The sequence below is a fragment of the Strongylocentrotus purpuratus genome, unplaced genomic scaffold, assembly GCF_000002235.5.
Source record: "Strongylocentrotus purpuratus isolate Spur 01 unplaced genomic scaffold, Spur_5.0 spur5_contig_865, whole genome shotgun sequence".
In the NCBI taxonomy this organism is placed as follows: Eukaryota; Metazoa; Echinodermata; class Echinoidea; order Camarodonta; family Strongylocentrotidae; genus Strongylocentrotus; species Strongylocentrotus purpuratus.
Genome location: NW_022145574.1, coordinates 103,639 through 175,727, shown reverse-complemented (window position 1 = coordinate 175,727; position 72,089 = coordinate 103,639). Strand labels below are relative to the sequence as shown.

At 37.1% G+C, this 72,089-nt stretch overlaps 4 protein-coding genes across 5 annotated transcripts in view; 1 reads left to right on the top strand and 3 right to left on the bottom strand.

Moving 5' to 3' along the window:
• The window catches only part of LOC100889672, a 2,448-nt gene extending 1,403 nt beyond the window's left edge, over positions 1-1,045 (top strand). Inside the window, exon 1 of the mRNA XM_003725599.1 lies at positions 1-1,045. This exon is cut by the window's left edge and continues 1,403 nt beyond it. Coding sequence (XP_003725647.1) covers positions 1-1,045 — 1,045 coding nt within the window.
• A 16,985-nt stretch (positions 1,046-18,030) lies between these two features.
• Positions 18,031-30,217, bottom strand: LOC115919397. Its single transcript, XM_030973072.1, has 10 exons — positions 30,185-30,217; positions 28,902-29,307; positions 26,464-26,511; positions 25,790-26,001; positions 24,436-24,525; positions 22,914-23,064; positions 22,166-22,348; positions 20,397-20,693; positions 18,808-19,010; positions 18,031-18,418 (listed from the first exon to the last, which is right to left on the bottom strand). Exons 2-10 carry the CDS (start codon positions 29,272-29,274, stop codon positions 18,266-18,268), a joined length of 1,710 nt encoding a protein of 569 aa, XP_030828932.1. The 5' UTR covers positions 29,275-29,307; positions 30,185-30,217; the 3' UTR covers positions 18,031-18,265.
• An 18,913-nt stretch (positions 30,218-49,130) lies between these two features.
• LOC100888381 lies at positions 49,131-58,012 on the bottom strand. 2 transcript variants are annotated; one of them, XM_030973060.1, is made up of 5 exons: positions 57,947-58,012; positions 56,663-56,845; positions 54,441-54,744; positions 50,109-50,317; positions 49,131-49,754 (listed from the first exon to the last, which is right to left on the bottom strand). In XM_030973060.1, the coding sequence occupies exons 3-5, from the start codon at positions 54,514-54,516 to the stop codon at positions 49,602-49,604; spliced, it is 438 nt and encodes a 145-aa protein (XP_030828920.1). In that variant the 5' UTR covers positions 54,517-54,744; positions 56,663-56,845; positions 57,947-58,012; the 3' UTR covers positions 49,131-49,601. The 2 variants fall into 2 exon arrangements, with proteins under 2 accessions (XP_030828920.1, XP_030828926.1); XM_030973066.1 differs by lacking the exons at positions 56,663-56,845; positions 57,947-58,012 and having other exon boundaries at positions 54,441-54,889.
• Positions 57,936-64,789, bottom strand: LOC594256. Its single transcript, XM_030973566.1, has 5 exons — positions 64,627-64,789; positions 61,269-61,316; positions 60,084-60,295; positions 58,455-58,544; positions 57,936-58,097 (listed from the first exon to the last, which is right to left on the bottom strand). Exons 1-5 carry the CDS (start codon positions 64,787-64,789, stop codon positions 57,936-57,938), a joined length of 675 nt encoding a protein of 224 aa, XP_030829426.1.
• Between the last annotated feature and the right edge of the window lie 7,300 nt (positions 64,790-72,089).

Sequence of the window (72,089 nt, the reverse complement as noted above, 5' to 3'; positions counted from 1 at the left end):
TACCTGTAGTAAACGCCATCCGACCCTCCTTCATGAGTATCGCTCTGACAAAGTTGATGAAGGAACACACACCGAAGGATCCAGTCAAGACATGGTTACATCTAACAAGGTACACACTGGCAATCAGGCCAGTACTTCGATGATCGTACCCGTGTGGGTGTTTTCTGCGCAAGCACCCTCCACAGAGATATTGACTTACGCTCTCCTCGATACGCACAGTGATACCTCATTCATACTCGAAGATGTGGCACGAGCCTTGAGTGTAAGCAGCCAACCAGTTTGTCTTAAACTTTCCACCATGACTTCTTCATCCACAATCGATTCTGATGCAATATCTGGTCTGTCTGTTAGAGGTATGACGCTTCCCACTAAGCTTAAGATAGAGAAGTGTTACACCCGAGACTTCATTCCAGCTGACCGGACACACATTCCAACAAGAAAGACTGCTGAAGGGTGGACTCACCTACAATATGTAGCACCGGAGATACCCGCACTCCAAGGATGTGAGGTCGGAATGCTGATTGGGTACAATTGCTCAAGAGCATTGGTACCTAGGCAAGTTCTCACAGGTACGGATACAGAGCCATATGCTGTCCGGACTGACTTGGGCTGGTCTATCGTGGGTTCCTCAGCATCCAAAACTGTCGGAGACTGGACAAGCCAGTGTCATAGGGTTACCACGAGAGAGATGCAAATGCCCCTTCCCTTCAAGAACCAGCATGAACTGCCCAACAACAGACGGCTTGCATCGATTCGGTTTCAGCATCTCAAGGGAAAGATGGAAACAGACGATCAATACAAGGATCATTATCTGGCATTCATGACAGATATAGTCAATGGTGGCTATGCAGAACGAGCTGAGAATAAAGCACCTCTAGGACCCACTAACTACATTCCTCATCATGGAATATACCATTCAAAGAAGAATGAGCTCAGGATAGTGTTTGATTGTTCTGCCAAGTTTGCTGAAAGGGCCAGCTCTGACCAACAACTTGACTGGGGTCCTGTGCAGATTCAGGAAGCACAAAGTAGCTGTGCTCTGTGAGAAAATGTTCTTCCCGTTCAGAGTCTTATGGTGGGAGGACAACGACATCATAAAGAATGCCTTTGTGGCCTTTACATTAGTAGTTTGTCTTTAATTGATGTTTATTATCGTTGTTAACGATCCATAAGACATTCCATGATGTGTAAAAAAAATCTTGTTGCTCAGACAAACGTGTTTAATAATAAGAGCTTGAAGTTTATGTGTAAAGATATCATTTTATTTGTCAGAACCATATGTAAGTGGAGTACCTATTTTGAAATTACAGATATGTTTATGTTGTTGAAGTAATTTGGTGGGAGTGTAACTGTCGGTTCTCCATACTCTATACGCCTGCATATGTAGCGTTCCATACTCTCATAGCAACCCATTTGAGAAGCACAATTGTACGTCACGATGTAAAACCACGGCAAAGTTAGCCCGTTTTTATCGTAAAGTTAAACTACTTGGTCTGCCCATATTATTTGGTCTGCACAGTGGTAAGCAATTAAACATGTGTTATTTGATTGGATTGTAGTATCAGTGTTTGTGACATAGGTTTCGTCATTTAACTATAAATACCACAGATTATTTGATGATAATGAGAATGTTGCATGCCATTGCCCATGTTATAATATAGCATTATTCGGAACTGTAGAGGGCGAAATACATTCGCACTCACTTTCAATGAATACATAACTCACAAGATAAGATGTTTATATTTAATCTCCAATCTTGTTGCTCAGACAAACGTGTTTAATAATAAGAGCATGAAGTTTAGGTACGTTACTTTATATTGCATTATGGTTGGTTATGATACATGTATTTAGTAGTTTATACTTGACAAGAATGCTAGCTCATAATGATAACAAGATATTTGTTTAGTAAGCACTGTGCTTTCTATAAGATGGGTACCTGCTTGCAATAGTTAATTGCTTGTCATTTATTATTAAGCGTGCGATGTTATTTCCGCACATTTGCATGGTTTGGGCCAGAATACCAAAGTTGAAAGGTTAACATGGCATCAATTGATATACTTTTCTTTGGCTTTGTTTTATAGTTCTTAAGGCAACAACTTACGGCAACATGTAAAGCGACTTCCAAGTTAATCAGCTAAATCGGCGTCATCTATCAAGTTAACGGCTTATTCGATATTCGAGAGTAAGATCGTAAGCCTGTAAACTTTCTTCAAGGGACGATGACAATAAAGGAAGCATGATTAAAGTGCCCGTATACAAGACCTGTATTCATTTATGTGGTGTAAACGTGTCAATTCGAGAGGGGCAGGCACACGTATTAGGAGGTCAGCGTTTTTGTAATGTACATCGCACCTTTACTTATAATTTTCAGGAACACGAGGAAGGTAAGGCAATCACTTTCACTCCAGTAAAAGAGTCCAGTAGCAAATTAAACATATATATATTTTAATCTGTTATACAATATTCCCTTCTTATCTTTAGTGTGGATACGGTTTTATGAATTGAGTCTACAATGAAAAAGTCTGGATACATAATGTGAGAGAACATAGAAAGAGGGAGAGGAAGAGAGAGACGGAAGAGCAAACAGTGACATTATATACCCTAACATTTCGTTTGCATTTAAATGCTGTATATGAAGATGATGGTGAGCAAAATAAATTGAGAGACCTTCGGCTTACGTGAATTCATGTCCACGTGATCATGAGGGGGTTTAACATGTAGGTTAAAACATTAGGTTAACACAATCATGCCAAACCATTGAACGGAACTATATTTCCGTTGAGTGATTCATGCGTTTCCTGCAAAAATTGGAAATATCCGATCGATATTTCGCAATACGCACTGCACCTCCTTTTAAATTGCGTACACGCAAACTGTAAACTGCTATACTACATCGTTTTCCTCTATGGTAGAGAAGTCCTCATCGTTACGGGATAATACAGCAAATTATTCGTAAGTAATATTTTGTGTAATATAATAATAAATACTTCAAATCATCTTAGCATAACATTTGAGGCATAGAACGTTCGGTAGGTAATGTTTGTCTTCTCTGTTGGTTGCATTTCAAAGAAGACACTAATGGGTTTGATAAGGAGCGTTACATCACGAATTTCATGATCAACGTGTATAAGACATGACTTTATTCGCCTGACTCAGTATGAATATATCAGTCATAACGTTCTTACAATTAATAGGAATAGAAGACAAAAAAATGAAGAAAAGAATAGATAAAATGCTTCATATTCTATCTAAGATTCGGTATCTGCTTTCCTTTTATTTTTCCTTACCCATTCGTTTATGTCTGTGTCACTCTTTCTTTCCTGATCCGCTTCTCTATCGTGTCTTCGCTTAACCAATACTGTACTGGGCTATTATGAGTACCTCGTGATTGGGGGGGGGGGGCGGGGGAGGGGGGGCATCTCAGCCCCCCCCCCCCCTCCCCCTATGATCTCGGCCGTCGAAGGTCCGAAAAACACGAAAATGTGCATGTTTGTAGATATTTACGTAAGGAACAAGATGGTATTAGTTTGTTCCTTATATCCACATTTTTGTCGTTATAGCCTAATTAATTATGCAAAATGCTAATGTTATGCATTTTACAGAAAACTCTACATATTTGTCTGTAGACTTCTGAAGAATGTTGAAAATGTATTGAATAAATGTTTCCTTCATCTCAAATTCATGAGGTTACATTATTTATATGTTATTGAAAATGCATAGGTTAATTTGCAATTTTGCATAAATTATGAATACGCATTTATGAATATCAATTATGGAAATATAAAGGGAACTAGAATCCTTACAAAAAAATTCTGACTCCACTTTTTGAATGTTAATTGAAACTCATTGTTCATATGAAACTTCTTTTCTAACACAAAATAGTTATTTTGATGTAATTAATGATAATTTATGAAAATTTGATGCGATTTTCAAATATTTATTTTCCTTTGTATTTTATTGATTTTCATTTCTTATATCTATTGTTTTATTTCTAAAGTATTCTTTTGTTCTGGAATACATCAAGTTACTTTGAGAAACATATACAAGCAATATGTTATTAATTCATATCTCCCAAATACATCTAAACCTGTATTCACATTTCTGCTTGTACATGAATATACAATTATAGCATATTTTTGATGACATGCACATACTAATTGTTATGTAACACCTCATAGGTATATCCGATTTCGACGAAAATGGTATCAAAATGTGCGGAAGACTTGAGGTAAAAAAAGTCATGAAACGACGCAATTTTTGAAAATGTCGAGCGGGGCTCCCAGCCCCCCCCCCCCCCCCCCTCAGTACAGTAAGGGTTAATCTCTAATTTCAATTTTTTTTTTTTTTTTTTTTTTTTAACTATGTAGGTTAATTGCTGCCATTTGCTCCTTATCATGGCGTCCAAGTTCCCGGCAGGGAGAGATGAAAAGGTCAAGCTACGCCCTAGAAAAGGTCATGACATGACATGGTCGTGTGACAAACATGGGGAGCCAATCAAATTTTACTGTAAAGAACCCAAAATCCCCGTTTGTCATCCATGCGCTACAAAAGATCATAAGCCATGTGAGCTAGACGACATCGAGGATGTCATCTTGGAGAGGAGGAGGAAACTGGATGACAGACAGCAAGAGATAGAGGAAATGAAGAAACAATTGAAAGCGCTTGATTCTAAACTAGAGTCCAATGAAACCTCTGCAAGTAACCATTTTCAATCAGTCAACGATGAAATTAAGGTGGCATTCGAAGACAAATTGCAGATTGTGAAAAACAAAGAGAAACGATCGATTCGTTCGATCGACGAGAAGGCGGATAAAGAAATCAAAATAATTAACGAAAAGAGGGAAAGACGAATCAAATCATGTCACGAAGAAGCAGAACAACAACAACTAACCATCAAAGAAAGCCAATCGAAATTAGAATCAGAGACAAAGGCAATCAGCGAGGTGGTTGCTAAAAAGATAAAAGATCTCACAAGTAAGAATCAGCATGCAATCACCATTATGGATAATGTTGACGCCAAAATCAAAAGAATCAAACAAGATGACAAAACATTAGTGAATGAAGCTCCTCAGGTACTTGCATCACTTGATGGCAATTTAAGTTTGATTGTTCATCAAGATGTTAGCGACTGTCTTGCCCGAATACTGCGGGGGGTTCAGAAAGTAGAGTTTGTCGAGGGTGAGGTAGGTGGGGAACAATACGGAAGAATCAATGGCTATATCGGTAAATGGGAGCTTGTCAAGTCAATCCAAGTTCATCCGATTGTTGATTTACCTGAGGTGTGTGGTTTGATCAGTGATGATGAGATATGTGTGTGGGACCAGGGAGGTTTTTTATCTAACATACCCTGGTGGGACTTAGATAATAATGCCACGTATGTTACAAATATCAGCACTGAACAGACAAAGAAAGTCATTGAAGGAGGAAGTAACGTGTATATTACATCATGCGCGTCCATAGACAACAACGTAATAGTATGCGGTAAGGGGAGACGAGACTACACAGGTGACAGCTTGGATGGATGCATCACTCTCTATGACAGACAATGGGAGGTGATTAGAGACATCAGCATACCGAGGAATAACTCTAATCGAGTGTACGTTGATGTTGACAGGGATGGGATGATCCTCGCTGCTCAGAACAATCAGTCTAATATCTACGTCATCAACCCTGCTGATGGTAAGATAGTCAACACTATTACGATGCAGGGCAAGGTGGTGATGGGTATGATACAAGCATTGTCATCAGGTGATATCACTATGCCGACAGTCACGCGTAGTGAATTCACTATCATATCACGATCTGGTGAAGCGAAAGTTGTCTTAAACTCTGATGACTGGTTCCTTCCACGGTGTCACGTTGACAAACTGACAGACACACTCTACATCACATACGTGGATAGAAAGCATAGTACCTTCGCAGTTGATCAGGTGTCATGTGATGGCATCATCCAGGCAAGGAGGATCGTGGAACGCGAGGAAGCAAAACGGAACCTCAACCTTTACACCAACCAAATCCTCGTAACTCCTTCTGGTAACCTTGTAACTTGTGACACTTTTGATATTTGTGTTTCCAAGAAGATATTTATTTTATGAGTCATCTGAAGTAATAGATGTAATTACTCATACTGCAGGATCAATTAGCCTAAACGGAATATATGATTATTCGATTGTTCATTAAACTTAATCGAAGTTAAACCATTTGTATTTTTAACTAAGGAATACATTTTTTTTTACATATGAAAACAAATTTGTTTATGTTGTTTCGAAATCTTGGTGACTTTTAAGAAGTTGTTTACACCATACCCGTAATCAAATTAATGTTTAAATTTCAAACCGTACATGATAATTTTATTTCTTAATATATTAATTGAAATTGGAATCACAGTAATTTATGAACGGGGTAGGTACATTATGTTTGAAGTAAGCCGGGTAAACGTTATCTTATGTTTGTGGATAATCTTTATTTACGATTAATCTTGATTTAATAAATTCTTCTTCTTTTTACTCCAATGTGGACCAATATGCCATGTATAGAATTAAAAAAAATGATTAAGAAATGAATACTCGTTCTAACAGAGAAAGACAAAAATACATTTATCGCTTGTCGTTGGTGCACAATATATTTAGATCGATATGAAGTCTCAATAGGCTTAGCTACTTTCAAACAGTGAGGGAATGTCATATTAACAAATAAAAAATACACTTGACATCAGATGCTGCTTATAAGTATCGGCTAGCATGGTGATAAGAAATGGGTCGCTATAAGATTTGGTGAATTTCATCCATGTAATTAGAGACATCAACATATACCGAGGAATACACGGTGTTCACAGATATTTTAAAAAAGGATTTTGAAGGGGCATATTTTGCTGAAAATCGTTACAGGTTCAAAACGGTTTTAACAATACACTGCCCCCGTGAAAGTGTATTTTAACGGAATCGTCCTATCAATAATGTGAGGACTATTTGTTTGTTTTTTAAAAGTTCTTTATTTCTTCGTTTGGTATGCCATTTAACGTTAACCCTAAAAAGGCCGGGCTATTTGAGGTCTTAGTATGGCCGGGGGGGGGCAGTATGGCCCCCCCCCCCCTAAGATCTCGGCCGCGAAGCGGCCGATCGCCGCGAAAATTTGCACGCATGTCAAGTGAAGTGTATAGAATAATATGATAATTTCAATTTTTTTTTAAATTTTACTCATTTGCATATTTATGGTAATTTATGCAAATAAAGTCATAAAAATCACATTTTTACCCATAAATCATATATTATTCATATTTAAGCATTCTTTTCACTACATATATCCATTAGACCATTCTGAATAATAACACAACAACAAAAATGGGAAGAGCCAGCTTATTCCTTATGTTATCCCTTGTTTTGATAATTTGTTATGTATTTCATTATTTTTTAACTTATGTATTTCATTGTTTTTGTTGTTTTATTTCATTTCTTACTACAATTCAACTATTGTGACTCCTAAAACAACCACCTAAACTTAAACAAGACCCAATAACCCATGTTTGATCTGTTTTTTAATAGGAAAAATGACTTTTCCATATGTTTTGTACACAAATCACGAAAATGAGCGATTTTCGGGCTGACATGCAAAGACAAAAGGTCACGTGACCTTGTAACCGTAGGTCCGATTTTCAAAAAAAATATTTTAATAGTTGCGCAAGACTCGAAAGAAAAAAGTCAGCGAGCGGGGGGGCGCCATCCATTTGCGTTCCCGAGCAATCAGAAAAATCGTGGAGGGGGGGGCCATAATGCCCCCCCGGCCTTTTAGGATTAAAGGTAAAGACCAGTTGTGGTCTTGCGATTGCTTATTGTTAGAGGAAAGGTTGTGAAATCGATCAGAAAATATATATTTATATATGTGTTGTCTCTAAAGGGAATTTAAGAGGAAAACCAAATATTGTGGAAAAGAAATAATTTGCTATTTGCGATTTTTCTTTTTTGAATGTGAAAATATAATCTTGTTCATGTGAATATTTTTCATCTGTAAATGAGTAACTTTAGTTGTAACCTTGTATGTAAATGTAAAAGTTCATTTGCAAATTTATTTAGACCTATGTGAATATTATTTTATTAGTTTGTATACAATGTTATAAATTTTGTACAAATTTCTTTATGAGAGAAATGAATAAAAACCTATGAAAAAAAAAATCTAGCATATAGGTACTATTAGTGTCTACTGCAAGGTTCTGGAATCATCAAAATGATAAGAAATTTGGCCCAGTCTTGGTAAAGTTACAAGCACTGTGCACAGAAAGATGTATATTGGACTACGCGAGTAACGCGACACAAGCGCGATATCTACTCGGTCCGGATAGATATAATGTTTTACCAAATATATAAGTTAGTAGGCGGTTTCTCGGCAAAATTGTATCATCACGTATTAGTCAAAACCTATTCTTTTACATGATTGGTAATAAGCGCTTTCGTTTCATTTTTTGAGAGGGGGCTTTAGTTCAATTATATTTAGCTATGTACATAATTATTTTCAATGCATACATTTTATAATTATGTTGCTTGGTATTTTTTTATGATTGTCAATTACGCACGATCCAACATTACATGTACAATTATATTTTGTAGGATGTAAATCTGTTACATTATTTACAAAGCCTGTAAGTAGAATGTAAAACAAAGAAACATCGGGCTTGTAGATACAGTTTGCGAACTTTGCTAAACATTTTAGCTGACAAAGAGGAAAGTGGTTATAGAAATAGGCTTTTAAGAATATTCCAATATAACGCTTTGTCATTTAAAGCAACTGTTTCATCTTATTCAAATATATTTTCATTTAGTCCCAAATATCACCTATCAAAAGTGCAACGAGTAGTTCCTAAGCGTTGATGAAACACTCCTTACTAAAGGCCCGGCACACAAAGGGGACGCACGGGGGACGCACGGCCAGCGCATCGGAAATTCGCAATTTTGGCCAGTGCTTTGTCGTTCGCTAGGTGTGCGTCATCATTCGTTACTCGTTCGTCGAGCGCGCTGGACCAACGCTGGACCAACGCTATGCATTCGTCGTCATTCCCTGTGTGCTCAAAAGTGTGCGCGGAGCTCGACGCATGAATGTACAATCCAAAAGGACGCCAGACATGCCCGGAGCGCGCTAGACCAACGCCAGACATAGGCGGAGCACGGGCCCTGTATACGCGCAGCGCGCTAGCAACACGCTATGCATTCGGTGTCAGCTCGCTAGCTTCTCCCAAATCCTGACAAAAGTCGTGCTCATGACTTTGTCCGATTTCCAATGCGCCGGTCGTGCGTCCCCTATGTGTGACCAGGCCATAAAAGCCCGGTCATACATAGGGGATGCATGGGGGACGCACGGCCAGCGCATTGGAAATTTGCAATTTGGGCCAGTGCGTTGTCGTTCGCTAGATGTGCGTCATCATTCGTTACTCGTTCGTCCAGCGCGCTGGACCAGCGCTATGCATTCGTTGTCATTCGCTGTGTGCGCCGGGATTTTTGAGCATACTAAAATGTGTGCGCGGAGCTCGACGCATGAATGTACACGCCAAAAGGACGCCAGAAATGCGCGGAGCGCGCTAGACCAACACCAGACATACGCGGAGCACACGCTTTGCATTCGGTTTCAGCTCGTTAGCTTCCTCAAAATCCTGACAAAAGTCGGGCTCACGACTTTTTCAGACTTGTCAATGCGCCGGCCATGCGTCGTCTATGTGTGCCACACCGGGCCATAATGTAAGTCATGTTTATTTTCTTCATTTTCATTCTGGTGTCTATTATTATTGTAATACCAGTGATCTTTGCAAGGAAAAACATTTCTATCTGTGTTTTTTATTTCATCCGCCCAATTAATTAAAACAGATATTTAATAAAGAATACCTAATCAATGTGTGTAATTCTTTAAGTGTTACGTTTATCTTGAACATTCAATGTAAGCTTTGTTTGATTCTATGAGAATTCATTTTCTTTGTTTACCAGAACTCATGCAAGTTCATCTTTAAGCATGTTTTACCCCCTACTCTTGTTATGTAATGCCTTCGGCATGTCAGCAAACCCCCCCCCCCCCCCCACTCAATGTTATTTAGGGTACGCATATGCTCGTTCCCTCTTTTTGAAAGCACCCCCTATCTGAGGACTGCCAATATTTCCAAACCCCCCTTTCGCGGGCATTTCGCGGGCTTTTCCGGCCTTGGAGACCCCCCCCCCCCCTAAATCAGGAAAAATGCTCAATGTACCCCCCTAAATTCGGAATAATTTCTCAGGAGTCCAAAGAGATGAGAGAGAAAAGAAAAAACACCCCCTTTTTAAAGAAATCTCCGGGTGAAAAGTCAAATACACCCTTTTTTTTACAATTATCGGGCCGGACTTTGTCGCACGAAAAGTACCCCTTTACCGGACATTTTGGCAACACGCATGCGGTCATTTCGACCTCTGAGTGGGGGGGGGGGGGGCGGGCAGCAAACTCCTTTGATAGTAACAACACATCTTTCTTAAATGCTGAATACGAAATTGTCTTTATTGCAATCGATCTATACAAGAAAGACAGCATAAAAGGACGAACTGAGGTAAGAACACAGTGCATAGGAAAAGGTCCCGAAAATGGGATTCCCCCTTTCGACCCATGCAACCATGATGTAATCTTCCAAAAATTATCGCCAAGAGATGACGCTGTTCTATGTTGCCGAATAGATGGATGGGTTTACCAATGTATCCGTAGTTACAGTGAGTTGGAGATGGCGCGCTTCACGCTCGAACGGTCGGGCAAAGTAGCTCACTTGCAGACGATCTCCCAATGCTTGTTACGTAATCGCAGGGCTTCGTTTCGGTTTAATTGTAAATTGATAACAACTTTATCCGCCCTTCAAATAGGCAAATATGGGATCTGATATAAGCCCCTTTACCACATAACAGTGGTTATATTTTACTTCTCGACCGTACACAAGTCAAGTACATTCTTACACACCCCTACTCATACCCTATGCAGAGTGGATGGTACATAGGATAAACGACACTTACCCGACATGACCGGGGGAGTCAGAGCTCAGAAGGTACTTACCAAAGGGCAAAGCACCCGTTGTTTCGTTTATGATTTTTTTTTTGTACTCGTTTTTACAGTAAAATTTGGTAACCATTTAAAGGCAGTGTAGTAGCCATTATCAGAATGCCCATATAACGAGTACGTAATGTGATTACCAGCTAGAAATTGGACTAAGACGGAGTCTTGCGATTACGTTTCAAGCATTGGGAGATCGTCTGCTACTTTGCTAGAGAGTGAAGTGCGCCATCTGCAACTATGTATACATTAGTAATCCATTTTGTTTTAGGTAGTAATAAAGACTATAATAATTTGCTTTATAATGCTGTCAAGCACTATTATTGAACCTAATCTTATCGAGATGTTTACAAATAAAAATAATCAGAGTAGATCGGCTTGGTAGGCGATGATACACTGCACGACGGTCCACCAATGAACCCCTTCACAGTTTCTTATTTGACACCTATCGAGAATGTTGTGAGAGCGCGATGTTTTATACGATTTTTTTGGTAAAAGTCCATGTGCTAACACACGGTTAGGCTGCTGGACTCTGACGATAGGAGGCGTTGTCAAATGAGACTAATCGGAGCTATATGTTTTGTCGGAAAGCGTAGCGACGTTAGTCACCTTTTGACATTGAAATTTGATGTACCTCTTGTATATTCACACCGATTCTCTCTTTGGTAGGCTTTAATTAATTTTCTCTTATGAATGTTTAATATTGTCACGCAATTGTAAATCTCAGGTAATTATTATTTGTCATATTTATCTATTTACTTTTGGTCTTTCTAAATTACAATCTACCACATTTATTTCAGCTGATATGGTGATGTGGCTGCACAAGCCACACATTCGGGATTTAAACATTGTTTACATGGACGAAGTGCCAACATTATAAAAACCTTACGGATGTACGGCCTCTATATGACACGTAAAGTGTGACTCAATCAATAATTTAGAGCGCCGAGAGATCTCCGTCGAGTAAAGTCCACTGATCAAGTTCAAATCTTGTATAGGAAAAAGACATGCACAATTTAGCAGTTTGCTATCAGATATCTATGTATTCTTTGTCTGTAAACATCTATGCTTTTAATTGAAAAGTTAACATCATCCTAAGCTGGCCCACGTTTAATTGTAGCATTCTTGTTCAAAACCGGTCCTTCTTGACCAGTCATTGGATTAGGGGGGGGGCACCATTGTTTAGTCTACTACTAGATCAGTGTTTGTCAACTTCCTTTTAGGTTAGTGCACCCTTTTGAAACATAAAAAGCTTGCGTCACCCCCACAACGGAAATTAATATTCTCACTTAAGTCGTCAAAGACCCATCCGTGATCTATTTGGGGTCCTTCAGTGAGTGAAAACTAATGATAGTATATGTTCTTAACGCAGTGTTTCAAAACTAAACTATATGTGTAGTTTGGGGCTTTCAAATACTTAAGGTCTAAGTCTGTTAATAAACAAGCAATAATGCTGATATAGCGTTTTGGTTTGCCTGTAGACAGTGGCGTATCGTAAGCTCAATCATGGGAAGGGGGGAGCAGGAGGGGGAGGCACCAGTCCTTTATATACTGTTTAAGTTTTTTCAATCGTTTTAAATTAACACACTAGGCATACAAGGACGTATCCGGGCACCTCACAGAGGAATATACATGAAAATATATTATATATATCATGGTAACTCGCTGTCAAACAGAAGGATTTTCGGGCATCTCGTTGCCCACATAATGTAAGGAGGTATTCAGGCAATTGGCTGGCTGGCTGAAATAATCCTGTTTTTAAATGTTGCAAAAGAGCGAGGAAGAAAGACTCTTTTTTATTTAAAACAAAAACAAAAATCCATGTTATATTACATACTCTCGATGTTTCTAAGATTTGGTTTTCATGACATTGAGGTAAATACATCAATATTTCTCTCCTGGCACCCCTAGAGATGTATAATTGCGACACCCCAGTTGGAAAAAAACGCTGTACTAGTACTAGATGGCCAAAGATTGAGGGGGCACATTGACCGGGCCGGGAGGGGGTATACTCATTACCCCTTTGGAGCGAAACAAATGGTGCGTTTTAAATTAAAACGGACATAAATACGTGCTTACTCTCCGTAATTATTGTTACTCCTATCTCAATTTCATTGTCTTACACTACGTCAACGACGTAGATCTGACCACCGTAAACAATTAATCACTAATCTGTCAAAACTGTGGGATTACCAGGGAGATGTCAGTTATTACAGCTAACACATACCTGTTATCATAATACTGATAAATACATTTTCAACTAGTTATGTTAGTAGTGATCGGGTAGGCCTCATCGTGCCTTCACTAAACCGTAACACCTACGACATAAAACATGTCCTCATGTAATAAACTGAATTTGACTTCATGTCGACCACATATACTTAATCTGTTATTTGAAACATATCTAGGAGTTTCCATCATATTTCAATAACTATGCTAGGGTCGGATATATATTTAATAGCGCCTCTCCAAGTATAGGGCTCGAAATATTTGTTTACATATTGATTTAGAATATGCCACACGCTGTGAGAAAAATACATAGATTTATTGTTTGTGATTTCAACCTTGAAATTGTTGCTATCAACACAATACCCAACAATATTTTCCCATGCTATATATCTACAGGCAGTGGATTAGCTATACGAAGGTTTATTTTGGGGTGAATAAACCTGTTATAGTGGCTATAAAATCTTGTTATTTTTTTTTTTTACTACATTATATTTATATTCTAATAACAAGGTAAAAAATCAGTATCGATAATTGAGGAAGAAAAGACACAGGGGTGGGTAGGGGTCATCGTCCCCCTCCCGATTGTTTCAGTACCACACAAGTGCACAGTATATAGGAAAAGTTCCCCCTTTTGCTTCAGACAAGTGTCCCTTTATTATAGTGGCCCGTTCCAAATTCGTATAAGTACCCCTGACCCTCTTTGATAAATGTCTCCTTTACCTCTCATAATTACCCCTATTCAAATATTATAGGTGCCCATTTTCCTTAAACGACTACCACTTTCTTATTATTTTGAAGTACCTTTTTCATCTCTGGTGACTGCCTTCACAAATCTTAAATGTGTTGCTTGCTTGCTTCACCCACACGCAAATTAATATTTAGAACATCATATCCAACTGTAAAGTATAATGCTAGAACAGTATCTTGGACAATACACAGAGAAACAACATATTGAAATCGTATATTTTCGCTTTGAGGTTTATCTTTTTAGGTGCCCCTTCTTTTTAGTAAATTCCCTTTTTGTTAAAGCCCCCCCCCCCCCACCTCCATTCAACTATGGAAGATGCTCTGCCGCCCCTGCGTGTTGGAAATACCCGACATTTCCCAATACACACTGCGTTTCTTTTCAATTGCGAACATGCAAACTTTACACTGTAATTCTACCTCGTCGTTCCATATGGTAGAAAAATCCTCATCGCAACGTGATAATACGGCACATTGTTCGTAAGTAATATTTTTTATTTGTAATAAGAACGAATTGTTATAATTTTCAACATAAAATCTTAGACATGGGACATTCTATAAATAATGGTTGTCTCCTCTGTGGGTTGCATTTCAAACAAAACATTCATGGGTTTGATAAGGTCGCGACGTAAATACGAATGTCAATGTCATCATCAAAGTATATAATACATTGTTGGGCATAATGGTGGAATAATTATATTTACCCCAATTTATGGAATGATTTTGACAATGATTTATTCCTAATAGATCTAAATAATAGTATACATTCTCATATGGTATTGAATAATATTTTGCGAGTGTTTGTTTTGCGTGACTGCTGAAGCATGTGTGTGCTACTATGCTACTCAACTAGGGGACCTACGTCCTTACGTCATGACTGATAGTAATGTGTACCGGAGTGTTGGCTCAGTCAGTACAGCGTCCGCCTCACAACCGGGAGGTCGTGGGTTCGAACCCCGGCCGCGTCATACCAAAAGACGTTTAAAGATGGGAGTTGCTGCTACCTTGTTTGGCGTTCAACAATAAGGGATAGAGGAACGTCGATCTGGCGCTGCTCAGTGGCTGCCGGGTTCACAATCAATATTCGGCAAAAAGAATTTCCGTTTCGGTTTAATAAAATTTGGAGTGGACTAAAAGATTATTATTATTATTATTATTATTATGATTATTATTATTATTAATGAGGATTAATGCCTCACAAAAGGGCACTAATATAGCTGATCGACATGGTTTTTTATACAAAGACTTCACAGTAGTTTTTGGCTAAGTTAATTTTCATTAACGTATATTGCAACCCCTCCGCCATTCTTATTACGGTCTTTCCTATAAATACAGTAATCATGTATACCTATTTGCACGTCCTTTATCTCACTGCTTAATCTTGTTTCATTCAATGCAATAAGATCAAATTTAAAATCATTAACCATCAATTGAAGATTGTCAATATTAGATAACAGAGTTCTAATGTTCAATTGAGCTATTCTTATTCCATGCTTCTTTTTTTATTCTCAGACAATTATCTTTAATATTATTATGTAACAATTTGGTTTCTTCCGTCCCCGGACTACATTTACAAGTATCTAAATCAGAGTCATATACATTGCCAATATTAATGTCTATTTCGTTTTTGTCAGCAAAATTGGGTTCACTGGCATCATTCTCGAAGTCAACTCCATCGTCATAGTCCAATTCTATTTCTTCACTGAAGTTTGCCTCGTTGTCATCGAAGCTAGTTTCAAAATTACCATCAAAATCGCTGATATCAACGTCATTAGTGACTTCTTCATTGTTGTCATCATTTTTAGGAGAATGTTTCTTTAGTGCATCATTATCGGCACAGTCTTCCTTGCCTGCTTTTTAGCAGGTATATGTATTCTTTAGACAACAAAGCACTTATTCTCTAAGATCTCAATCAAAGTTTAAACAATACCACTGTAAAACAAAATGCTTCCAGTGCAGCGCCCTTCATTACTTTATCAATCTTCTTAATAAATTGTAATATTATTAGTATTTCACAGTTCAAGGTTGCACTATGTGAATGACTTTTGATAGTTTTTATCTCGATTTTCTGCATTTCTAAATGTTTCTTGCCATCTCCTCCCATCTGTAATACAAGGGACCCCTTAGTCTGCTCTTACCCCCCCCCCCCCAGTTCCCCTTTATACCTTTCTCTGTCTCTGTCTCTGTCTCTGTCTCTGGCTCTCTCTCTCTCTCTCTCACTTTCGCCCTCTTCCCTCTCTCTCTTCCTCTATCTTTCTCCCTCCCCATCTCTCTTTATCCTTTTTTTGTTAACCTAGATCAACCTTTTCTATCGATACTTCCATCTCTTTCCCAATTTATTTTTAATATATCTTTTTCTCTTTCAACCTCTCGCTACTCCTCATCAAATTTCCTTTTATCATAGGCACTTTCTACGTCTCACTATTGTTCTTTCTTTTTCTCTTATATCAGCCTTTTCTAACTATTCATCCAAACTTAGATCTGTCTTTCTCTCTGATTCTTTTTTCATACACGTCCATCCGTCGCTCTCTCTCTCTCTCCTTCAACTCTTTCTACTTCTACTTCACTTCTCCTTCTCTTTCATCCCATGCTTTCTCTCTCTCTCTCTCTCTCTCTTTCTATTTTTATCTTTCACTGTGACTTTTTCTTTTTCTCTTGCCTAACTATTTATCTATATTTCGATCTCATTCTCATTTCATTTTTTTTCTTTAATCACTCCTTTTCTCAACCTCGTTTTACTTTTCTTCTCAATCCCTTTCATCCCAGCCTCTCTCCCTCTTTCTCTCAATCGCTTTCCCTCTCTTTCTCTCTTTCTCTATTTTTCTCCCTCCCCATCTCTATTTCTCTCTCTCTCTCTCTCTCCCTCTCTTCACTAACACATTCTTCTGCTCCATAACAACAATCATAACGCCGTAACAAGAAACTCCATTAAACTCGATTAAGTTCCCGTCACAATATGCATTTATTCTACTTTAACTTTTTTTCCTCTGCAAGCAATAACCATAACCATAGCCGTACACTTATAAGTGTCATGAATCAGATTAATTTTTACCGAAGAAAAAAGTAGACCAATGAAAACATTTTTCAGTGACTTTTACGTCTCTTGTACTAAATACAAATTACACATTGCTTTGGAAATAACTTTACGTAACCTTCATATTCCAATATTCGTGCATAAAAGAGTTGATCTCTGCTGATTGCTCAAAGTAACCAGATTAATTGAAAAATATAAAAAATCTACAGCCCTAACATATTAAAGCTTACCTAGAACCATTATTATTACATAATTTAAATACATTAAACCACACCGTTTCATTAAAAATAAATCATATTGTTACTGTTATTTTCCTTAAAGTTCATTTATCACCGTTTTAAAAATTACTAAGCCGTGAATCCCAGTAAAAACAAATATTTCTTTAAAAACTTAAATTGAAAGCAAAGTTCTGCGAAATGTGAAAAACCTAGACAGTCGTTCTCGTTCTTTATATGCTATTTCCATAGGGGAAATATAAAAGTGTATCGTAGGAAATAATTATGACTAGAAATATTAATTTATTTATTACTATTTGGTAAAATAGGACCTTTTCTACAACCTCTCCTAAAATTGTGTGGCATGTGAATTCGGTATTTCTTCACCAGCCTCCACCCCCACCCCCACCCCCCCCCCCTTGATGACACAGGCCTGTCGATGGTTTGACCCATATCGTACTGAGCTACATTAATTATTTATGTAGCACGAAATAGTTCCATCCCGTATACCATCTGGACAACGTCAAGCGTCAAGCGTCTACATTGTAAACGAAACGTTGTGGAAGTGATTGGAAAAGGTTGATCGTGAAGCACATGAATATTGATGTATACTTTGAGATTGCGGAATCATCAACATGATAATGAATTGGCTTAGTCTTCTTAAAAGTCACCAAAATGTGTATGGGACCACACAAAATGTTTTTGATCCAGAACCTCAGCTGTATTACTTGTCATTATGTTGAAAATGAGGATTTAATTTTGAAGATAGATCTTCTACAGGATACACATATCCTATGACACTCTTTCATAATAGGCTAATAAAGAATTTTAAAAAGTCACAATTTTGCTTTCACGTTTCTCAGAACTCACATTTCCTGATTAACCTACTACCGATCGCACCTTCTTGTCCGGTAAATATCTCTACTATACCAGCTATGGTTTGACCTATGTCACTGTTGGTCCGTTATCCGTTGAAGACGTTAAATCAAAATGTGGTCTAACCTCACTCCGTTTGGTAGTAGCAGAAGTTGAGGTTGACGTTTTTACCGTTAGAGTAAACGCCTTGGTAAGGGTGTACTGAAGACATAGCGTCGTCGTTACTCTTGTCTTCAGTGTCCCAATAAAACCATTCCTTTGATACAGTCATCCCGTCCACCTATATAAGATACACATTGTGTAACGTAAGATGGAAATGAAGACGTAGTTAATATGTAGTAATATTAACAATGATGATACTGATAATAAAAAGGATGTAAGATTTGTTGATGATGATGATGATGATGATGATGATGATAATGATAATAATAATCATAATAATAATCATAATCATCAGAAGAAGGAGAAAAGGAGGAAGAACAACAAGAAGTATTATAATAACAAAATACCAGGCGTTGCAAAGTTATATACATTATATTGCGACGAAAACAGTGTTTTGGTTTGTGATGTTTCTGTTGTTTTTCATTATGGGGGGGGGGGGGGGGCTTCTGTAGCATTTAAAGAGATACATTTTTGTGAGATATTTTTTTGAATATGTTCAATACACACCTTCTGGCAATTCTCGAACTGTGAGAATAGGTAGAAGTTATCATCGGTGGGTAGGAAGATGCCCCGGTCAGTCACACCATCGCTTCGGCAACAGAACTCATATCGGGTGTTAGCATCGAACTGTCCAGACGGCAAGGTCCCACTATTCGAGTTCTTGTTGTCCTTGTCCTCATCGTCCATGTAAATCCAACCTTCGGTGAAGGCTGAGGGAAAACGTGGAGAAAGGTCAGATAAAAGTTCAAGATCAGATAAATATGAAAGATAACTCAAGACAAAAGATTGGATAAAACAAAATATTACATATAGGTGATAGAGTGACTTTCTCGCAGGCCAAGTCCCGTCGTACGAGTTCTAATTTTTGCTCTTGTCCTCGTCGCACCAGTATATGTAATATTCAGTGAAGGCTGAGGAAAAAGGAAGGGAAAGGTGATATAAAGGCGATATGTCGATATATTAAAACAAGGCTAAAAGGCGTACATTCACATAAAGGTAGGTCTAAATGGTCCGATAATGGCGAAAATGAGTTCCAAGCCGGCAAGGTGCCAGCATATTACTTTTGTATCATTGTCTCCATCGTCCCAGTAAATATAACCTGCGAAGGCCAGTGACAAAGGTGGTAAAAAAGTAAAGATGAAAGGTCAGATAAAGCTGAGAGGTCAGAAAAGGTGGAAGATCAGTAAAAGCAAAAGGTCGTTCAAGACGAAAAATGATAGAAAAGCGAAAGGTAAAAAACGATGAAAGCTCAGCCAATTCTTAAGTGTCATTTTCTAGCATGCATGGCCCCACCGTAAGATACTCTTCATTATCCCAGTAAAAATAGCCTTCCGCGAAGTCTGGTTGAAACATTGAGGTCAGATAAAGGTGAAAGGTAGGGAAACGTGTAATGTCAGAGGAAAATCAGCTAGATGATAAATGTAGGAAAGGTCAGTAAAGGTGAAAGGTGAAACAACAACGAAACGTCAGTATTGCCAAAAAGATCGGATAAAGGGGAAAATTCAAAGGCACAAGGTAAAAAGTCAGTCAAAATAATACTAAACTGTCTGTGATATTTATTTTCAAAAAATTGAACTTCAATATGTAACTGATATCTATAAATGTATTTTCTTATCATATTTTGGATGGCCAAGAATATTATTTTGAAATTCTGCATGTAAAAATCAATTCTTGTATACATAATAATGTGAACGATATTATTTAATAAAGGATCCCTGTGGAAGGGGAAAAGAAATGTTTAAAATATAAAATAATGCTAAACGAGTGATGCTTCTGATATAATAAGTTCAGGTCAGCGCTGTATACACCAATCGGATCACGATGATAAAAATTTGATTTATACACGCCAGTAAACACCAAAGTCCATATCGACAAAAACAATGAAATGTGAATTTTAAAGAAGAACCTTTCGGCAAATGCTACATTCTACCAAAATAAACATAATTATAGGTGAGGCCGTGTGCTTGGGTGGACGCGTGTGTGTGATGCTGTAAACGGTCTTGTGCTTCTATCGCAAAATTGAATTAGATGAACATCAAAGTCATATACCGACATCGTAAATTACTTTAAAATTGTACAATATCAACGTGAACTACCTGCAGGGCAACTGTCACCGTACTTGAAGATGCAGTAGCTCCCGGGCTGCCAGGTCCACTTTGATCGCTCATCAACATTCGAGACGGTCTTGATACAGAAGTTCATCTGCATGTTACTGGCATAATGCCCTGACATGTGAATTGGATCGCTCCAGCCGTTGGCACCGTCCTTATCCTCTGTATCTTGGTATCTAGATCCCTCGTTCCAGGTGAACTCCGTGTTGGGACAACCATCGTCGGGTTGGGTTAGTCCGTACATGCCATCGGGCCAGGTCAGTGGAATCATCACGTTCGGGTCTGGAAGAAATGAAGAACCGATCGAATTCTATCAAATTCATTGAAATTGATTTGTAAAGCAAGCTAGAGATGCTTATCATGTTTATACACACAAAGTTTGGCCAAATTGGTTTCAGTTGGACTAAATATAGCGTATATTTCTTTGTTTTGCATGGTCCCAACACTTCCTTCTTGACATAGTCCCATACCCTTTTTTAACCAAGAAGCGTGTGTAATTAAGGAAGCATCTCGTGATCATTTTTCGTCGCAGTCCTACCCGTTTAGCCGTCTGTCTTGATTGAGCCTAACAGGAGTGAGACTCCTGTCAAAACGATCGTCACGTGGGGGCAAACAGAGGGTTTAAGTAGAGGTGTCATGTACGAGTGGTCTAAGCACTTGACTTGCAACTCAAAGGTCGTGGGGTTCGATCCCCGACACGGCACCAATGTTCTTTCCCAATGCATTAATCTACATTTAATTGCAACCCATACCAATTAGGAGAGAAATTGGGACCAGGTCGGATGCTGAAAGCATTTGTGTTAGTATTTGCCCTCACGGTGACCAAAAAGTAGGAATACTCCACAGGGAGTGGATATGGTGCACGTTGTTCGTGAATGAATCCGATGCCCGGGGTTATAATACAATTATGTAAAGCGCTTAGAGACGGCATTTGGTATTAAGCGCTATACAAATCTGGATTATTATTATGTGGCAATAATTGTAATGAAAGCCTTGTAAAGAGCACGTATCGTCCAGCTCTGGCACTCATGTCGCTTGCTTTAAAAACTATTTCTTAATAAATCCGTTGAAATCTCGAAGTTGGACTGTTTGTAATATTTGCAAATATGAAAAACAGTATACAATCAAACCTTAATCTTAGTGGTCACCTATATTGCACCCCTAATGAAGGAAACATGACTGTGTTGAAGAACCTGTCTACAAAGGCCACCCGTTTACAGTGGCCAGTTTTTGTGTTTGCCTTCAGTGGTAGTCAGGTTTGTTGGTAAGATGTACAAAAACATATTTGGCTACTTTCGCGTAAATTTGCTGAAAATTTAGTCATATCGGCAGTTTTAAGAACTGAATAGAAATCTTGAAATATCCCTGCCAGCAGTATTATTATCTCCAGGGAGTGGGGGGGAACTTGTGTCCTTCGGCAAGGTGTTTTATCTGCATTGCTCCTCTCTTTCTAGGTTTTAAATGCCTGTAGGATGCAAACGCCATATAAGTATGAGCATGATTGTAAGCGAACGAGGCGTTATTCGCCATATTGTGCCCAACTCGAACCGGGTTGGCCAATCTCTTCTAATCGATGGCACGTACTAGATGACAACTATAGATAACATATATCGCGCATGACTATAACACTGTCAGCGGTTGGGTCGGTCACGTACATTTGTAACGGTTGGTCTTAAGCGGTTTATTTGAAAGATTATTATTATTACAAATTTCGAGTGCAAAAAATAGAAAAAGAAGAAGGAAACAAAACCTACTCTTGCTGTCCTGAATCTCTTTCCACTCCGCATAGCCCTTCATAGCCGTCAAGACATTCTCTGCAGCCGCCGCCCTATCCCATGATGCCGTGCAGTGCTCAGAATCGATGTAATCCTGCATCCGGGTCCAGTAATCCTCACCAAATATCTCATGCATGTCGACGAGTATCAAGCTGATTGGCTCTGGAAAGATTTGATTGGATAAGAATAGATTATTTCATTTAATTTCATTTAATATGATTAATTTTGTTTGGTTCGATTCGATTAAATTTTGTTTAATTTGAATTGATTTGGTTTGAATGATTTAATTCAGTTTGATTTTATCTGATTTTACTTGAACGACTTTGTTTTAGTTTGTTAAATTAGATTTTATTTTAAAGATTTGTTGGGAATAAATGGATTAGATGATATTTAATATTTGATTTGATGTTCATCTATTCCATTATGAGATATATGATATGTATCATAATCACGGATTGAAATGATGTCCTCATCATATAAATGTTCATATAATAAGAATTATATTGAAACAAAATAATGATGCGTAATGGAAAACGGTAGGCCAACGGTGATGAGGAAATTCAGAAAGTAATAAGGAGGAAGAAATTATTTGTAGGACAGAAGTGAGAGTATCATGAATAGCACATAAATGGCTTGTTAAAAATGATCCTTACAAAATAGACAAAATAACAATGACGTAGGTACATCATTTACATAAAATCAATAAAATCAAGATTCTATTTCTCACCATTGAGGCTAGCGCTTCCAACCCTGTAGGAGGAGTACAGGCTACCGAAACTGGAGCCACTCTGCATGCCGGCATTGAAGGTATCCATATCAACCGAAAGCGAGGAACTGAAGCCCATATATGACCCTCCAGAACTGACACTACCTCCGACCTGTGAACATAAGATATCCATTATCATATTTGTATTACCCTGTTACTATTATCATTGTTATATTATTCTAGATAGACGGCGCTATATAAATGCATATTATCATCATTATATATTATTATTATTCGTATTAACTGTAGAAGTATAAGTAGTGGTAGTAGTAGTATAGTAGTAGCAGCAGCAGTAGTATAACTAGGAACATAATAAAATTGCTTTAACCACTACCTTTATTTTTTTCTAAGTGGAATCCTATCAGCCGGGTGTTTCATCCAACAGTGGAAAATTAAGTTAATAAATAAATAATTATCTCTATAAATATATCTCTATAAAAATAGAATTTCCCGGCGAAATTGGCGAGTTTGTCATTCGAATTCATTTACTTTGCATTTAAGTTAGCGCAGATCGGCATTGCCATGCCAATTATCATTCAATTTTTCCGTTTGAGTACTTAATTTAGGATTTTGGTCGAAGGGTTTCATGGATCTGTCATTTAATTTAGAGACTGCTCAACGAGCATTCAAATTATTCGTCACTTGTCGAGGCGTCATTTTTATCATTTAAATTAACACCTGACATTCGTATTCGAAATATTTTTATTTAAGTTAGGAATGTTAGGGGAAAGAATGAAACACATGTTGACAGTTTTAAAATAATGCAATTAAAATGCATGATTTGCCATTGGGGTCTATTTTGTTATTCCACTTATTCATCATGTTCAAGACAATGCATATGGGTGTAGTCAGACATTAAGTAAACATGGCAATCTACAAACATATTTAGACCATCAAGTCCGTAGATGGAATTATTTTTTTCTTTCTGAACAATCAAACTTAAATGCCGATGAATATCAAATAAATCTGATAAGTATAAGTGTATAAGTGCAAGGAAAGAAATATGATGAAATACACTGTACATGAACAAAACAATCTTGAAAGAATGAGATACAAAATGTGTGTAATAAACTAAAAATGTATATTGACCATTAATTTAAGTGCACAAAGTGCTAATTTGAATGCTACAAATGAATTAGAATGCTAGAAGTACACCCTCGCGATATCAGAAAATCGTGTTGCGCCAAATCGAATGACTAAATAGCGAAAGAAGCACATTGTTCATTAATTTGAATGAAACATACATAGATATTAACGAACACTTCATAGATTTGAAAACTAGAAAAGGAATATAAACCCGAGATATACCTGACAGCAATAAAATCGTCGAATTTGAACGCAAGACAAATTAATTTTAATGAAAAACTTGCGAATTTGGCCGGGAAATTCTATATAAACGTAAATTTAGATGAATAAATGAAAATATATGAATTAATTAATTAATACAAACACTCCTATTTTTTCTCTTGAAATGTAGTCTTACATTTGTTGAAGCATACGAGACGAAGTCCGTCCTGTGCTCCTCATAGTTCGAACCCTCCCTGGTTCCTAGATCCACCTCGGTGACGACATGCTGTCAAAATAAAGAACACTTAAAATTAGTTTCCCTCGAAGTTAGGGTCATTTTTTCAATTCAATTCCATTCAATTCAATATATTTATTGGTCCAATGTCATTCAACATGGATATTTGGTTTGGTCACAGGTAGAGTTAAAGGGAGTCACGCGTCAGTTTCCATGTGCAGAAGGCCATAATTCGCTGACACCAGACTTGGTGGGAAAACAATTAATGGGAATACAAATCTGCACACAGCAAACCCGCTGGCTAGTCAAGAATTACCCCCATTATCTCTCGGAGAGTCTAGCTTCGGATCCCGCTTCGGGTCGGGTTAGAGAAAAGCAAAGCATTACATAAGGTCGAATGGTCATAAAACTCAAGGCTAACCCTGGTGATTGACAACACCTGTTATTGGGTAAACACCCGAACGGTGTTGAATTCCCCATGAGAGCTAACTACTGAGTGTCTTTATAAAGGCTCGGACAAAGTTCACAAAGAACATAAATATGATACGAAACATCATGGATACATTTTCGTGATGACAAAATACTCTATAATAATGATGATGATCTTTAGGCTATGGCTTCTTTAGATTTCCTTAATTACGTAAGTTAACTCTAATGCGTATTTTTTTTTTTTTTAACTATTAGACATTTATGATAAACATTTATACGTCATAAATTCATACATTTAACAAAAGTAGCCACTGCTTACTGAACAATGAACGTCCTATCAGCATTTGTAGTGTCGTCTATTATTGGAGTAAGTTTCCACAATAGGCTACAATTTTTTCCTTATAATATTTTAAAGAAATTTCTGGAATTTGTTTCGATTTCATTGATTACAACTTTTGAAAATTTGTAATTTTCTTCTTTTAATTGCAATATGATCAAACTTCCATTTAACTGTTTCATTTATGTAACTGCCTTCATTGAAACCAACTGTTTAACAGGAGCGAACTTTTCATATGAAAAAAATGAGATATTTAATGGCGTTTAACATTTCAAGTAATATAAGCTTATGTATATTTTTTCAAAACCAAATCTTTGTTCACTGTTTGGTATGCACCCAAATTAGAGATTTTAAAAACAACTTTTATTAAGCTGAAATAATGTAAAAGTGAGCTTTGATAACGTGTAAAAAGGAAAGTTATTTTCATCGTTTAATTGTTCTGCAAATAAAAATAACGCCGAACAGACGTGAAATTTAATTTCGCTTTGTTTTTAAACCAAATAATGAAGAAGAAAAGTGTTTATTTTGAAAACATATGGTGTTCCTTACAGTTCCCCAGGTATCGAGGAAAGTCATGTAGTCATCCTCAGCGTAAGCCGTTGGTAGACTACATGCGGTTGAAACGAATCCATTGTTGAGGGTGTATTTGTCAGGACCTGCAAGCTCCGTCAAGTAACGAGCGTTTCCCATGTTTGATACGGTTTGGTTCGCGTAGTAGATGTAACCCTCGCTGTCCGTTCGCGCTTCAATTTGTTGATAACCTGAGAAAAGTAATAATAATAAAATAATTATGATAATAATGATAATAATAATAAAAAGAAGAAGAAAAAAAAGAATCGTATACAAAAAAAAAATCACAATAGTGAGTATTACGCTAATGTCTGGCGTGCGTGTGTGTGTGTGTGTGCGTGGTTCTTGCTTAAATTTTAAACTGATTTAATTCCCCAAATCGTTTTTAATCGTAATTTATTAATTGTACATGTATTAAGTAAACTGAATTGCATTTTGAGAATTTTTAGTATTGTTTTGATAATGAATCAAATCACATTTAAAAAATACGGGGAAAAGAGTGTGTGTGATTGTCTATATCCCTTTAATAATATATGGCCTACGTATTTACTGATGACTCATATTGTGTGCTGCATATAATACTTTTGCGATTTATTTCTCATAATTGCATTACAATATACGAACATTATCATAATAATTTGTGAATTACTTACGGGAGCTTGCGGCGAATTCAACACTAGCAAACAAGCCGCTATATCCACCTGAAAAGAAATGAAGGATTGTTATAAGCATGTGTTGTTATATGAATGATATAAATACTGGTGTATTAGGTTATTCGTTATTTTTACAAGTATCACTGAATGATTAATTGATCAATATACTTATTGGTTAAAGGTAGGCATACGTTGTCCCATTTGCAGGCCCAACAAATGAAAAGTTTAAATTCCAACGGCATTTGAAAGAAAATACTAATTTCGATCTCCCTCAAAACAAAAGGGCTTGATAATGTCTTTTGTGGAAAATATCCGTTAGTTGTCGAATCGAATTTAGCGAGCGCGCTCGTTTAATTAAATAGGCTGATTTTCAGACCCTTGTACCAAATGGTCGTACGTTTTGTACAGCGCAAAGATCAATCAGTTTGATTTTGGTCATTTCAAGAAGTGGGTTATTAATATAGACAAAAGCTCATGTACCCTTTACAGCTCATGTTATGTATGTTATTACCAAAGAAGTCAGTTAATCACTCAATAGTGTCTGACAGTGAAGTTTAGAAAGTAAACGGGTCTTCTTGCATAATTGGAATACTAGGGAACTGCTCACGTTTAAATTTCACAGATAGGACATATTCATAATTCCTGCAAAGTTCTACAACATTTGGTGTTGGCTGCAAAAGGGATACACTACATCAGTTATCCATTTCTCGAACCATGCGACAGAAATACATTGACGATTAGGATCGAAGGTGAGTAAGACAGTTATATCTTTGACAGAAATGATGAATTTTGTGGTTCGTGCTTCGATCGAACGCGCATGCCTGTTTCTTAATTACACTCTAATTGGTCAAACCTCTGACCTATGACCTATGAAAAAGAGATCAAAATTATAAGACACTTCAAGAGACTATTTGCGAATGGGTATATAAAGGTAATTTGTGTCATTGAATGTAACACAATTATTAAAGATGGGACCTGAATAAGTTGCCTGTTTACCACCTTCTGCGTTTTTATCATTTACAATGAAATACAGTGCTTCTTGATCACCTTTTATAATGTAAAACTGTATAACCAAGGAGTTTTAAAAGTGGAGTGATATCTAGCTCATTCCCTCTGTACCATCTTCGATGATCAGGCATGTAACTGGTAGTGGTAGACAAAAGATTCGTACCTAGCTACAAACTAACGGCCACTTTGAAAGGGGGTTATGCTTTTGTAATGACAATTACTTTTCGCTACCACTCGTCTAATAATACGAGCAGTACATAGTGTTTACCTTTACAGGAGGCAAGTGAAAGGAAATGGAGCAAAATTTCCTGAAATATTAATCAAAATTATTTGACTGGGCATGTGTGGGCACTAATCTGACACGTATTAAACATCATAAATACTTAACTTGAACAAATAAAAAAATATATTTTCGTGAGCCGGAAGTAATCGGAAACGTGTCAAATTGCAGGTTTTAAGATTTTAACATTTTACTGCTTTTAACAAATTAAAACTGCTATTATACAATGTAAACACTTTTCTTGACACAATTGGGCTTTTTATTAATATTTTATTATCTGTTTGATTTTTCTCTCGTTATTTCATATAAAAAGTGAAATATTAACGATATTTCTTTGTGGAAAAACTAACTTCTCGAGCATAGATGTTGGAGGCTTCGAACCTCGGACATGAAAGGTCACAGCACACCTGTATATTGAATTGCGCAACCTTAGAAAACGGCAGCTGCTTGAAATAATTTGTTGCCAGTTAGGACTCCTGCTCTTATCTCTTTGGTATAACCCATTATGCCCATCGAAACGACTGCTGCATAAAAATTATGCAATCATTAATGTATGCAACCGGTACAGTCAATTATGATACACAGGTGGAAATATTCTTTCTTTATATTTATTCTCTTCCGAAATTAATATATACTTTATGATTCATACAGGCATATACATAAGCTTATGCTTGCTTAACCGTTAACGGGATTTAAGTCTTCTTCCTTGTATTGTGTTCTTAAAAATCATTCATGATTTATACAGCACATGATGTGTTTGAATATTCTGAATACATTTTTGTATTATTCCTTAATACTTCTCGGTACTTTACGTAGTTTTTAGATTCTTTCGATTTCGATTAATAAACTTTCTATGCCATCATATTTGTAAACCGCATAGAGACATGACTTTGTTTTATTATGCGCTTCAAAAGCATAATTCACTTTTTGTCATTATCATTATCATTATTATTATGATAATCATTATTATTATCATCACCAAAATTATTTTCATTATCATTATTGTAAGTACTATTATCATCGTTACTATGATAATATCGCTTTCTCTTGTTATATACATTTAATGATTTAAACAATCATGTAAATATGAAGGAAAAAATGAGTAAAATACATAATTGCTAGACTTTAGATTGAAATTGAAATAACTCACCACCAACATCCACCTGAGATGAAAGCTTCTCGGCATAACTGGAAGTACCATGAAAGGTTGTCGCTGAAGATGAGGTATAGGCGGCGTCCCGAAGTACATAGTTAACTTCGTCTGGGATCTGGTACTTTTCATCGTTAGTGATCTTACCCTCGTCGTACGTCATGACGAAGATCGACCGACTAACCAGGAGTCCGGGGTCGACGCCCCCGGTGGCCATGTCGCCCCCCTCAGGGTTCCCCTCGATGATGTTATACCCGATACCCAGGAAAGTGACGCCGCTGGGTATCGGTAGCTGCGCAGAACACCTATGCGCATCCTGAAGAAGTAGAATCACGAGAAGGATGACTGGGGTAGACTTTTTCCCGCCAAACATCTTGGCTCTTCTGCGGAATTTACCTTGAAATAGCTGACATGGGAGAGAAAACGAGAAGTTGACATGGAGCAAGGATTTATGTTTTTCAATCAACAGGAAAGAACGTAAAAAGGGATGAAATCTGAAGTAAAACAACAAACTGACATCGAGCAAATAGTTCGGTTTTTCAATCAGTAGGAAAAAATAAAACTATTATTTTAAAATATAAAATAGAGGAAGACGTTGACATCGATCGACGATTTGTGTTTTGAAATCAATAGGAAAGAATGAAATTATTTGAAATGGGATATAAAACTACAATTTGAAATCGAGAAAGGATTTATGTCTTCTAATCACACTCATTCATAAAGAAAGAGTTTTTTGTTTTTAGGTTCGCAATTGAAAGGAAAATTAGCGATCAGTCCGGCTCAATCGCATCAAGAGTGAAGATATCTAGAGCCTCGGCTTTTTTAAGAGTGGCGATTGGTTCACATCAATTATATAATGAATTAACATCGATGTTAATTACAATTATGTTCATAGAAATAGGCAATTCTAACAGTGGAGTTAACTGGAGACAGATCACTGAAGACAGAATTTACCAATGGGTCTTACGTTGACCGGGGTAATAGTATAGTTGTAAAGCGCTTAGAGACATTTGTATTAAGCGCTATATAAAAATTAAATATTATTATTATTATTTATTGATTTACTAACAGAGATAACGATATTTATACAGATCTAGCATAATCACTAAAAAGGGAAGTCAAGATGACTTGGAGGTATAGGCCTATAAAGTTGCTGAAATCCATAGGCAAATATCTAAATCAAGAGCCAGCTCTCATGAAGCACTGAAGTATAATAACCTGAAATATTACCAAAGCATTGGTGACAAAAAACTGATGAATTATTAAGGTTCTAGCCGACTTACCTCTGAACTTCCTTGCGTCGCAAAGGTGCGCCCAAAGACGATTTATGTGAAGAAACAACCCCTTTTATAGGACTTGGACCGCAAAATTCGTCCGGGCCGTTCAACCCGTTAAGCTCGTCATCTTGATGAACCAATCATGAGCGCCTATGCGTCGACCTTGAGCCCTGAGAAAACTCTGTTACGTAACAATATGCAAACTGTAAATATACCGTTAACACATACATTATTCATACCCTTACTAAGTTTGTACTTTTTTAAGTGTGTGTCAATTGGATTTCTTGATACTGTGGCATATTAACCCATTGTATATGGGAACCGGGTGGTCCCTGTATTAAATCTATGGGAATGAGAGAATTCAGTAGTTAAAGGGTTAAAGCTTACATCTAAAACTATAAACAAAGGCTCTAATCCAACCAGTTCACCTTTCATTCTTGAGTTACGAAAAATAGAAAGAAATGTAATTTACGATGGGTATGAATAATTTACTTGTTAACTATACCTAACGTGTTTACTATGTGTGTCAGCAATAACATATTCTGTTTTATATTTCACAGAGAAAGGAATTAATACAAATGCAATTATAGTGAGCAATGCACTTGCTATAACTGAAAATATTGTAAAGCTGAGACCGAAGTTTTGCTTTTCATCATTTGAAAGTTTGCCCACCATCCATTTAATATGCTCAAGATTTCGCATTCGTTGTGTATAGACTTTTTCGCTCCGGTGTATAATAACCGTTTCATTCAGAGGAGACGCTATGACTCAGTGGTAGAGCAGTGGTCTCGTAACTTGGTGGTCCCGGATTCGGAAGTGCTCTTTGGTGAGGCATTAATAATTCTCTTGGAGAGGACTTTTAGCTGTCGCTCCCTGGTTGCTTTTTTCAAGCATACACATGTTTCTTAGCAGTCATGTAAAATCAAACCATCATCTTAGGTGATCTATATGAAGCGTTTTAGGCTAAAGAAAATGTACATCAGAAAAGAGCTATGGCCTAAAAAATAAATAGCAAAAAAATAGAAAAAAAAATAGGGAAAAAATAAATACAAAAATATATTTTTTTCCTATTTTTCTCGTCCCCAAAAAAGCTATTTAAAAGGCATAGTTTTGGAACAAAAAATAGGAAAAAAATAAAAGCCACAAATAGTTTTGAAATATATTTATTTCCTATTTTTCTCGTCCGTAAAAAAATATATTTCAAATAGCATAGATTTGGAACAAAAAATAAAACATTTTTGTTTTTGTTCCTAATCTATTCTATTTAAAATATGTTTTGGGGGGACAAGAAAAATAGTGAAAAAATATATTTTTTTATTTATTTTTTCCTATTTATTTTTTAATAGGGAGAAGAATGAACAAAGGATAGCAAGAGGAAATTTATATTTAAGAGCTTTTAAAAAAAAAAGTTGCTATCATTTGATTTGATTTGATTTGATGATAAATGATTGCTGTACTGTATTTTTTGGTCAACTCAAGTTCCATTGTGTAGCACATTGTTGTACGATATACATATGTAGGTGTTATGCATGCATGTACAAACAAATCTAATGATCGAATCCCCATCCACATATCATCCCCTATATTCCCTACCCTAGTAAAAAAAAAAAAAATTGGAATATAAATTTTCTGCTGCCAGATGTACAGTACAGATAAATGAAATGCATACAAATTTCGATTTCAGTTTGAAATGTTCGAACACTTTAATATTACGTACAAATATCAAATGCAAAGTACATGTACATCCTTTGGTGAATAGAGCGCCAAACAAACAAGAAGCCTACAAAACTTCTAAATCATACATACCAGTACTAAGATAACTAACAAAACTTTGCAAGCATTTTATTTAGAAAATTTTGGATTCAAAGGTAATACCGGTACATGTATCAGCTAGTAACTATATGCATGAATACCGTAAATATATCTCTGTCTAAATGCTGGCTGGCAAACTGATTGGCATATATTTATATACCAGTCTTTTAAATGATATCATGCAAATGTAGTCCTAATTTGTAGGTCTAAATGTAAGACAAAAACACAAGAAAGGAAAATAAAAGTTTTTTTTCTTCCTTAAATCGTTTGCTAATCACTGGTCAAATTTGCAGATAAATGTGAACCAATATTGGTTCACATGAATACCTCAATATAAGGAATGTGCAACGCTAGCAATCGATTGGCCTGGTTTATACTAATATATTGTAAATCTAATCTGAAAGTAAGAAAGATATTCCCCCCCCCCCCCCCCAAAAAAAAAAAAAAAATAATAATAATAATAATAATAATAATAATAATAATAATAATAATTTATAATATACATATATATTTTTTGCGAATAAAATACTTGTAAAACTGGCAGATATATGTGAACCAATATTGATCAGCTTAAACAAAAACCTAAATAGATGGAAAGTCTTAAAAGCTGGCAGATTTCTTGCATATGTATTAGTTGTGTAAACGAAACTATTATAATGTAAATCTAATCTGAATGTAAGATATTAGAATTTAAAAAAAAAAAATGAATTTTCACATTTGTGGCTAATAAAATACTAGCATATATACAGTATGTGAACCAGTATTGAACAGCTTATACATGACTATAAAGTGTTAAATGATACCAGTAGCAAGGCTAGCTGGCAAGTTTCAATGATAGGTCATAACAGTCTAAACAAAATCTTTAAAAATGTCTATAAATGAAAACATGTGAAGGCAAAGGTATAGTTCACATCTATAACAATGTAAAAAGTGTTAATAGCACTGGCAACTTGGTCTATCTGTGAAGTGTCATAAGGATGTCAAACATGAATAGTCTTCTGATGTCTTTAAAAACTTTAAATGAATACTAAGACAAAGCTTTATTACTGGATACACATCTATAAAGTGTTACATAATACTGGCATCAACTACATAGTACATGTGTACCAGCAAGTGTCAATGAGCTGTAATGGCAAAGAGTGTAGTGAAACAAAGTTATACAAACTATTCATACGCAGATATAGGATATATATATATATTTAATTACGCTGTGAGGTAATTCAATTTGTGTTCGTTGAGATTGCCTTTGTAAAAATTAAGCTGTGTATTAAAGATTTATGTCTCAGATTCATTCCGACCGCGAACACACGTTTGATTGTGGCAGGGCGAGGCAACCTGGAAGTACTTGCTGAATGTTTGTTGGACAGCATTATTGGCATCATTTTGAAATGCTTTCCATTAATTACAGATGAAAAATAAGTTATTAACCATGTATGGGTCTCATACTTTCACCCATGTCTTGCATTTCCTTGATGTGTATTGGACAGTTCAGTCTAACAAATTAAGACTGTATGTACATGTACACTAGAAGACAAGGGTGCCAGTGCCACACAGTCCAAGTTGATGCCTTTCCAGCAGCCGAAGCTAAGATACCCTGAAGAAGAAAAAATAATAAGTAAAAGAAAATAAGCAGGTTGTAGTATTCTATTATGCTTTCAAATCAAAATTAGGAAAATTTAAGAGTTGAACGTGAAATACACTGACTGTACAAATAAAATTCATGTAAGAACTACAATTACTTGCATCCTTCACAAATTCATGACATGATAGATGCCTGACTGACTACTTACATGTATGAATTATGATGATTGAATGATGAGCTATACTTTGCAACTATATGGTCACCGGACCTATCACTACATGCATTGCAATACACCTACATGTGCATGCAGGATCTGCACAGCCAATTGAATGCGGGATTGTGACGGAAAAAAAATCATGACACACATAGACTACAGTGTAGATCTATGTGACATACAAATGTACGGCTTCTAAGAATTAACTTTGCCATTCAATTTCTGTTACAAATATGCAAGAAAATCTTGCACGTATGATTTATTGGCTTATGAAATTTCTACCTGGCTGTAAAAAGTGTAAAGAATTGCAATTCATTCAAAACGAGTGCAGATCCTGTGTCATGTGTTCAATGGAGATGCTATATTGCCACATGCGTTCACATGTCTTACCAACTACCATGCAACCAGCACGCGCATGTGGCGGAATCTAGCCTAGGCCTACACTGCACTACGTTAATTTGCTCAAATATATTTGTGAACGAGTACTAAAAGTTAGACCTATTAATACGCTAATTCCATTCTTTAATTAGATTCATCATGTTTGATTGTTCACTTCCAATGAAAAGCCTTACGTATACGCAGATATATAGGTGACTATAGAAATTATGTAGACATACTGTCATAGATGCAAGTCCAGTACTAGGGAATATAATCTGCGATCTTCATCAACTGTGATTGATGATGGTTTGGATTTTTTCATGAACCAAATAAATTTACAAAATCAAGATTTACTTAAGCAATTTCCTAATTTGTACAGAAAGCAAACTCAATTTCGTATTGAATTGTGTGTAATTTTATTACTCACCTTCTGGACAAAATGAAGATCTTTAAAGTAGCTCCAGCAGCTATAGCAGTAGCAGTCCAGTGCAGTGCAAAGCTAGTTGGTCGTATTTCTCCAACACAAGAGTGCTTGTGTGGGACTGTAATCTTGGTAATAAAATTCGATCCTTTCATTTTGTTCTTTAAATTGTTGCTCTGGAATTACTCTTGAAATTCTCCTTTCCTGGTGTAAATCTACCCATTATTTACCATACTGTGGGTTTTACAGGAGGACAAATCTGGCGAAATGGCAAAGTAATGATTGAAATATGCGCCGTCGAGCTGATCATCACAGAGTCTGAGTGAAGATTTGAATTTGAAAATAAACTACCGGTTGGCCTATTCGCTTTCTACCACTAGATGGCAGCACAAATTTAGTTGTCTTTCATTATGATTTAACATTTGTGAAGAATTAATACACCCTTTCACCTTTGTGTTTATTATGGGGAAAATTGTTACAATTCCATCCAATTGGATAAGTTCTAGTCACTAGAACACTATAGTAGTAAGCTAATTCTTTTGCTAATTACATACTTTTTTACTTGAAATATTCAAAATCGATAGTCATTTAATTTAAAGATAAAATTAAAACATTCTTAATTCTTGATTAAATGTTTACAGGCCTATACGATATATTTATGCTCCCTTAAAATGTTCACAGGCCTACGATATAATTATGCTCCCTTAAAGGGAGAGTTGAGTTCTGAGGAGGGCCAGTAATTTGTCCAAATCATCTTTGAATCTATTTTTTTAATTTTAAAAGACGAAATATCACAATTTGTTTTTGTTACATTATAGTTATATTGTGAAATATGTTTTGAATTGTGCAAATATATATTTATAAAATTTAACTAAGTTTCAACAACCTTAAAAATCAAATATCGGCCTATATTAAAAGCAAAAAGGTGACAAAATCCATTAAGTCTGTGAACATAGTAAACAAAATATAAAACAAAAAATGGTGATAAAAAAATTAAGTCCAGAAACATAGTGAAAAAATAAGAAGAAAATGGCAGAGAAAAATCTAAGTCCAAAATCAGTGAAAAAATAGAAAGAAAATGGCAGAGAAAAATCTAAGTACAAAAACATAGTAAAAAAATAGGAAGAAAATGGCAGAGAAAAATCTAAGTCCAAAAACATAGTAAAAAAATAGGAAGAAAATGCCAGAGAAAAACCTAAGTCTAAAAACATAGTAACAAAATAGGAAGAAAATGGCAGAGAAAAATCTAAGTCCAGAAACATAGTAAAAAAATAGGAAGAAAATGGGTAAGAAGAATCAAAGTCCAGAAACATAGTAAAAAAAATAGGACGAAAATGGCAGAGAAAAATCTAAGTCTAAAAACATAGTAACAAAATAGGAAAAAAATGGCAGAGAAAAATCTAAGTACAAAAACATAGTAAAAAAAATAGGAAGAAAATGGCAGAGAAAAATCTAAGTCCAAAAACATAGATAGGAAGAAAATGGGTAAGAAAAATTTAAGTCCAGAAACATAGTAAAAAAATAGGAAGAAAATGGCAGAGAAAAATCAAAGTCCAAAAACATAGTACAAAAATAGGAAGAAAATGCCAGAGAAAAATCTAAGTACAAAAACATAGTAAAACTAGACTTTAATTCGTCACTTTGACGAATTAGGTGATACGTGCTATTTTGTTATCATGAAAGTGTGCCGATGATGATCTAATGATAATGATCATAAATACGATAAAGATCATGATTAAGAGTGGTATAGCGCCCCCTTCAGGTGTTCGATAGAGATTTGTAGAATCAGGATTTCAGAAAAAGTCGCCTAACACGCTAACTAAGAAAATTCTGACATGTCGCCTTTAATTGAATTTTTCACTAAGATGATGTCATCGAAATGATTTTAATATTGAATTGATATCTTTATTTATACACGGTTAAAAAAGCCCAAACAGTTACAAGACTGATTTCCATTGGGGCCGTGTGAAACAATGTAAATACATCGAATTAACATAAAAATGATAATGGTACATCAAATGACATATTTAAAACAAACAATAAATAATCAAGATAAATATCTAAAAATATAACGATAGAATAGTACTGCCGAAAAAGTATATTTATATGAATAACAATAATCATGAGTGTCCAAACAAGAGTACTGTAAATATACTTCAAATTAAAATAGGTAATACAAATTGTAACTAGTGCATATAAACTGCCAGAAATGATATATTAACGTAAATGATGTACGTCAATATTGTAGATAATTTATTAGCTACACCGAATCAAAATTTGGGAGAACATAGAGTACTCATAAGCTAGATATTGCTCAAAGATCAATGTCATGAAGATTCATGATGTGAACGAAATTCACCTTCCTTAGGCATAACACGCAAATTAAGAAAATTCTGAAATGTGGCCTTTGATTGAACTTTGTACTATGATGACGTCAATGAAATAAAAAGTAGTGTGTATTTATCTTGAAGGCAATTGCCTTAACTACAAGATACCGAAATTTGGAAGAAAATCAGTCAATATTATGAGAAATACACTAAATTTTCCATAAATATAATGACGTCATAATATGCAATTTTTTATTTGGCTTTCAAGCCATTATGATGACGTCAAGATGCATTTATGGCAGTCCTTATTCATCCCGATGTACTTTTTATAGGCATGTTTTTGCCCATATATGCTATGTAATACATGACCTCGCGCGCGCGGATATTTATCTTGGACGGACGCTCATTTCGTTATTTATAGTGATAAAGAGATGAACATGGTATCAATTTGTTCGGAAAAATATGAGGAACATTCTGTCAATAATTATTGCAGAGGAATTATTTTTCGTTCGGCCGTGACGAACGAAAACGCGCAAAAATGCGTGTTTTGCGTGATTTTTTATGAAATGCTTATAATGGCCTAAAACGTATGCAAACAAAATTTGGAATGATTTTGAGCATTTAAAAAAAATTCGCGCGCGTTAACGCGCGCACGTAAGCGTACGCGCATTTTTGCGCGCATTTATTGACCTGAAATTGACCGGACGGATATTGATCTTAATCCTGATAATTATACATGAGAATTGTCTTTCCGTTATGAAGATATGATCATAAGTTGATTTTCACAAAATGGCGCCTAGATGACGTCATGATGACTTTGAGTTTTTGAAAAGTCACGCAGGTCTAAGTTAGACTAAGATCTATCATCAGTAAAAGATTCATGTTAATGGCTTTATTCAGTCTTGAGATATCCTGCGAACAAATTCGAGGAAGAATAATAATAAAAACTAGATTTGTAATACTTGTTTGGAACAAGTATAGGTGGGCTGATCCAACAAAAAATTGAGACAAAATAAAGGGTACATTTGAAATAGCTTTTTGTCTCAGCTACAACATATTCGGAGTTCAGCGTAAATGAAGCTAAAACGACGTAGATATTGCTCGCGAAAGACGGGAATGTAGAATCAAGTTTTGAGAAAAAGTCATGTCCCTTAGAGAATACACGCAAAATGTGACAAAATTAGCTTGCCTCCTTTAATCGCAAAAATACGCCATGATGCCTTTGTCAAAATGAAAAATTGTGACAACTGGATTTGTAGAGAATTGTCTCAGCTAGAACATATCAAAATTTTAAAGAAAATTAATCAATTTTTATAAAGATACAATCAATTTTCCAAAAAAATGCTGACGTCATAATAGGCAAATTGAAATTTTGAGTTCGGAGGCCATTATGATGACGTCATGAGTTAATTGAGGGTCAAATGAGACATGAAATCATATCTCTGATTCATACTCGCTCAAAATATGAAAAAAAAATTGGGGTCACCTTGCATCCTAAAGAGCTATAATGGATTTTGCATAGGCATGTTTTTGCCCTTATATGCTATGTATTACAAGAGCTCGCGCGCATTGAAATTTATGTTAAACGGTCGATTATTCAATTATTTATAGTCATAAAGAGACAAACATGGTATCAATTTGTTTGTAAGAATATGTGGAATATTATGAAAGAAAAAAAATGGCGATTCTATGGTGTCTAATAGTTTTACGCGCGAAAACGCGCGCGCATGCGCGTGTGCGCGATTTTTAAAAAAATGCTTAGAATGGCCTAAAACGTATGCAAAATGATTTTGAGACGATTTTGAGCATTTCAAAATTTTGCGCGCGCGTTATTTGACCTGAAATTGACCGGACGGAAATTGACCCTGATCATGATAAATATGAATCAGAAATACCTTTTGGTTATGAAGATATGATCAGGAGTTGATTTTCGTAAAATTTTACAAAATGGCGCCTAGATGACGTCATCAGTGAAGGTCAATGTTGAAAACGTTATTGTGCTTTGTACATTTGCCTATACATATGTGTGCCAAATTTCAAATTATTTGATTGAGCCATTTCCAAGTTATCTTGCCAACAAAAAAGTGGTTAGAAATAAGAAAAATAAATAATAAATAATAAATAAATAAAGGCAATTCTAACGAAATTATAAGGTGGTCTGTACGTTATACAGCCCACCTGATAAAAAATAATAAAGAAAAATCTTGACTAAATCAAAAGGTGATACGTATATTTCATACGTATCACCTAAAAATAGGAAGAAAATGGCAGAGAAAAATCTAAGTACAAAAACATAGTAAAAAAATAGGAAGAAAATGGCAGAGAAAAATCTAAGTCCAAAAACATAGATAGGAAGAAAATGGGTAAGAAAAATTTAAGTCCAGAAACATAGTAAAAAATAGGAAGAAAATGGCAGAGAAAAATCAAAGTCCAAAAACATAGTACAAAAATAGGAAGAAAATGCCAGAGAAAAATCTAAGTACAAAAACATAGTAAAAAAATAGGAAGAAAATGGCAGAGAAAAATCCAAGTACAAAAACATAGTAAAAAAATAGGAAGAAAATGGGTAAGAAAAATCTAAGTCCAGAAACATAGTAAAAAAATAGGAAGAAAATGGCAGAGAAAAATCATAGTCCAAAAACATAGTGAAAAAATAGGACGAAATCTGGTGACAAAAAATCTAAGTCGAAAAGAATAGGGAAAAAATAGTAAGAAATAGGTAAAAAATAGTTATCAAACCACCAATTCCTAGAAATAGAAAAAAATAGGCTGTCATATGCTATTTTTAATCTATTTTTAATAAAAAAATAGTGTTTAAATAGGGTACATTCACATAAAAATAGGAAATAAATAGTGAAAAATAGGAAAAAAATATATTTTTCCAGAGCCCATTTTGACTAGGGGGGTCTTACTTTTTTTACAGAAATTACTTAGCGACAGGCGAAACGAGCGAGCTAATAATCCTAACCGTTTCATACGTGATGCATTTTGATGTATTCATTTCATTGAGTAATAGCGTTTGTTATTCATGCCAATATTATAATTGGCTTGATATTAGAAATAAATATAAGTGATATGAGGTCCCAGTTGCCCCGGTATTGGTAGTTTTAAGAAACTACGATGGTTTGCAATCCCGCACCCGTATATTATTTTCACTTTTTCACGGCTATTACGTGTATCCTTTGCTGGTACTAACATGACCTGCCATTTTCAGCGACTCTCACGAGTGACACTTTGATAAGCCTTGCTTATTCCCAGCTGGCACTCCATCCTATAATCTTTTTGCTTTAAATATGAAATTGGAGGGGCTTGTCAATTGCAATTAACCTTAAATATTGCATCCAACAGCCCTATATTATTTTCACTTTTTAACGGCCATTACATGTATGTCTTGTTGGTACTAACATGACCTGTCATTTTCAACGACTCTCACGAGTGACACTTTAATAAGCCTTGCCTACTCCCAGCTGCTACTTCGTCAGCAATTGCAATTAACCTTAAATAAAAATCATCGATTATTTTCCAGGCTCTCATCTTAAAACAGCTGGGAATTACATAAAATGTGTGTACTTTAACTATAACAAATAATAATAGGGTATTGTTGCGTAGGGGTCAAAATGAGCTAGCGCTATCTGATTTCATTTTAAAACTTCACTTTATAAATAAGAGGGAGACACAATATCCAAGGACAACAACAAATTACTGTTTTATGCAGGGAAAAAATGGCATCTTGCATTTGGCAAATATCACAAAAAAGCAAATAGTTAAATACAAAACATGGGGAAATATTTTAAACAATTGATTTCAAAATAGAAATAGTGTGTTATATAAATATAAACAACATAATGGAACAATAAGCCTAATTCTTTATTAGCTAGAGGTGCAGAGGATAAGTCTCCTGACTGTGAATCACAGGGTACGGGATTCGAACTCCTGCCACGGTACTGACGTCATGACATTCAGCTAGAATTGCCACACTCCACCCAGCCGAGGTATCAATTTCAGGAGCGCCGAACAGCTCCTAAAACAGGGGTAATATACCAGTGGAGCTCGCCAGGCGTGCCTGTGCGCCAGACATGAGGGCTTTACAATAACCAATTTGTGTTATTATCATTGATATTATAACATACATACTTATTGTTTTTCGGTGTTTCATACAATTCAATATCACATTGTGAGTCAGTGAGTGTATCGCTTACGTTGAAGATAAACAGAACATTACAAAATCGTTATTCGAATTTGACTGAATAGTATCCACACAAAAATAATACATTTTCAAAAACGTTGTTTTGCGTTGTTTCATACACTATGTGGAATATCACATTGTGAGTCATTGAGTGTATCGTTTACGTTGAAGATAAAACTAATTGTATTTGTTACATGTTCACCTTATGTAACAATTTGTATTAGTGGTCGAATGTCTATGTCACCGGACTGTGGATCACGAGGTCCGCGCCTCGACACTAATGTACTTTGGCAAGACATTAATCTACATTTGCCACACTCGACCCAGGTGAGGTAAATGGGTACCTGGTATAGGATTATTCCTTGAAATGCACTGTGTAACGGATAACGGCTGCCGAAGCTAAAGCTAGGGTAATAATTTCTAAAGTTCTTACTTCTTACGCATAGAGACGTTATATATATTATTATGTGATATGCGCTATACAATAACTGATAGATATATATATATATATATATATATATATATATATTGTCATTACCACCGAAAATGGACTACCTTCATCTGAATTCTATCTCCACTATGTGTATCATTCATGTTGTTGATTAACAAATATACAAAACGAAATATCCAAACATTAAATGTGTGTCTTTACAGGTATACTTATTTCAACCAACAAGGAGTTTGCGTTTATCTTCTTTTTATTTCAATTTGCCTTAGACCAAAAATTGATATTAATTGTTATCATTAGTTATCGACAAAATTTGTCCTCTTTAATTTGGCCAACCTCCTAATAAAATTCAACATCTATATCAAACTTAGGGTAATAATGACATTCATTTACCACTCACATTATGTTACTTTTTAAAAGTGAATTTTGTGTCCAAATGTTGCATTATTCCTAATTGTTTTTCTATGCTTATATTTGATTTAGTAAAGTGCTGGTCTTTGTAAACTGATTTTATGGTATTGTGTTAATATATCAGAATGAATTGAAATGAAGTAATAATAATATAAGGGTGTTATAAGATGTTTCATCATATACATATACTTATGAAAATTATTAATCAGATCATGAAGCACTTGACCAGTACGGGTATCACGTGTCACCTATGGTCAATGACGACGATAACCTCCAAAAAGCAGCTGTTGGAAACTATACGAATTCATGAAGTAGTACTTCAATGATAATTAGGCCATGAAAAAGACATAAGGTGGTTTTTACTTTACTTAATGGCTAAGAGGGATGACGTAATGCGATATACAAGAACTGATATATATATATATATATATTGTCATTACTACTGAAAAAAATGGACTACCTTCATCTGATTTCTATCTCTACTATGTGTATCATTCATGTTGTTGATTAACAGATATACAAAACGAAATATCCAAACACTAAATATGTGTTGTTACAGTTATACTTATTTCAACCAACAAGGGGTTTGCGTTTATCTTCTTTTTATTTCAATTTGCCTTTGACCAAAAATTGTTATTAATTGTTATCATTAGTTATCGACAAAATTTGTCCTCTTTAATTTGGCCAACCTCCTAATAAAATTCAACATCTATATCAAGCTTAGGGTAATAATGACATTCATTTACCACTCACATTATGTTACTTTTTAAAAGTGAATTTTGTGTCCAAATGTTGTATTATTCCTAATTGTTTTTCTTTGCTTATATTTAATTTAGTAAAGTGCTGGTCTTTGTAAACTGATTTTATGGTATTGTGTTAATATATCAGAATGGATTGAAATGAAGTAATAATAATATAAGGGTGTTATAAGATGTTTCATCATATACATATACTTATGAAAATTATTAATCAGATCATGAAGCACTTGACCAGTACGGGTATCACGTGTCACCTATGGTCAGTGACGACGATAACCTCCAAAAAGCAGCTGTTGGAAACTATACGAATTCATGAAGTAGTACTTCAATGATAATTAGGCCTTAAAAAGGAACATAAGGTGGTTTGTACTTTACCTAATGGCTCAGAGGGATGACGTAATGGCTTATTGGAAGAGCGGTAGTATTGTAACCTGGATGGATGTTCTGGGTTCGAAACCAAGTCAATGCGCAAATACTTTTGTTTTTAACCTGACTGCTAAGAAAGGCATGTGTATGCTTGAAAGTAAGCACAAAATGGGACCGACGGCCTTGAAGTCCCCTCCGAGGGACTTGGTCATAGCAGTAATAATAGCTCTATCCAGATTGAATTTATTTTTCATTTCTTTTCACATAATATAAACAATGACATACAATAATAAACATAATGATATAATAGAAATTAGCATTGAAATATCTTTGACATTGTATTTTTTTCATGTAATGCAAAATGATTTGGTTACAGGAAATTAAAAAATGAACCTACTTGAAAGCAATGCTTGTTAGGTGTAGGTTCGCACTATAATAATTAAACTTAATACATTTATAATTTAATTTTGAAAAAAATTACGGAATCAAAAAAAGAAACGACAGACAATAATAAATACAAAAAAATTAACGAGACAAAAAAAAAAATCAGAAACAGTAGCAGAATGACAAGATGAGGATGATACATGAAGAAAAAAGAATGAGCGAGTGACAAACAGAAAAAGGGGGAACACAGCAGAAAGAGAAGAAGAAGACAGAGAGAGGGGGGATAGAGGGTGAGAGAGAGAGAGAGAAAGAGAGAGAGTGGGAGACAGAGCGGGAAAGAGAAAGAAATGGTGGCCATAGAGGAATCATTTTTAATTAGTATTATATACATATCATATACGTATACGTATACGTATACGTATCATATACAAGTCACAGTTTTGATGTGAAAAAATGGCCAGTTTGGCAAAATACGGGGAAAAAACCTACTTATCTGTTACGTGTGCTTGGAGATTGTACGGAAATCTTGCAATTGCAGTGCAGTAGCTGTGCAGTCTACGCAGCCTCCGCATGGAAATCGTACTAAGCCCGTGCAACTTCCGTGCAGAGGTTGCGCCAGAAGTCGCGGTGACCGTGCAGCCGCCGTGCCGTTTTTGAACGTTTTTTTTGTTTGCCCCCATGTTCACCAAAATATCGGGCGACTGCTGCACGATCTGCACGAGGTCTCCGCGTGATGCCCGTTCGGGATCGTGCAATGCCACATACGACATGTCTCCGGGGTACGGGCTTACTTTCCCCGAAACAAACCCGTAGAGGCCGCAGAGCCCGTGAATCCGTAAGAATATCTCATGGCCGTCTCCTGCCAGGATACGGGCTCCGTACACTAACCGCAGGCCAAATGTAATCCAGACATTACTTATAAACAAGCATATAAATGCTTTCTTGGTAGTAAGGTAAACAAAAAACAAAACAAAAAGAATCACACCATTAAACCCTTCACCTCTCTCTATTTATACACTGTTGTTCATAATGATGGAATAATTTTTTGTACCCCAATTTATAGGATGATTTTGACAATGATTTATACCTAATAGATCTAGATAATAGTATACATTCTCAGATTTTATTGAATAATAATTTGCGAGTATTTGTTTTGCGTGGCTACTAAAGCATGTGTGTGCTACTATGCTAATCAACTAGGGGACCTACGTCCTTAAGTCATAACTGACAGTAATGAGGATTAATGCCTCACACAAGGGCATTAATATAGCTGATCGACACTGTTTTTATTCTGGGGGCTCGCAGTTACGAGGCCATTGCCTAGCCACTGAATCATGACTGTACACAGCGGTGGTGGCTATGGTACGTCGCTACCCCCACAAATACAAAAAAAAAACAAAGAAAATGCAATAAATTATCAATAATTTTTGCATTTTCACCCGGTCCCCAGTAACAAGTTTCTCTGTAGGGCCCACATAGAGGATTTTTGTTTATCTTAGGGGTCGGGGCAAAATGCAAAATCAAAAAGGGGGGGGGGGTCCCCCAAAACATACACATAACAAAAATTCAAGGGGGGTTTACCCCCCCCCCCCCCCCCCTGCGTACGCGCCTGTTTCAGATGACCTTTTACTTATATATATAAATGATACATTAATTCGATCTGAGATTATGGGGTTACCGTTTTCAAAGGTAATTTTGCAGAAACTCATGTATCAACTTTAGAACGTATGCAGAAACGAGATTGCAAAATCATTTTAGGACGTCAGAATCAAAGTTTTGAAGCAGCTTTGGAAACGTGCGATCTACGTTCATTAGAAGCAAGACTTGAGGAGTTATGCATGGACTTTACCAATGCTCTTGCCAAACACCCACAATAAATTTAAAGAACGTTTACCTCCTAGACAACAAAAGCACTTATTCTCTAAGATCTTGATCAAACAATACCTTTGTAAAACAAAACGCTTCAAGTGCAGCGCCCTTCATTACTTTATAAATCTTCTTAATAAATTGTAATACTATTTTTATTTCACAGTTCAAGATTGCACTATGTGAATGACTTGTGATAGATTTTATCTCGATTTTCTGCATTTCTAAATGCTTCTTGCCATCTCCTCTCATCTGTCATACAAGGGACCCCTTTGTCTGCTCTTTCTCCCCCCCCCCCCCTCCGTTCCCCTTTATATCTTTCTCTGTCTCTCTGTCTCTGTCTCTCTTCCTCTATCTTTCTCCCTCCCTATCTCTATTTCTCCCTTTAAAAAAAAATAGATCAACCTTTTCTATCGATACCTATCTTTCCCAATTTATCTTTAATATTTATTTTTCTCTTTCAACCTCTCTCGCTACTCCTCATCACATTTCCTTTTATCCCAGGCACTTTCTACGTCTCACTATTGCTCTTTCCTTTTCTCTTACATCAGCCTTTTCTAACTATTCATCCAAACTTAAATTTTTGTTTCTCTCTGATTCCTTTTCCATACGCGTCCATCCATCGCTCTCTCTCTCTCTCTCTCTCTCTTTCAACCTCTTTCTACTTCTACTTCTCTTCTCCTTCTCTTTCATCCCATGCTCTCTCTCTCTCTTTATCTTTATCTTTCACTGTGACATTTTCTTTTTCTCCTGCATCAACCTTTCCTAACTATTTATCTATATTTCGATCTTATTCTCATTTCATCTTTTTTCTTCTTTAATCACTCCTTTTCCCAACCTCTCATTACTTGTCTTCTCATTCCCTTTCATCCCAGCCTCTCTCCCTCTTTCTCTGTGTCGCTTTCCCTCTCTCTATCTCTCTCTTTCTCTATTTTTCTCCCTCGCCATCTCTATTTCTCTTTAATTTTTAACCTAGATCAACCTTTTCTATCGATATTTCCATCTCTTTCTCAATTTATTTTTAATATCTCTTTTTCTCTTCCAACCCCTGTCTCTGTCTCTCTCTCCCCCTCTCTTCACTAGCACATTCGTCTGCTCCATAACAACAGTCATAACACTGTAACAAGAAACTCCATTAAACTAAATTAAGTTTCCGTCACAATATGCATTTATTCTACTCTAACTTATTTTCATCTGCAAGAAATAACCATAACCATAGCCGTACACTGCTTAGTGAATCAGATTAATTGTTACCGAAGAAAAGAAGTAGACCAATGAAAACATTTATCAGTGACTTTTCAGTCTCTAATAAATACACTTTGCTTTGGAAATAAGTTAACGTAACCTTCATATTCCAATATTCGTGCATAAAAGAGTTGATCTCTGCTGATTGCTCAAATTAACCTGATTAATTGAAAAATATAAGAAAATCTACAGTCCTAACATATTATAGCCTACCAAGAACCATTATTATTACATAGTTTAAGTACATTAAACCACCCCGTTTCATTAAAAATAAATCATATTTGTACTGTTATTTTCCTTAAAGTTCATTTATCACCGTTTTAAAAATTACTAAACCGCGAATCCCAGTAAAAACAAATATTTCCTTATACTTAAAGTGACAGCAGAGTTCTGCGAAATGTGAAGAATTTAGTCAGCTCGTTCTCATTCTTGATATGCTATTTCCACAGGGTAAATATAAAAGTGTTTCCCCCCCCCCCCCCCACTCCGGGGTCGGAATGACCGCATGCGTGTTACCAAAATGTCCGGTAAAGGGGTACTTTTCACACACACACACACACACACAAAATTGACTTTACACACCGGACTTATGGGGTGTTTTCAAAAGGAGGGAACTCGCATATGCGTACCCTAAATAACACTGAGTGGGGGGGGGGCGGGAGTGTATCGTAGGAAATAATTATGACTAGAAATAGTTCCATTCCGCATACCATTCTGGACAGCGAACTATTTCGGAGCTCTATGAAATTTTAAGATAAAGTTGAATTTCGGTCAAGCGTCTGCATTGTAAAAGAAACGTTGTGGAAGTGATTGAAAAAGGTTGATGGTGTAGCACATGAATATTGATGTATACTTTGAGATTGCGGAATCATGAACATGATAAGAAATAGGCTTAGTCTTCCTAAAAGTCACCAAAATGTTTTTTCATTTTTTCACATTCTTCCTTTCCATTCGTTTCCACCTCTCCGCGATCAGTTATTCTAAACTTCTTCATTTAGCTCAAATATCTCATTTATAGTATTCATTCTTCCTTTTGCTATTGCATCTACCTTTTCTAACTATTCAGCAACACTCCTTCACCAACCTATAACTACTTATTTTCTCCTTCCCCTTCATCTCAATCTCTCTCCCTTTTCTCTCTATCTCTTTTCCTCTCTTTCTCCCCTTCTCTTCCTCTCTCACTATCTCTATTTCTCTTTAGTTAGTCTAGATCCACCTCTTCTATCGATATTTCCACCCCTCATTCTCATTTTATTTTTAATCTCTCTTTCTCTCTTTAAATATCTATCTTTACTTTTCACCTCATTCCCTTTCATACCGGACTCACGCTCTCCATCTCGCTCTCCTCTCTCTCTCTCTCTCTCCCTCCCTCTCCCTCTCCCCCCCCCCCCCCCCCCCCGCTCTCTATGCTCATATTCACTCTCTCTCTCTATCTACATTTCCATTTCTTTTGCATTATTTTTTTTTTTAGATATTGAATACCTCCCTCTCTCTCTCTCTCTCTCTCTCTCTCTCTTTCTTTTAAAATCTCTATATTTCTACTTCTCTTCTCCCTTCATTTTATCTCAGGCACACACACACACACACTCTCTCTCTCTCTCTCTCTCTCTCTCTCTCACTCTCTCTCTCTCTCTCTCTCTTTCTCCATAACTCCCCTCCATCTTTTTCCCCTCACTCTCAATAAACCCCCTCCCTTTCTCATCCCGTTCTCTCTCTCTCTCTCTCTATCTGCATCTATCTTTCCCTCTCTTCACTAACACATTCTTCTGCTATATAACGACAATCATATAACACCGTAACAAGAAACTCAATGAAATCCGATTAAGTTCCCGTCACACTATGCATTTATTCTACTTTTACTTATTTTCCTCTGCAAGAAATACCCATAACCACAGTACTTCACTTCTAAATGTCCTGAAACGGATTAATTTTTAGCGAAGAAAAACAGTAGACCAATGAAAACAATACAGTGACCTTTCAGTCTTCTGTTCTAAATACCCGGGCCACTACACATTGCTTTAGAAATAAGTTTACGTAACATTCATGATCCAATATTCGTGCATAAAAGAGTTGATCTCTGTTGATTGCTCAAATTAAGCCGATTAATGGAACAATAAAAAAAATCTACAGCCCTAACATATAATAGCCTACTTAGAAGTATTATTCTTACATAATTTAAATACATTAAACCACACCGTTTCATTAAAAATAAATCATATTTTTACTGTTATTTTCCTTAAAGTTAATTTTATCACCGTTTTATGAACTACTACACCGTGAGTCCCAGCTCATTCCGACAATCCTTTCTTAAACTTAAAGGGAAAGCAGAGTTCTGCGAAATGTGAAGAATTTAGTCAGCTCGTTCTCATTCTATTTAGGCTATTTCCATAGGGGAAATATAAAAGTGTATCGTAGGAAATATGAGTTGAAATATTTATTTATTTATTATTATTTAGTAAAATAGGACCTCTTCTACAACCTCCCCTAATAATTATGTTGCATGTGAATTCGGTATTTAATTCACCAGCCACCACCCCCACCCCACCCCCCTCCCCCCTTGATGACACAGGCCTGCCGATGGTTTGACCCATGTAGCGTAGGCCTACTGAGCTAGGTTAATCATTAATGTAGCCCGGAATAGTCATCATAATGATAATGAATCAGTTTAGTCTTCCTAAAAGTCACAAAAATGTGTATGGGACCACACAAAATGTGTGTGATCCAGAACCTCAGCTGTATTACTTGTCATTATGTTGAAAATGAGGATGTAAATTTGAAGAGACATCTTCTACAGGATACACTTATTCTATGTCACCCTTTCATAATAGCATAACAAAGAATTTTAAAAAGTCACAATTTTGTTCACGTTTCTCAAAACACAAGCTTCTTGTTTAACCTACGAACGATAGCACCTTCCCGTACGATAAATATATAACTCTACTCTACCAGCTATGGTTTGACCTATGTCACTGTTAGTGGTCGTTATCCATTGAAGACGTTAAATCAAAATATGTGCTAAATAACCTCACTCTTTTTGGTAGTAGCAGAAGTTGAGGTTGACGTTTTTACCGTTAGAGTAAACGCCTTGGTAAGGGTGTACTGAAGACATCCTGTCGCTGTTATTGTGGTCTTCAGTGTCCCAATAAAACCATTCCTTTGATACAGTCATCCCGTTCACCTAAACAAGATACAAATTGTGTAACGTAAGATGGAATGGAGACGTACTTAATATGTAGTAATATTAACAATGATGATACTGGTAATAAAAAGGATATAATATTTGTTGATGATGAAGATGATCATGATAATAATAATGATAATAATAATCATAATCATCATAAGAAGGGGAAAGAACATCAAGAAGTATTGTAATAACGTTGCAAAATTATTTACACTTTACTACGGCGAAAACAGTGTTTTGTTTTGTTATGTGTTTTTTTTAATAATTATCATTAGGGGGGGGGGGCTTTCAGTATGCATTTAAAGAGAAACACTTTTGTGAGATATGTTTTTGAATATGTTCAATACACACCGTCTGGCAATTCTCGAACTGTGAGAAGAGGTAGAAGTTATCATCGGTGGGTAGGAAGATGGCCTGGTCAGTCACACCATCGCTGCGACAGCAGAACATATATTCGGTGTTATCTTTGTAGCCGTAGCTTCCAGACGGCAAGGTCCCGCTTTTCGAGTTCTGGTTGTTGGTATCCTCATCATCCCAGTAAATCCAACCTTCGGTGAAGGCTGAGGAAAAAGATGTTAACAAAAATCAGATAAAGGTTAAAGGTTAAAGGTCAGATCAAGTGCAAATTTCAGCTGAATGTGAAAGGTCAGGAAAGGCGATAGGTCAATTAAATATGAAAGATAACTCAAGAGAACAGATTGGATAAAACAAGAGATTACATATAGGTGATAGGGTGACTTTCTCGCAGGCCAAGTCCCGCCGTACGAGTTCTAATTGTTGCTCTTGTCCTCGTCGCACCAGTATAATACATTCAGTGAAGGTCGAGGAAACAGGAAGGGAAAGGTGATATAAAGGCGAAAGGTCAATATATTAAAACAAAGCTAAAAGGCGTACATTCACATAAAGGTGGGTCTAAATGGTCAGAAAATAGCGAAAATGAGTTCCAAGCCGGCAAGGTGCTAGTCTAGTTTTGGACCCTATATTGATTTTTGTTATTCGCCGACTATAAACGTTAAGCCGAGTGATGGCGCGATCCTTAGTGATTGCGCGATCCCCACTATTAACGTTAAGCCGAGTGATGGCGCGATCCTTAGTGATTGCGCGATCCCCACTATTAACGTTAAAGATAAACTCCAGTACTGGTAAATAAAAAAAAAAAAATTCTCACAGAATCAAACGAAACTTACACTGAATGTTCAAGATTACAAATAAATGACATGTGCCAAACAACTTTGGAAGAAAATGTATACTGGCTGAGTAATGAGCATAGAAAGACAAGGAAATCAAGGTAGTACTAGCCCCGACACCATGTGTGTTGTCCCATATATAGCTTTCTATGTGAGTGTTTGTTACTTTACCAAGACTAGGTCAAATTTATTATGATTTTGATGACTCCAGAACCTTGCAGTGCACACCAATACTTACATGCTACATGATCAACTGTTTCTGATCCTTTCCACACCATTTCTTTCACAATGCAATCGCATTACCAGTACTAAAGTTTAGCTTTAAGCCGAGTGATTGTGGGGATCGTGCAATCACTAAGGATCGCGCCATCACTCGGCTTAACGTTTATAGTCGGCGAATAACAAAAGTCAATATAGAGTCCAGAACTAGACTAGCAAGGTGCCACCATAAGAGCAAGTGTATCCTTGTTTTCATCGTCCTAGTAAATATAACTGCGAAGGCCGGTGACATAGGTGATAAAAAGGTCTGATAAAGATGAAAGGTCAGATAAAGTTAAGAGGTCAGAAAAGGTGGAATATCAGTGTTTTTTTTAAAAGGTCGGTCAAGACAAAAAAAAATGATATAAAAGCGAAAGGTAAAAAACGATGAAAACTCAGCCAATTCTTAAAACAAACGATCAGATGAAGGCGAAATGTTTGATAAATGAAAGCTCAAAGGCAAAAATGTAGAAAGTGGTAAAATGTCGAAGGCAAAAGAGTGATTCTCTAGCAAGCATGGCCCCACCGTAAAAATAGCCTTCCGCGAAGTCTGTTTGAAAAATTGAGGTCAGATAAAAGTGAAAGGTAGGGAAACGTGTAATGTCAGAGGAAAATAAAAGGTCGGATTAAGCTAAGAGGTCGGATTAAGCTAAGAGGTCAGCTAGATGATGGGGAAAGGTCAGGAAAGGTGAAAAGCTCTTGTTGCGGCCCGTGAGCTAGCTCTTTTGGCGCGTCCCGCGGAGCTTTGAAAAATTAAATATAAAAATAGCTTATCAATGAAATGCGGCCCGCATAGCAGTGATGAAATAGGGTAAAACATTTACACACAGCAATCTCTATTTCCATAATTTGTTTTCATCATTCACAACAAATTGACTACTTGGTTGATACAAAACTCCTCAAATTTCCTCTCATTCCATTACATTAACGACATTAACATCACTCGCAGTGTTAATTTCAGTTCGTAATTTCCGCCCGCAGTAACATTTGTAAATATACAAATGTTGTGAATTGAAATGCCATGTTTGAAATGCCATACTTGTCTTGAAACTTACAACCCTTTTCTCCCGCCATTGAATTTTCTCATGAATCCGAATCGTAAACTGGATAGTCCCCTTCCCTTTAAACCGCGTTCAATGATATGTACATTGTACAACTAATAAGATTAGGATATTCTTTCTGCCGTATCCTTGATTTTGTTTGAAATAACAACCAACAAGGCATCGACTTCGAGACCCGCGAAGAAAAGGAAGGTTTCTGATGAAGGCAGAAACATAAAATCAGATTGATCTGTGAAGTATTTCTTCATAGTGTGTAATTCTACTGTATTCATGTTCGTGTGTTCATTGACTGTATTGTAACAAATCAGTGTTTTAGTATTGGACGAAGGTTAAGCATTTTCTGTTGTACGAGCATGCGCTATAGCAATATGGTGCATCGTTGATTTAGCAATTACCAAACTGAAGGAAAATGAGCATAAATGACATATTTTGATCATGTTGGTGCAATTATCATGTTTCTTTTGGATATATTACTTGTATAGTAGTGATCTAATCAGGAATGAGGGGTTATACTGAAGATTATATGTGAAGATTTTATGGGATTAGTAGAAATGTTGTGTTGAAGTGTTGTTTTACTAACGAGGACATAATTGTTCTTTTATACGGTTATGTATTGGGAAATTGTTACGATGGTCAGGGTTGTGCATCTAGGGCTTTCCACTGCACTGTATCCGATACAGGCCAGCCTCACCGAGGCTGGCCTGATAATTGGCCTGATAGTTGGCCTGATAATTGGCCTGATAATTGGCCTGATAGTTGGCCTGATAGTTGGCCTGGCCGTTGGCCTGGCCTAAGCCTCTAAGCTAAGTCTCACATAGTTTGCACTGTACTTGTACTGAGTTTACCCGATTGTTGAATGGATCGCAATAAAGACTTTCAACCTACACATCATGATTGGTTTGATTTCTTGGAGCAGTGAAACCAAGGGACGAGAACCTGTGACAAGTGTTGACAAGGGAAATTGATTGTTCGAAGGATGCTCAATTGATTGATGCTGTGAACGAGACGTTTAGGTGACCGATTGTAGTCGATGGACGAATGATTGTTGAGATACGTGTGAGCAGTTAATAACTCCAGCCATTAAGCTACGGGCATATATTTTGTCCAAACGGACGGAGAGCGCCTGGCCGGATACGGGGCATCCTGACAAATACTCCGTGTCAAGCCAAGGTGGCGAATACGTGTCCGCCACAGTATATTCAACAATGATGTGTAATCGTCCATGACCTAGCATCGTTTTTCCATTCATGAACGAACCTGCATTCAATCAGCAGATGTATGAGATTTATTGTATTATTACCAACGCTCCTTCTCTCCCCTTTCCTTTTCTTCTCTGCAAGTCTCTCTTTTTCATTTTTATTTGTATTGTTGTATCTAAGTTGAGGGTTAAATCAAAATCAAAATCAAATCAAAGTAACCCACTTTGCATTATTTGTCACCAGAGTGTGAATGTAATGGGCATTATGACACGCTGCATCTAGCAAATTATGGAGAGTTACAGGGTGAAGCTAGACTTAACAAGACCTGACAATTAGTGACCGGTCTAACTTGCTAAAACTTGTCCATCAAATCCCCCCCCCCCCTAGAAATCACACAAAAAAGTAAGCCTGATTTTTTTTTTCCACTGATTTTGTTGTTTGCTTGTTTGTTTTTGCAAAATTGCAGGTGTACACGTATTGCATGACTATGTTAGGGGGGAGAACACTACCTTAGGCCCGCTAAGTTATGCCAATCGTTAGCTGTGACCCGTGAGCTTTAAAAGGTTGGCCACCCGTGGGTTATAAGGTAGTGAACAGGACGGATGTCTGATTCCAATTCGCATCGTTAGAGGACGGGAACGGTGTCCTCGTCCACACAAACGAAAAGCCCCTAATATTAAACCGCCTATGACGGATCACGATGATAAAGATTTGATGAATACACGCCAGTAAACACCAAAGTCCACGTGCATTATGCCAGGACAAAAACAATGAAATATGAAATTTAAAGAAGAACCTTTCGCAAATCCTACATCCTACCCAAATATATTATGTGTGAAGCCGTGTGCTTGGGTGGGCGCGTGTGCGTGATGTAAACTTTATTGTGCTTCTATCGCAAAAATGAATTGGATGAACATCAGAGTCATATACCGACATCGTGAATTACTTTTAAATTGAACAATATTAAACGTGAACTACCTGCAGGGCAACTGCCACCGTACTTGTAGATGCAGTAGCCTCCGGGCTGCCATGCAGGTCCACTTCGATTTCTCATTAACGTTCGTGACGGTTTTGATACAAAAGTTCTGCGTCATGCCACTGGAGTCTTGCCCTGTCATGTGAATAGGATCACTCCATGAGTTGGTGCCACCATTATCATCCTCTGTATCCTGGTATGTAGATCCCTCGTTCCAGGTGAACTCCTTGTTGGGACAACCATCGTTGGGTCGGGTAAGTCCGTACATGCCATCGGGCCAGGTCAGGGGAATCGTCACATCCGGGTCTGGAAGAAATCAATGTAGAACCGATCTAATTTTCTCAATTTCATTAAAATAGATATTGAACGAGCCAGAGCTGTTTATCATGGTCATACACACAGAGTTTTGGCCACTTAGTTTCAGTTGGATACGATATGGCGTATATTCCTTTGTTTAATTGCATGGTCCCAACATTTCCTACCTGACGCCTTTTTAGTCCCATGCCATTTGTTTAACCAGGAACTGTGTGCAATTAAGGAAGCATCTTGTGATCATTTTTCGTCGCAGTTCTACCCTTTGAGCCGTCTGTCTTGATTGAGCCTAACTGGAGTGAGACTCCTGTCAGCCGATCGACATGTGGGGGCTAACAGAGGGTTTAAGTAGAGGCAGGCGCGTACGCAGGGGGGGGGGGGGGGTTTGGGGGGGTTAAACCCCCCTTTGGAATTTTTTTGTGTGGCCGACCTAAAAAAGGTGACCTTACCCCCCCCCCCCCCCCCCCCCAACGGAGCAAAATGTCAAATTTCCAAATTTCGAGACCAAAAAAAAAAAAAAAAAGTGTCCTCTTACCCCCCCCCCCCCCCCCCCCCCCCCGCTTATTCAGCGGTCGGCTGAGTCGTTGCGATTTTTTTGGGACCAAAAAAAAAAAAATGTGTCCTCTTACCCCCCCCCCCCCCCCCCCCCCCCCCCCCCCCCCCCCCCCCCCCCCGCTTATTCAGCGGCTGGCTGAGTCGTTGCGAAATTTTCGGACCGATTTATAAATGTTAAAACCCCCCCCCCCCCCCCCTTGAAAAAATCCTGCGTACGCGCCTGAGTAGAGGTGTCGTGTCCGAGTGGTTTAAACACTTGACTTGAAACGCAAAGGTCGTGTGTTCGATCCCCGACACGGCACTCATGTTCTTTGCCAATGCATTAATCTACATTTGCCACCCATACCAATTAGGAGAAAAATGGGGACCAGGTAGGATGGCGAAAACATTTGTGTTAATAATTGCCCTCATGGTGACCAAATAGTAGGAATACTCCACAGGGAGTGGATATGGTGCACATTGTTCGTGAATGAATCCGATGCCCGGGGTTATAATATAATTATATAAAGCGCTTAGAGACAGTATTTCTTATTATTAAAGCGATATACAAATCCAGATTATTATCATCATTCAGTGGCAATAATTGAAATGAAAGCCTTGTAAAGAGCATGTATCATCTAGCTCTGGCACTCATGTCGCTTGCTTTAAAAACTATTTTTTGATAAATCCGTTGAAATCTCGAAGTTAGACTGTTTGTAATATTTGCAAATATGAAAAACAGTCTACAATCAAACCTTAATCTTAGTGGTCACCTATATTGCACCCCTTATGAAGGAAACATGACTGTGTTGAAGAACCTGTCTACAAAGGCCACCCGTTTACAGTGGCCAGTTTTTGTGTTTGCCTTCAGTGGTAGTCAGGTTTGATGGTAAGATGTACAAAAACATATTTGGCTACTTTCGCGTAAATTTGCTGAAAATTTAGTCATATAGGCAGTTTTAAGAATTGAATTGAAATCTTGAAATATCCCTGCCAGCAGTATTATTATCTCCAGGGAGTGGGTGGGGGGGGGGGGGGGGGGGACTTGTGTCCTTCGGCAAGGTGTTTTATCTGCATTGCTCCTCTCTTTCTAGGTTTTAAATGCCTTAAGTATGAGCATGATTGTAAGCGAATGAGGCGTTATTCGGCATATTGTGCCCAACTCAAACCGGGTTGGCCAATCTCTTCGAATTCGATGGCACGTACTAGCTGACAACTACAGATAACATATATCGCGCATGACTATAACGCTGTCAGCGTTTGGGTCGGTCGCGTAAATTTTTAACGGTTGGTCTTAAGCGGTTTATTTGAAAGGTTATTATTATTATTACAAATTTCGAGTGCAAAAAGAGAAAAAGAATAAGGAAACAAAACCAACTCGTGCTGTCGTGTATCTTCTTCCAATTCCGATAGCTCTTCAAAGCCGTCAATACATTCTCCGCAGCCGCCGTCCTATTCCATGATGCCGAGCAGTGCCCAGAATCGATGTAAGCCTGCATCTGGGTCCAGTAATCCTCACCAAATAGCTCATGCATGTCGACGAGTTTCAAGCTGATTGGCTCTGGAAAGATTTGATTGGATAAGAATAGATTTCATTTAATTTCATTTCATATGATTAATTTGGTTTTGTTTGATTAGATTTAATTTTGTTTAATTTGAATTGATTTGGTTTGAATGATTTGATTCGGTTTGATTTCATCTGATTTTACTTGAACGACTTTGTTTTAGTTTGTTAAATTAGATTTTATTTAATGATTTGTTGTTAAAGGTACTATGTCCCATTTGCAGGCCAAAAAATGAAAAAGTTAAATTCCAACTGCATTTGAAAGATAATACTTATTTAGAACTTCCCTAAAAAAGGTGGGGCTTGAAAATGTCTTCAAGTGGGAAAATAATGACTATTAGTTGTCAAATCGACTTTAGGGCTATAGAGCCCAATAGTAATAGTCTTGATTTTCAGACAATTGTACCGAATGGTCATATGTTTTATGCTGCGCAAAGATTCAATCAGTTTAATCTTGGCCATCACAAGAAGTGAGTTATTGATGTAGACAAATGCTCATGTACCCTTTACAACTCTTTTCATGTATGTTATTACCAAAAAAGAAAAAAAGCCAGTCAGTCACTCGATAGTGTCTGACAGTGAAGTCTAGCAAGTAAACGGGTTTCCTTGCATAATTTGAATATGAGGACACTGCTAACGTTTAAATTTCACAGATAGGACATACATGACATATTCACAATTCCTGCAAAGTTCTACAGAATTTGAGGTTGGCTGCAAAAGGGACATAGTACCTTTAATATATGGATAAGATGATATTTTATATTCGATTTTATTTGATGTTCAGCTATTCCATTATGAGATAAATGATATGTATCATAATCACGGATTGAAATGATGTCCTCATCATATACATTTTCATATAATAAGAATAATATTAAAACAAAATAATGATGCGTATTGGAAAACAGTAGGCCAACGGTGATGAGGAAAATCAGAAAGAAATAAGGACAAAATGGAGGTAGAAATGATTTGTCGGACAGAAGTGAGAGTATCATGATAAGCACATAAATGGCTTGTAAAAAGTTATCCTTACAAAATAACAATGATTTTGGTACATAATTAACATAAAATCAATAAAATAAAGATTCTATTTCACACCATTCAGACTAAGGCTTCCAACCCTATAGGAGGAGTACATGCTACCGAAACTGGAGCCACTCTGCATTCCGCTGTTGAAGGAATCCATTTCAACCGAAAGCGAGGCGCTGAAGCCCATATATGACCCTCCAGCGCTGACACTACCACCGACCTGTGATCATGAAGATATCCATTATTGTCATTATATTATTTTGATCCTGTTACTGTTACAATCATTATTATATTACTATTATTATTAATCGTAGTACTAGTAGTAGGAGTAGTCGGAGTAGCAGCAGTATCACTAGAAACAAACGCTCGCAAAGGGCATTGTATATAAACTTGCTTAGTGGAATCATATGTTCCGGGTGTTTCATCCAACGGTGGAAACATTAAATTGATAGATAAATGAATAAAAATAAAAATTTATCTCTATGAATAAGAACGTAAGTATAGATAAATAAATGAGAGGAAAAAAAAGACAAGAATACAAATACTCCCATTATTTTCTCTTGCAATGTAGTCTTACATTTGTTGAAGCGTACGAGACGAAGTCCGCCCTATGCTCCTCATAGTTCGAACCCTCCCTGGTTCCTAGATCCACCTCGGTGACGACATGCTGTCAAAACAAAGAACACTCAAATTAGTTTCCCTCGAAGTTAGGTTCATTTTTTTAATTCAATTCCATTCAATTCAATATATTTATTTGTCCAATGTCATTCAACATGGATATTTGGTTTGGTCACATGTAAAGTGAAGGCTCAGACAAAGTTCACAAAGAACAGAAATATGAAACGAAACATGGATACATCGATGACAAAATACTCTTCATACATAAAGATGATTTTCTTTCGGCTTTAGCTTCTTTAGATTTCCTTAAAAACGTAAGTTAACTGTAATGCATATTATTATTTTTTACGTCATATATTCAAACGTTTAACAAAAGTAGCCACTGCTTTCTGAACCATGAACGTCCTATCAGAATTCGTAGTGTCATCTATTATTGGAGTAAGTTTTTAAAGAAATGTCTGGGATTTGTTTTGATTTTATTGATTACAAATTTTGAAAATTTATGATTTTCTTCTTTTAATTGCAATATGCTCAAACTTCCATTTATATCTTTCTCTTAATTAACCAGGCGCGAACGCAGGATTTTTTCAAGGGGGGGGGGGGGGGGGGGGGGGGGGCGGTTTTAACAATTTCAAATCGGGCCGAAAATTTCGCAACGACTCAGTCAGCCGCTGAATAAACGGAGGGGGGGGGGTAAGAGGACATTTTGTTGGGGGGGTCCCAAAATTTGGAAATTTGACCGATTAACATTTCGTTCCGTTGGGGGGGGGTAACCTTTTTTAGGTCATCGATTAGCAAGGGGGGGGTTTCCTCTAAAACACACACATAACAAAATATTAAGGGGGGGTACCCAAATCCACCCCCCCCCCCTCCTGCGTACGTGCCTGTTTTTAACTGCCTTCATTGAGACCAACTGATTAACAGGGGAGAATTTTTTCCTATACAAAAATGAGATATTTAATGGCATTTAACATTTCAAGTATTTTTAGTTTATTGTTTGGTATGCGCTCGACTGAGAAATTTAACAAACCTTTTATTAAAGGTAAAGACCAGTTATGGTCATGCGATTGCATTGTGAAAGAAACATTGTGGAATCGATCAGAAAAGGTTGATCATCTAGCATCTAGCATCTCAGGTTCTGGAATCATCAAAATGATAAGAAATTTGGCCCATTCTTCGTAAAGTTACAAGCACTATACACAGAAAGATGTATATGGGACTACCCTATATCTCTCACAGACCATGAGAGAAACAAATTTACCAAATATATGAATTAGTAGGCGGTTTCCCGGAAATTTTTTTATCATTATGTATTAGTCAAAACATATTCTTTCACATGATTGGTAATGAGAGCTTCCATTTCATTTTTTGAAATTGGGGGGTTTCCAATACTGGTCTTTACCTTTAAGCTGAAATAATGTCAGATTGAGCTTTCATAACCTGTATAAAGGGAAGTGAATTTCATCTTTAAATTTTTTTGCAAATAAAAATAATACCAATCAGACATGAAGTTTAACTTCGCTTTGATTTAAAACCAAATAATTAAGAAGAAAAAATGTTGATTTTGAAAAAATATGCTGTTCCTTACAGTTCCCCAGGTCTCGAGGAAAGTCATGTAGTCATCCTCAGCGTAAGCCGTTGGTAGACGGCATGCGGTAGAAACAAATCCGTTGTTGAGGGTGTAATTGTCAGGACCTGCAAGCTCCGTCAAGTAACGCGCGTTGCCATAGTTTGATACGGTTTCATTCGCGTAGTAGATATAACCTTCGCTGCTCGTTCGCGACTCGATTTTTTGATAACCTGAAAAAAGTAATAATAAACAAATTCATAATATTGAGTATTACGCTCATGCCTGGCATGCGTCTGTGTGCGTGTGAGTGTGTGTGTGTGTGTATGTGAGCGTGTGCGTGTGTGTGTGTGGTTCTTGTTTAAATGTTGTAACTGATTTCATTCCCCAAATCTGTTTTAATCGTAATTTACGAATTTTGCATGCAGCAAACTGAATTGTATTTTGAGAATTGTTAGTATTGCTTTGATAATGAATGAAATAAAAATTAAAAAATTACGTGGGAAAAAGTGTGTGTGACTGTCTATATCCCTTTAAAGGGAAAGTCCACCCCAAAAATAAGTTTGTTTCGATAGAGGCAGAATAATAAGAAAATCAGGTGAGTGAAAGTTTGAGCAAATTCTGAATGAAAATAAGAAAGTTATGAATTATTGAAGTTGTGATCAATCAAATACAAATTGGCAACTCTGTGACTTATTATACGAGCTCTCCTTCATTTACTTTGTGCATAATATTCCATAAAATCATGTTTTTTCGTTATTGATGACGGAATATATATTTGTTCCTTGCAGGGGGAGTATAGAAACATATTTGCAATTATTATATTTAGGGTGCATGTATGGTTGAAATTTTTCTTGAGGGAAAATGAAAATTTTAGATTTTTTTAGTACTGAGCAAATGGAAGTTGAGCTCGCATGATACGTCATAGAGTTGCCAATTTGTGTTTGATTGATCACAACTTCAAAAATCCTAACTTCCTTATTTTTAATCGGAATTTGCTCAAACTTTCACCGACTTGTTTCTCTCATTTTTCTACTCCTATTAAAACTAACTTAATTTCAGGGTGGACTTTCCCTTTAATAATGTATAGGCTACGTTTTTGCTGATGACTCATTTTGTGTGCAGAATATAATACTTTTGCGATTTATTTTTCATAGCTGCATTACAATATACGAACATTATCATAATAATTTGTGAATTACTTACGGGCGCTTGCGGCGAATTCAACACTAGCAAACAAGCCGCTATATCCACCTGAAAAGAAATGAAGGATTTTTAAAATCATGTTTTATTATATGAATGATAAAAATACTGGTGTATTAGGTTCATCGTTATTTGTACAAGTATCACTGAATGATCAATTGATCTCTATATGTATTGTTTAAAGGTAGGCCTACTTTGTCCCATTTTCAGGCCCAACAAATGAAAAGTTTAAATTCCAACGGCATTTGAAAAAGAATACTAATTTCGATTCTCCCCTGAAAACAAAAGTGCTAACAAATGTCTTTTGTGGGAAAATATCGACCGTTAGTTGTCGAATCGAATTTAGCGAGCGCGCTCGTTTAATTAAATAGTCTGACTGTTTTACCCTTGTACCGAATGGTCGTACGTTTTGTGCTGCGCAAAGATTCAATTAGTTTAATTTTGGTCGTTTCAAGAAGTGGGTTATTGAAAAAGACAAAGGTTCAGGTACCCTTTACAGCTCATGTTATGTATGTTATTCCAAAAGAAAAAATAAGTCAGTCAGTCACTCAATAGTGTCTGACAGTGAAGTCTAGAAAGTAAACGGGATTTCTTGCATAATTGGATTATAGGACACTGCTCATGTTTAAATCTCACAGATAGGACATACGCGACATATTGATATTTCCTGCAAAGTTCTTTAAAATTTGATGTTGGCTGCAAAAGGGATACACTACCTTTTAGTATTCGAACTTGAACCATTCTTAATGTAAACAAAAAAAATTACAGTAATGTAAATATATCGAGTTAGAGATTTTTATGGCATTCAAAAGAGAAGGTTGAGTTCTGGGGAGAGGTGAAAATAATTTGTGAGCGTTATCATTGTTATTATGCAAGTGTGGAAGAAAATCAGATAAAAGAATGTTCCCTGAAAAGCATGGCTCTCCAAATGCCTTCATATTCTAAATATGACAAGACAGTAACAGCTTAAAAACGAAGCCCGGTTTTTATGCTTGTTTGTGTAGTCCCATATACATTTTTCTGTGTACAGTGCTTGTTACTTTTCCAAGACTGGGCTAAATACTTGATCATTTTGATTATTCCAGAACCTTGCAGTTCGCACCAATAAGCATTGTCGTAAATACTATCTTCGCATGGGCAGATAACGGTCATTTCTGATAAAATTGTAAAACCCACCGACAGGAATACGTGCTCATGTTACGAATCAGTAGGGACTCTTAAGGCCCGGTCACACAGCCTTTCGCGTCTGTATCGCGGGTAAAATTTCGCGATTTTTTTTTGCCCGCGGTTGCCCGTGGTGGAAAAATGTGCAAAATTGGCTTACCCGCGGTTTACCCGTGGTATGCCCGCGGAACAGACGCCGACGACCGTTCCGCGTCCTTATCGCGGGTGAAGCGCGGCGGTACCGCGGCCTACCACGCTTACACGCGGTACACACGCTAATGCACGTGATAACAACGCGGTACAGACGCGGAACAAACGTGCTATGACCGTGCTCCACCCGCGATTACCCGCTAAAATTTCGCGTCCAATTCCGCGTGTAACCACGTCTTAACCGCGGCCGTAGCACGTCCTAGCACGTTCGTTCCGCGTCTGTACCGCGTCTTTACCGCGTGTGTACCACGTGTACCGCCCGCGATTACCCGCGGTCTAAATTTTTGGGCAGCCCAAAACTTTTTCGCGCGGCCAACCGCGTGTGAATTTCTTACCGCGTGTAACGACGGGTAAAGTACGGCTGTATCGCGTCTTTATCGCGACCTCAAAGCGTCCAACAGCGTCTGCTTCACTTGCAGAAATTTTTGGCCGTGATTCGGCCGCGATACGCCCGCCGGAGGGCTGTGTGACCGGCCTTTAGATTAATTTGCGTGGACTGATACGTGTGACGTCCATTCAAGGCAGTGCATTAAAAGGACGTCGAGCGTAGCAATCCCCATTGTCTTCGTGCGAATCTAAAAGTCCCTAATATTCATGTGTGCACCTACGGTGTACATGTGTTTTATAGATTATTCAAAGGCTTTTGATAAAGTAAAACATTCAGAACTTTTTGAAGAAATGAAAAAGCTTGATATATATAGGAAAGATCTGAGACTGCTACAAAGTCTATATTGGAATCAGTTTGCATGCATCAGGGTAGAAGGAGAGTGTAGTGAATATATTAACATCAGACGGGGAGTCAGACAGGGTTGTGTTATGTCGCCGGACCTGTTCAATATGTATAGTGAAATCATTCTAAGAGAATTGGAAGATGAAAATGGGATACAAGTGGGTGGCCATTCAATCACAAATATTAAACATTCTGATGACACTGTTTTATGTTCTGAATCGGAGAAAGATCTCCAGAGACTCCTGAATGTAGTTGTAAACGAAAGTGAGAGAATGGGACTAGAGATCAACTATACCAAGACAAAGTGCCTGGTGGTCTCTAAGAAGAGCAGTCCAAAATGTAACTTGGAACTGAAAGAACAGATTATTAAACAAGTCTCCTCATTAATCTACCTCGGCAGCATGGTCACCGAGGATGCCAGATGTGAGACAGAGATCAAGAGAAGGATAGCTCTCGCTAAATCTGCATTTTCAAAGCTAGGCAAAATTCTGACAAATCGAACAATGAGTATGAGGACCAGAATAAGAGTATTGAATTGTTACATATACCCAGTACTTATGCATGGTAGTGAAACATGGACTTTAGCCTCTGATACTAAAAAGCGTTTGGAAAGTCATCATCTAGCATATAATTATAAGTATTGGTGTGTACTGCAAGGTTCTGGAATCATCAAAATGATAAGAAATTCGGCCTAGTCTTCGTAAAGTTACAAGCACTGTACACGTAGAAAGATGTATATGAGACTACGCACACGTGCGCGGCACGTGCGTTATATCTATCACATCCCAATAGGTCGACTAATTTACCAAATATATCAATTAGTAGCATGCAGTTTCCCGGCAAAATTTGTTTCATCATGTATTAGTCAAAACATATTCTTTTAAATGATTGGTAATAAGAGCTTCCATTTTATTTTTTGAGAGGGGGGCGTTTCCAAAACTGGTTTGTACCTTTAATATTTCTCGGTACTTTACATAGTTTTTAGATTCTTCATTCTCCATCATATTTGTAAAGCACATAGAGACATGATTTTGTTTTATTATGCGCTTTTAAATCATTATTCACTTTTTGTAATAACCATAATCATTATTATTTTCATTATCATTGTTGTGAGTATACTATTATCATCGTTACTACGATAAAACTGCTTTCTCTTGTTATATACATTTAATGATTTAAAAAATCATGTAAATATGAAAGAAAAAATGTTGAAAATATATAATTGCTAGACTTTGGATTGAAATTGAAATAACTCACCACCAACAGACACCTGAGCTGAAAGCTTCTTGGCATAACTGGAAGTACCATGAAAGGTGGTCGCTGAAGACGAGGTAAAGGCGGCGTCCCGAAGTTCAAAGTTAACCTCGTCCGGGATCTGGTACTTTCCATCGTTAGTGATCTTACCGTCGTCGTACGTCATGACGAAGATCGACCGACTAACCAGGAGTCCGGGGTCAACGCCCCCGGTGGCCATGTCGCCCCCTTCAGGGTTACCCTCGACGATGTTATACCCGATACCCAGGAAAGTGACACCGCTGGGTATCGGTAGCCCTGCAGAACATCGGCGCGCATCCTGAAGAAGTAGAATGACGAGAAGGATGATTGGGGTGGACTTTTTTCCGCCAAACATCTTGGTTCTTCTGCGAAATTTATCTTGAAATAGCTGACATGGGAGAGAAAACAAGAAGTTGACATCGAGCAAGGATTTATGTTTTTCAATCAACAGGAAAGAATGTAAAAGGGGGTGAAATCTGAAGTAAAACAACCAACTGACATCGAGCAAATATTTCGGTTTTTCAATCAATAGGAAAAAATAAAACTATTCAAAATGTAAATAGAGGAAGGAGTTGACATCAATCGACGATTCGTGTTTTGTAATCGGTCGGAAAGAATTGAAATATTTGAAATGGAAATAAAACTACAATAAAACTACAACTGAAATCAAGAAAGGATTTATGTTTTCTAATCACACTCAGTCCTAAAGAAAGATTTAACAGTTTTTAGGTTTGCGATTGAAAGGAAAGCAGCGATAGTCCGGCTCAATCGCATCAAGAGTGAAGACAGCTAGAGCCTCAGCTTTTTAAGAGTGGCGATTGGTTTACTTCAATTGAATAATAAATTAAGAATGGTGATAATTACAGTTATGTTCATAGAAATAGGCAATTCTTACAGTGGAGTTAGCTGGAGACAGATTACTGAAAGCAGAATTAACCAATAGCTCTTTTTTTTTTTATTACGTTGATTTATTAACAGAGATAACGATATTTATACAGATCTAGCATAATCACTAACTTAAAAAGAATTCAAGATGACTTGGAGGTATAGGCCTAAAAAGTAGGTGAAATCCATAGGCAAATATTTAAATCAAGAGCCAGCTTTCATGAAGTATTGAGGTATGATAACCTGAAATATTACCAAAGCGTTGGTGACAAAAACTGATGAATTATTCAGGTTCTAGCCGACTTACCTTTGAACTTCCGTGCGTCGCAAAGGTGCGCCCAAAGACGATATTTGTGAGGAAAGCAACCCCTATTTATAAAGGATTCGGACCACAAATTATTTCGGTTCGGTCAACCCGATAAGCTCATCATCTTCATGAACCAATCATGAGCGCCTATGCGTCGACCTTGAGCCTGGATAAAACTCTGTTACGTAACAACATTAAGTTAACACTTAACAAATAATTATTAGTGTATTATAAGTGTGTGAAAATTGGATTTCTTGGTAATGTTGCATATTAAAGCTTACATCTTAAAGCTTACATCTAAAACTATTAAACAAATTAAAGGCTCTAATTCAACCAGTTCACTTGTCATTCTTGACTTACGAAAAACAGAAAGACATGAAATTTACGATGGGTATGAATAACAATTAGTAACTATACCTAACGTGCTTACTATGTGTGGCAGTAATAACATATTTTGTTTTATATTTCACATTGATCACAGAAAGAAGAGATTGACAATTAAGTTCGTCTTTCTTTAACTCACACTGATATATATATATATATATATATATATATATAATCTGGTACCCCATAAAATACATTTATACAAATAGAATTATAGTAATCTTTGGTACATCCACACAGTAATTGTAAAGATTCAAACGTAAAATAACTTTCTGAAAATAGCCAAAGAGATGTTACAACTGCACACTCGAAAAAAATGTCCCATGAAAAAAGTATTTATTTGCATATAATATATAAGCTACCTGAATTATCATCAGATCTCTGTATGTTATATAGACAAATCATTGGAATTCTTTGGTATATTTAATATTGTTTTCATAAATGAGTGATCTTTCTTCAACAGTTAAATCACTATAAAAAATATCATTTTATTTTCGATAGTGGAGACGTTGGTAAAAGAAACATACTCTGCATTGATGGTTTGCCAAATTATTCAATGATACATGTATAAACCCCATTAACATAATGCATGAATAAAAGTTATAAACTATAAAGTGGCGGACTTTAAATAAGCAGCACCCCCCCCCCCCCCCTCCCATCAATAGTTACTGGAACCTCCTTTAAACCTAATCGGGCATAGTTCATCTTCCCTAATTGTGTCTCGTGCACACACCTCCTTTAGATTTTGACCCCAAAACATCTGGCAACTGTTAATAGCCTATCGGTATTTAATTTTTTTTATTTTTTGTCTTAGCCAGTTATCACAGGACACTATTTCAGTACCCTAGCATAAACACGTGAAATAATTCTCCCGTTTCTCTGAAGCTTCCGGCATCTTGTATCCCCTTGCACATATGTTTGTCTTCTTGTGTTTCCACATAAAATCATGGATCTGACCAGAATATATTAACTCATAGCCTGCCATGAGGCTGCATGCACGCTATCGTTATAGTGCTTTGAATGCGAGAAAGCCATCGCTTGAGTGCCATGTGCGTGCAAGGGCGCATTCGTAATAGCAGTTATTGATCATGCTCATTGGACTGTGATGTGTGTTTTGCACTCGCTATTCACAGATCCATCGCGTTAATCAGATTATCTCCAAAACAACCTGGCACGGGTGGATTTGGGCTTGACACAATGGGGATTAGCACTGTGGCGTGATAAGAGTTAATTATTTGTAAGCTCGTTTACACAAGTTATCAAAGTCATAACCTGTTTGTTTTCACCTTTAAGAATCTACTGCAGCATTTGTATAAGAGTAGGGGGAACCTATGGTTAACGGCCCGTTTGCACTCACCCAGTATTTATACGGGGAGGAGAGGCCTATGTTTTTCTTAATAATTACTTTTTCAAAAAATGTACTTCCTATAACTGAAAATATTGTAAAGCTGAGATCGAAATTTTGCTTTTCATCATTTGAAAGTTTGCCAACCATCTATTTCATATGCTTAAGATTTCGCAATCTTTGTGCTTAGACTTTTTCGCTCCCGTGTATACTAAACCGTTTCATTCAGAGGAGCAGGCGCGGATCCAGGGGGTGGGGGAAGGAGCGGGCCTTGCCCCCCCCCCCCCCCGGCAAAGAAAAGAGAGACAGACAGAGAGTAAAGGAAAAGAAGGCAAAGAGGAGATAAAGGGAAGGAGAAAAGAGGAAGAAGAAGATGTAAGGAGGTCGTTGGTGGCGGGCTTTAGAACCGTGACCTTCACCCCGTTCCCACCCCGCTTATAGGTAAGCAAGGCTTAGTTTTTATGTGTGTTTAAATTGTTATATTTGATAATATTGTTACTATGTTTTGTTCATATCCTGGTTTTAAACGAATTAGTATTATTATAAGGCTTACAAATATGTTCAAAGAACATGATATTTGTTAACAGAAAGGTGTAATTTAAGGCGATATTGTTGTTACGTAATGCTCAGAGGGTGTGACTTCTTAATGTACAAGTAGATTACACGTAGAGGAAATGGATGCGTAGGCTATGCCTGTACGGGTGGAATGCATTTGTGTGTACGGTCAATTGGGCCTTGGAGTGTGACTGTTGTAGTCGGGAACTTGGGCGCTAATGACTATGTGTTAGGTTTTGGTGTAGAGAAACCTGATTAACGAAGAATTATGATCTTTTAAGTTTGATTAATTATGTTAGGAATTTGTATTTGATCCAGCTTATACACTTTGGGCATTTGCATTGTCTTAAATAAGTTAAAGTTATTGTTATTAACGATTCAAATGTTTTAGTGTAGTGAACACTGTTTACCTTTTGTTGTCATAATGCTGAAAGATGTGTCGTTGTTTATTCTTGTAATTGATAACTGTTTATCATTACTTGACCCCGTTCCCACCCCGCTTATAGCGGTGTGTCCTTTACAGAATAAAGAGCACCAACTCTACTCCTCAGGCTGCCATTGTCATCTGTATTGTTCGAGGTCTACCCCCACTCATTCCGGCTACCCGTCCCAATCTACCACCCCCTTACAAAAAGAAGAGGAATATCAGTAGCAATTTTTCCGCCAACAAGTTGTAGTTCCGGGGGGGGGGGGCAAAAGGCACTTGCGCCCCCCCCCCACCCCCGCAAGAGGGTAAGAGGACACTTTTTTTTTGGTCTCGAAATTTGAAAATTTGACATTTGGTTCCGTTGGGGGGGGGGGGGAGGTAAGGTCATCTTTTTAGGTCAGCTATGGGATTTTTTTTTTTTTTTTTAAATCAAAAAATCAAAAGGGGGGTTAGGGGGTGATGGGGGGGGGGGGTTACACACATAAAAATACCAAAGGGGGGTTTAACCCCCCCCCCCCCCTGTGTACCCGCCTGCCTACGGTTGATTGTCAACGAAACGGAGTTATGTCTTTTGTTCATTCCGTTTGTTGCTACGGCAGGTGGCCAGTGAAGACGAATTCGTTCGATAAAATTATGGAAATGCAAGCATCACTTTAAACAAACAGAACTTTGTTATTCCTAGCTCATTTTCCCTGATTGAGGTGTCATATGAAAGGGCAGAAACTCAACTTTCTAGAAATGGGATTTTCTCTTTGAAATTCAGATACCGTCCGCCACATGATGTTTTGGTTTCCTCTCCTCAAATTAATTTTAATCACTCATTCGTGAAATATGCATTATATGAATTTCATCAAATGAAAGAGGAGGATCTAAGCTTTCTGAATATGTGTCATTTATCAACTATAATTGTGATTAAGTTATGATAAAAACATCGATAATTCTCGGTTTCGTTTTTTCTGGGACGCACTGTATAGTCTTGTTGGTAGTAACATGACCTGCCATTTTCAACGACTCTCACGAGTGACACTTTGATAAGCCTTGCTTACTTCCAGCTGGCACTCCATTCTATAATCTTTATTTTTTAAATATGAAATTGGAGGCGCCTGTCAATTGCAATTAACCTTAAATATCGCATCACATACCCCTATACTATTTTTCACTTTTTTATGGCGATTATGTCTTGCTGGTACTATCATGACCTGCCATTTTCAGCGACTCTCACGAGTGACACTTTGATAAGCTTTGCTTACTCCCAGCTGGCACTCTATCCTATAATCTGTTTTTCTTTGAAAATGAAATTAGAGTCGCTGCAGCAATTGTAATTAAGCTTAAATTAAAATCATCGATTATTTCCCAGCCTCTCATCGTGAAACAGCTGGAAATTAGTATGTGATATGAATATAAATGGAACAATAAGCCCAAGGCCGTTATCAGCTAGAGGGGCAGAGGTTAAGTCTCCTGTACGGTGTTCGGATGCCTTCCACGGCACTGACGACGTCACTCCACCCAGCTGAGGTAAATGGGTATACCTGGAAGGAACAGGCGCGCCGGAAACAGTTTGGGATTGGATGGGCAAACGTTCCAGGGGGCTCACCTTCCTGGGGCAGTAGCGTATTAAATGAGTGTGGGGGGGGGGGGAGGGGGTAGAAGAAAAATCTGCATCAGCACAACTCTTACATGTTACATGCAGGCCCCGCGAAACGTGTTTCAAAGTGGAGTACTAACGATCAGGTAGAGTGTAGCGAGCGTAAATTGGTGTAGGGTCCAGTGGCTCTTGAGGACCCTTGTTGGGGTCCAGGGGGCAAAGCCCCCGAAAAGTTAGGGGTTTAGGTATTTAATTACGGTCAGATAAGCATCCAAGTGCCCTCTTTAGGGCCCATGGTAGGGTCCAGGGGCAGAGCCCCAAGTGACTCAGGGGTTCGAGGTATTTAATTACGGTCAGACGAGCATCCAGGGGCCCGCCATAGGGCCCCTGGTGGGGTCTAGGGGCGGAGCCCCCGTAAACTAGGGTTTTAGGCATTTAATTACGGCCAGATTAGCATATTTTGATACCTCTTTCGTGACATTGGCGGGTAACATTTTTTCTTATCTCTTTCTTTCTTTTTCTCTTTAACATTATTTTTCAAAATCCCAGAGCCCCGACTTTTTGCAGGCCCTGACATGAAGGCTTCTAAATAAGCGCCATCTATCACGATATCCACCTACAGGCCGATGGTGTTCACCTCAATGGAAGTGGAGTTATCGAACTCGCGAAAACATCATACGCCACCTACGTCAGAACTCTTCACAACTAGTTGATCATCATTTATCGCCGCACACCATTAGCGTAGAGAAAAGGTTCGGATCTTCCCCCGGCCGGGAAATGGCGAACTTTACGCCAAGAGATCCATGGTCACAATAGGCCTACGCTATGGCCTCCAGAAACACTTTCTTAAAACAACGTCATTGGGCATAGTAGACAGTGGTGCATTTAGGCGTGCGAATGACATGTTTGTTGCACTCCTTCATAAGCTCAAAGCTGAGGGAAAGGGTGCAACAACACACAAGGAGCCTATAAGCAAGGAAGACTTTGTAGAAATTATGTCTTCTCTAGCGTTGGACCGTTCTACTCCTAAAGGTCTCCAGAACGCTGTATTAAAAAAACATAATGTTACATATGTGTAACAAAGGCAGAGAAAATGTTAAAGATCTAAAGATAGATGATTTTGACATTGCTACAGATTCCAGTAACAGGAGGTACATATTATCTTGAAAAGGACAAGATGACTAAAAATCAAAGAGGAGACAATAATGATGACACAAGAAGCCAGTGTGGTCGCATGTATGAGACAAAGGATGTAAATTGCCCTGTGAAGTTGTTTTGCGATTACATTTCACATTTGAATCCTGACTTTCCCTTTTTTTTGGCAACGGCCAAAATCAAGAGCTCCTGAACAATGTCGTCAATGCAGGAGACGGGTACGTAACAACAACAAAGTGTTCATACTACGTGCCATTGTATGATCATCATGTTGTTGGCAAAAACGATTTGAGAACCAAAATGAAGACCATTAGCATATTGCAGCTAACTGTACACGTCAAGAATCTAAACGAACCATTGCCTTAGAGCTACAAATATCACTACATATGATGAGCACGGTTTTGAAGCAAGGCATATATCATGAGCGTCTCTGGACATAAAAGTGAGAACAGTCTTAAACATTACTCTCAAGTTGCAGAGGGACACAAAAGGCAAATGAGCTTGTGCTTAATTGTCAGAGAAATGCCACCTTAAGTCATAGACTCTGGAGCTAAATAAGGCTTGCTAGCTATTGTCCATACCTAGTTCTAGGTTTGGTCCTGGACCTGGTTCGACTCAAAGATCTGGTCCACCAACAGGACCACCATGAACAATAACTAGGCCACCATTGAGTCCTGTTCTATCTCATCTAACTAATGTTAGATCTACGTCAGACGTTTCAGCTCAGCCTCAGCCTCAACTTCAACCCCCCCCCCCCCCCCCCCCCCCCCACTCAGAGGTCGGAATGACCGCATGCGTGTTG

Bases quoted from the DNA above. Each gene is read 5' to 3' on its own strand.
- LOC115919397 (XM_030973072.1), bottom strand. From the start codon at position 29,274: ATGTTTGGCGGGAAAAAGTCTACCCCAGTCATCCTTCTCGTGATTCTA. The intron at 20,694-22,165 runs GTAGGTTTTGTT...CATTTCTTCCAG, and splicing joins AGAGATTCAGGACAGCAAGA to ACCCGAACGTGATGATTCCA. The intron at 18,419-18,807 runs GTGTGTATTGAA...TATCTTATATAG, and splicing joins AGTTCGAGAATTGCCAGAAG to GTGGACGGGATGACTGTATC.
- LOC100888381 (XM_030973060.1), bottom strand. From the start codon at position 54,516: ATGAGAAATCGAAGTGGACCTGCATGGCAGCCCGGAGGCTACTGCATC. The intron at 50,318-54,440 runs GTAGTTCACGTT...CTTTTTCCTCAG, and splicing joins CGGTGGCAGTTGCCCTGCAG to CCTTCACCGAAGGTTGGATT. The intron at 49,755-50,108 runs GTGTGTATTGAA...TATCTTGTTTAG, and splicing joins AGTTCGAGAATTGCCAGACG to GTGAACGGGATGACTGTATC.
- LOC594256 (XM_030973566.1), bottom strand. From the start codon at position 64,789: ATGACGTACGACGACGGTAAGATCACTAACGATGGAAAGTACCAGATC. The intron at 61,317-64,626 runs GTGAGTTATTTC...ATTTCTTTTCAG, and splicing joins AGCTCAGGTGTCTGTTGGTG to GTGGATATAGCGGCTTGTTT. The intron at 60,296-61,268 runs GTAAGTAATTCA...TACTTTTTTCAG, and splicing joins TGAATTCGCCGCAAGCGCCC to GTTATCAAAAAATCGAGTCG.